This window comes from Aricia agestis, chromosome Z (genome assembly GCF_905147365.1).
Source record: "Aricia agestis chromosome Z, ilAriAges1.1, whole genome shotgun sequence".
Taxonomy (NCBI): Eukaryota; Metazoa; Arthropoda; class Insecta; order Lepidoptera; family Lycaenidae; genus Aricia; species Aricia agestis.
This window is the reverse complement of record NC_056428.1, coordinates 608,014-680,102: the sequence shown is the minus strand read 5'-3', so window position 1 is coordinate 680,102 and position 72,089 is coordinate 608,014. Positions and strand designations below refer to the sequence as shown.

Below are 72,089 nucleotides of genomic sequence, written 5' to 3'. Positions count from 1 at the left end.
TTTAATATAAAACTAATACTTATTATTATTATTGAGGTAAGTACAAAAGTATTTTTGGTAATACATAATAATATATGTTCCTATGATAATATTATGTTTTATGAACAATAAGTTCCATATGTTTGTTATGCAATTCTTATTAAGTAAGTCTTTTTTGGAAAAGTACTATAATGTAGGTTTTTGTTTTTGAGTAAAATTTAGTGATTTACACTATTCCCATCATATAATACCATATTGTAGTCAAGAGAAGAAGTTATACTTAAATGAAAAAGTGCTCATATGAGAATTTAGCTAATTGGGATTCTATGATATTATCAATTATTTAACTTTTCTAGAAGTTTAGGTGTGTAATGTTTATCCGGAGCATGTTATACATACATCTAAAGTTTAAAAGGTTGTGTTCTAAAAATTCTTGTTAAAAGTAAGTACTTAATATTGAATTTACCTCTTTGGTGCAGTGTTTATCATGCATATATACCAATAATACTTCAGATTTACAAGGAAATAGTTTGTGAAATAACACAAAAACCTACAATGCAACTATAAGATTGTACCTGTAGGTTTTTGGTGAAAATTCATACTTGTTTTACAGTAAGTAATTATACACAACACTTGTGTTCCTTATACCTTGTATGTGTTTCTTGTGTACTAAATCAATGCAGTCTTAGCTCATCGCACAAATGCAAACCTTATTGTTGACTAGACATATAGGTATACTACACCTCACTTATGTTATTATTCTGAAACCTCACTAACACTAAATGGATTACTAAGGTCTCTACGTTTCTTATGTATCACTTCGTGATTAACTTGAGAATACCTACTTAATCGTTTTCCAAAAATTTGGACACTTCGAATGTTTAGTTTTTTGGTTTTAATAACGAATTATTTTCACTAAAATATATGCTATAGACTAAAATATAACTTATTAAGTAACTAACCAACTAAATAGCAATATAATTTAAGACTAAAAAGTATGTAATATTAATAAATAAAATTACTAAAATGTAAACTATTCAGTAAAAGCTACTCGTTGGTTGGTGTTTATTGAATTGCTGTATTTGACGTAAAAGCAAGCGAGCTTATGTCAGAAGTGTTGTCATGATTCGAAATTATTACTCAGTTAACAATGGAGAAGTGAGTTTTGTGTCACGTGACCACTGACTGGCTGGAAAATAGAGGTCATGGTACCAAAATGCGAGCCAGTCAGTATTCTGGCTGGCTTTAAGAGCTCATGATAGAGGGGCAGGGAGCTTATTGTATATTGACACTGCCATACAGTAAGCATTTCTACTGCAAATGCTTAGTCTTTGGTGGGGTACAACCAATTTAAATTTATGTCTAGAGCTCTTGGTGGCTACTTCAGTTTTCTTTACAAAAAAGCGATCTACGTTTCTGTTCACAAATAAACACATTTCATAGATGTACAGACAAGGTAGCGGTAATATATTGTACTGTTTAAATAAAGGTTTACAGGGGTCGATGTAGCTGACATTGGAGATACATCTAATAAATTTCTTTTGGAGTCTAAACACTCTTATTTGGTCAACAGAGTTTCCCCATATAATTAAACCGTATCGCAGTACGGAGGCGATGTAGCCGTGGTAACAAAGAAGTGCTGCAGATGTACTTACAGTTCTTTTAATATTTTTAACAACATACATATATTTTTCGAGTTTAGTGCATATGTTATTAATGTGTTCTTTCCAATTACATAGACTATCCACAGTAATGCCTAGAAAAGCGACTGAATATATATTAGTAGCTATAGTAATTAAAAGAAGATCATATTATTATCTAAAAGGTGACAATCTTGATTTCGTCAGAAAGGGTACCTCTTACGCGATAGAAAGAGAGCGCACATGTAGGCAAATATAAGAGTTGTTATTTTTTTAAACGGGTTTCACGAGTTGGACTTCTGTTGGTACTACTAATATATATTCTGTGCTATGGTCCCAGAAAAGACTGTCTCTAGAATATAGAATATCTAAGAAAGATCTAATAAGCCAATAACCTTTCTATCTAGAGCTACTGAACCGATTTAAATTTTTTGATATATTATATAAGAATATCACATTAACAATATCCGAGAACTAAACCTTCTGAAATCGAACTCGTTACCTTTACCACGTCAACCGTACAGTGCTCACTAGTCACACAAAGTACAAACATGATATATTTTATATTCACCCTCCAAATGTGAGTTAGGGGAGACACGGCACCCGGGGTATGTACCGAGAGAGGACTTCTACATTAGTGTACACCCAACTTTATGACTATTATATAAATATTAAATAGGTGAACGTGCAAACTAGGGAATGTTATTATTCGACAAATTCGAATAATTCGTATATTTTACAAAAGTTTTCGAATAATTCGAATATTACTCGAATAATTCAAAATTTTTGAAAAATGCTGAGAGCTCTGAACAAAAGTATTAAATAACTTCGTACAACCATGTACAACCTATTTTGTTAATACTACGAAGTAAACAATTCTAATTTTTACTTTTATCAACATAAATCTTTGTTTTTTAAAGTGTTTAACGATAAAAATAACATAGTTCATTTTTATCGTTAAACACTTTAAAAATGTTTATTTTAAAGTTACAGCTGGGCAATAAAAGAAAGGCTGTAAAGTGTTAACCGTTTTCGATCGTAGCACCTTTTACTTTTCTCATGTGATTATGCTTAAAAGAAGTCAATGGATACAGATCGTGAGCGACCATTACTGACGATACTGAAATCCATGACTGAAAGGAGGTTATAATATCTTCATTTTTATGACTTTAGGCAAAATCGCTATTTTGCCTAAAAACATGCAAATGAATTTATTAGACGTTTCTAAAATATGGTCAACGGCGACAATGAATGGTCGTATACTCATTAGTTAGACTATAAACAGATTTATCTATACTATATCTATACTAATATTATAATTGGGAAGAGTTTGTTTGTTTGAACGCGCTAATCTCAGGAACTACTGGTCCGATTTGAAAAATTATTTTACTGTTGGATAGACCATTTATCGAGGAAGGCTATAGGAAAATGGGGAAATTTTATCACGCTAAATGTAATAGGAGCGAAGAAATAGAGGAAAATGTGGAAAAAAACGTGGGGAAATTATTTGAAAGGGCTTATTTGAACGCGCTAATCTCAGGAACTACTGGTCCGATTTGAAAAATTCTTTCAGTTTTAGATAGCCCATTGAACGAGGAAGGTTATAAGCTATATTTTATCACGCTAAAATTAATAGGAGCAAAGAAATAGAGGAAAATGTGGAAAAAACGGGAGAAATTATATGAAAGGGCTTATTTGAACGCGCTAATCTCAGGAACTACTGGTCTGATTTGAAAAAATCTTTCAGTTTTAGATAGCCTATTTATCGAGAAAGGCTATAGATTATATTTTATCACGCTAAGACTAATAGGAGCGAAGAAATAGAGGGAATACGTGGGAGAGCCATGCTTTGGCACGAATGGGCCGGCTCGACCGGATAAATACCACGTTCTCACATAAAACCGGCGTGAAACAGCGCTTGCGCTGTGTTTCGCCGAGTGAGTGAGTTTACCGGAGGCCCAATCCCCTTACCCCTACCCTGTTCCCTTCCCTACCCTCAACTATTCCCTTCCCTTCCCTTCCCTACCCTCCCATATTACCCTATTCCCTCTTAAAAGGCCGGCAACGCACTTGCAGCTCTTCTGCGAGTACGAGAGATGCTGCGAGTGTCCATGGGCGACGGAAGTTGCTTTCCATCAGGTGACCCGTTTGCTCGTTTGCCCCCTTATTTCATTAAAAAAAAAAAGGGAAATGTGGAAAAAATTGGGGACATGAAAGGGCTTATTTGAACGCGCTAATCTCAGGAACTACTGGTCCGATTTGAAAAATTCTTTCAGGGTTAGATAGCATATTTATTGAGAAAGGCTATAAGCTATGTTTTATTACGCTAAGCCTAATAGGAGCGAAGAAATAGAGCAAAATGTGTAAAAAACGGGAAAAATTATATGAAATTGCTTATTATCTTTAGGAACTACTGGAGCAATTTTTATGTTATTTGGCAAACATGAAGAATAGACAACGTCAAGGGACATAGGCTATTTTTTGCGAAAAAATTGTTCCAGTAGTTCCGGTTTCGTGAAATTCCTAAATTACGCAAGCGAAGCCGCGCGGAACATCTACATATAATAAAATCGTAGGAAAGTAAATTCTGTACATTGAATATTTTTGTACAATAAATAATACTTGGGATGTGATCTACTATGCTAACGCGGACGAAGTCGCGGGCAACAGCTAGTAATATTATAAAGCGGAAGAGTTTGTTAGTTAGTTGTTTGAACGCGCTAATCTCAGGAAGTACTGGTCCGATTTGAAATTTTTTTTCAGGTTTAGATTGCCCATTTATCAAGGAAGGCTATAGGCTTTATTTTATCACGCTAATACAAATAGGAGCGAAGAAATAGAGGAATGTGTGGAAAAAACGGGGGGAAATTATTTGAAAGGGCTTATTTGAACGCGCTAATCTCAGGAACTACTGGTCCGATTTAAAAAAAATCACGCTAAGACTAATGGGAGCGAAGAAGTAGAGGAAAATGTGGAAAAAACGGGGGGAAATTATTTGAAAGGGCTTATTTGAACGCGCTAATCTCAGGAACTATGGTCTGATTTGAAAAATTCTTTCAGTGTTAGATAGGACATTTATCGAGAAAGGCTATAAGCTATATTTTATCACGCTAAATAAAACGTGGGAGAGCCATGCTTTGGCACGAATGGGCCGGATCGACCGGAAAAATACCACGTTCTCACAGAAAACCGGCGTGAAACAGCGCTTGCGCTGTGTTTCGCCAATGAGTGAGTTTACCGGAGGCCCGATCCCCTACCCTATTCCCTTCCCTACCCTCCCCTATTCCCTTCCCTTCCCTACCCTCCCCTATTACCCTATTCCCTCTTAAAGGCCGGCAACGCACCTGCAGCTCTTCTGATGCTGCGAGTGTCCATGGGCGACGGAAGTTGCTTTCCATCAGGTGACCCGTTTGCTCGTTTGCCCCCCTTATTTTATATATATAAAAAAAAAAAAAAAAACGCTAAGACTAATGGGAGTGAAGAAATATAGGAAAGTGTGGAAAAAACGGGAGAAATTATTTGAAAGGGCTTATCTCACAAACTACTGCAGAAATTTTTCTATTATTTGCCACAGATAAGAAATAGACCACGTGAAGGATCATAGGTTTTTTATGGACTAATTTGTCTGTGAAATATCTAATTTACGCGGGCGAAGCTGCGTGTAACGTTATATTTCGCGTGGTCACGACATCACGCGTAAACGGCTGGACCCATTTTGCTGAAATTTGGTATAATATACTTTTATGATTTGCGCGTATTCAATCTATTTTGATGGAATTAGGTATGGAGATACTTTGAGTCTCGAGAAAGGACAAGAAATACTAATTTTGTCCCGGAAAAATGTGCGATTCCCACACGATATACTTTTCTGATTTGCGCGTAAACGACTCAATTGATGTACAGTAATAACTATAAACTAAAGTCCACGCGGACGAAGTCGCGGGCAACAGCTAGTATATTATAATATTATCATTAAAGATATAGACTATTCATAAATAATATTATTTTTCTGAAATAAACTTAATTATGTTCTTATTCCATGTTAATTTTATGTTTGATAGCACTTTAAACAAAAATAAAAAATATTTTTACTATTCGAATTATTCGAAAAATAATTTGGCGAATATTCGAATAATAAAATCGTCGAATATTCGAATAAAACGAGTATTCGAATATTCGAATAACAAAGTGCAAACGAATAAACGGATCACCTGATGGAAAACAAATATGCCCCTACGACTCAGGGCTCGCACACACTAAACTGCGAATTCGTATCGCATCGCAAATATCTGCGACTAAACTCATAATAAATATAATATTGGAATGCGAATTCGCAGTTATGTGTAGAAGCCCTTACCTTTTTTAGGCAGTGTTTATGTAGATAGGCAGGTGTTCATAATAATGATTTCGGTAACGGTAGCCGGTTTCATTAAAACCGGGCAGTCCACACAAATTTTATAGTTCCAGATATAATTAAAAGTTCCATGCCCAAAACTATTTATTCTAGGTTACTACTTTTTTATAAATACTTAGTAAAACTAAACTAGATTACATAAGCTACATTAGCTGTAAAGTTATGTCAGGACTCAGGAGGCAAAACTTAGAAACAATGCGTATTCTCTAAACAGGCAAATCTCTACGAATAGTTTGCACTAAGTACTAAGTATAAGCTTTCACAAAATATTGTAGCAATAAATTCGTTTAAACTCTACAATATTTTAAGGAATTGATAATCATGTAATAAAATATATTCTTAGTATCGAAATCCTGAAAACCAGTAGCACGTTAAATACACTGTAAAGGCGCGTTTAAGTCCCAAACCTTCGCACAAGGCTAATCACTAGTAGGTATATTGCAAAGAATCAAAATATTAGCACAGGCCCTGGGGCACAGGCCGCTTCGGCACATGCCGCCGTCACCATGACAACGGGGTCGACGACCCGCGCTGCAACACCTTACCTACTGTCTACAACAACAAACTGATGGAGAGCGTATTTAGAAATTAGGCAGTAACTATTAGAATAAAAGCATGCTAAAAATGTATTTATTTCACTTACTTGACAGCCAAGAAAATTCTAAACTTACACTGATATCCTAAACTTATTGTTAAGCTGCTTCTAAACTACTCGTATTGTACCTCACCAGTTATGAACTACGAACTAGACGTATACAGATAGCAGGCCACCGTCTACACTACTGACACACTATGTCCAGGGTTTCAATGTCACATTTTCAAAACTGATATTACAAAACAAAACACCGCGCGCCGGTACATGTGAGCGAATGCGGCCCTCGCTCTGTACCTTCAAAGCGACCCGACAAATGAGGCCCTGAAAATTAAATTAGCCAAGAATTTAAACCTTAAACCTCCGCAATACGGCTTCCCCGAAACGATCCGCACGCACACCCAACGTGGCCGGCTCCAGTCAAATTCCATTTTCAAATTCTGGCGCGGAATACAGGCTTTTCCACTAGCGAAGTAAATGCCAATTTCCTTTCCACCAACTTGCCCACTCGAAGTTCGACCTTACTCACTTAAATTTGAGTTTAAACTCGAGCGGTGGTAGTAGTCAGACAATGCGCCACGCGATGACGTTTCCATCGAAGGAGAGTGGAATAGGGCCACCTGCGAGCGGGAGCGAGAGGGGAGATCCCGAGGGAAGGTAACACCAGGGGTGCATTCGCGTCTGAACCGCGGGAGCACAAAGAATCGATCTCGAAGACGCCGCAACTTCACACCTAACTTACAATGAAAGAAACTAAATTCGAAGACATTCCTCAGACAATCGCCGAGGCGACTTATTGACTTAGTTGGGAAAGTTAAGTCGAGTTGGCTAACTCGATTGTTTTAAGACCGTTATCTTTTACTTAACACACTTTATTCTCCAAAACAAACCGTAAATAGACTTGAAAACTCTGAGATTTGTGAAAAAGAGTTCAATTGAACTTTCTTGATAAATTACAGGGTTGCTAGTTGCTACGGTATACGCAGGATTTTTGTTATCAAAGCCGGAGGTTACGTCAATCGCCCAGTTTCAGAGGTTGATTCACAAAAGTTCATCTATTGTATACCTACTTTGGTTATAACTTTGACACCCAATGAAAAGGGCCAGTGAACAGATAAACATCTATATAAAAACTTACCAAATGGGATATTAGTCTATCCAAGATATTATATGAACCATACAGCATACGTGGGAGAGCCATGCTTCGGCACGAATGGGCCGGCTCGACCGGAGAAATAAAACGTTCTCACAGAAAACCGGCGTGAAACAGCGCTTGCGCTGTGTTTCACCGAGTGAGTGAGGTTACCGGAGGCCCAACCCCCTACCCTTTTCCCTTCCCTACCCTCCCCTATTCCCTTCCCTTCCCATCCCTACCCTCCCCTATTACCCTATTCCCTCTTAAAAGGCCGGCAACGCACCTGCAGCTCTTCTGATGCTGCGAGTGTCCATGGGCGACGGAAGTTGCTTTCCATCAGGTGACCCGTTTGCTCGTTTGCCCCCTTATTTCATTAAAAAAAATGATGAACCCTCAAAACTCTACCACACAGCTAAAAACGTAATTTAAACCATCTCGGAGCGCGGGATTAGCGAGAAGGCGGCATCAAGTACAGTACAAGTAATATTACAAGTACTTAATAATTTTTTCGTGACATTCATATTCTGTAAATATTGAGAAAAAACATTTTTTTTATATTATAAATACTTACTGCAACTGCCTGTTAAAGAGAATGTTACGCTTAAGCCCCTGAATCGATTTTGGAGAAAGGTTTGGTGAAAGTTTCCTTGGAGTCCCAGGGAATTACACAGCAATGATTCTGTGTAAGTTAAAATAAATAACACCAGGGGGGTGAGACAAAATTTTTTCGTTTTCGCTTCGTTATAGAATCGCCGATGAAAATGTATGGAATTGACATAAGCTTTCGTTAATATGACGCTGACGTTCGACTCGTCTTATGTCAATTCCATACATTTTGATCGGCGATTCTATAACGAAGCGAAAATGAAAAAGTTTCGGCTAAATGGCCTTATTACAGTTCATTAATGTTTGTCACTTATTTCTTCAACGATCGTGTAGAGAAAACGTCTATTTGTAATTACTCGATAGTGATCTGTGAAAATGAATATTTAGATTACTAATTACCAGTCGTACCGTCCTACCGTCCTTATTAGGTCCTTCCAAATCACAAATACTAATTTTATTATTCCTCAGACGCTCACTTCTAAGAAACAGTAACGTCTCAGAAGTATTTTCCTACCAATAAAAATACATAAGTAGTACATGTACAGCTGGGTTTCTTTTTAAAAATATTGGGAATAGTTTACACGCTGTTCATTTAAAATGGGTGGACTTCACCCACCCCAAACAACTTTAATATTTAAATGCCACCTAAGGCCACCTAAGTGGGCCACTAGACGATCAATTTTATTGTGCAATACCATTGAACAATATTATTGAACAACTTATTTGACAAAAAAATTTAAAGGTGGGCGCGTTCAATATGAACCCAAGACGGTCAGTAATATTGCACAATACGTGATATTGCACAATAAAATTTATAATTTAGGGGCTAACGCGAACGCTACATAGTAACATAGCCATTCGCGGCCTTTGAGCACTGCAAACATGCCGTTTGATTGATGTCAAAATGTACAGATTCAGTGTCCAGTTTTACGTACCTACGTTTTTACGTGAATGTTACAATGAAAAATATTATACCTACATCTTAAAGTTAAACAATTAGTTATTATTGGATCACGATGACCCCCGTGCCTGGGGCCGTACCATGAAACCGTTTTGAGACTCAAACAAAATGATAAAATATTAATGATATCCTCTCGTTATTCATGATATCCATGTCGTCACTAATGGCTCTTGCGGAAGACCGGCGCTGAATATGCCCCTGGGTGTACCAGCACATGCCGAGCATGAGCCAATTTGCGGCTGCAATTTGGAATTGTCTTGTTTTAAAGTATGTGTGCATGTATATTTAATGTAGTTGCGAATAAACTTTATTATTATTACTAAACAATCGTACAAGAATGCCGGAAAATAAAATCCTACTCTAATAAACGTGAAATGACGTTGTTAGAGCAGTCGTCGCGGCATTCTCGTTCGATTGGATGAGTCTCAAAACGGTTTCGTAGTAGGCTACCTGACTCGCACGATTCCGCGGAATTTTTCCATACATAAATATATCTTTTCGTGTCCCTATATCGCCATATCTTGGCGTGATTGGCCCCGAGTACACACTGCATGTCGTCGCGACGCGCTGGCCGCTACAGTCGCTGATGCCAAACGGAATCGCTGATGAGGCTGTTAGGCGCGACTTTCACAAAACTGCGCCTCCATACCTGAGCAAGCCGTTTGATAAAATACCTACTTTACAGCTGCGTTTGGATCGAGTTCTGCTCTAGTTTACGAGGCACATCGTTACCGATAGGAGTACTTGCTAATTGTAACTGTCTCTTGAAAGTTCATCTTTCGCTGGATAAAAATATTATTATTATTTATTATATTATTAGGGCCTGTTTTACCACTTCCTGATAAGTGTTGCATAGGCTATCCAGAACTTATCTAACATAATAATTGATATATTCTATAAATTTATACTCTATCTCTCAAGTTAAATTGTGGATAGCCTATCTGGCACTTATCAGAAAGTGATGAAACAGGTCCTAATTTTTGTTACGAGACTAAATTCCCCCATATGAGATTTTACAATATTATGTTGTTGATGGGGCATCACCCAGAATACGGAACAAGATATTACACAATACCTAGGTGACTTAAGTTACAAGATTTTTGTGCAAAATTCAACCTATTTTATACACACAGGGCAGTAACACTAATCTATTAACCTACTACAAATGTATTATTTATTAAAAGTAATAAATTGAAAGCTATAATGCATAAGTTACATTGGGCTCCCGGAAATCGGACCAGACCGGACCGATACGACCTGCAAACCTTCAAGAAAAGAGCGTATACCCTCTTAAAAGGCTGGCAACGCACCTGCAGCTCTTCTGATGTTGCGAGTGTCCATGAGCGACGGTAGTTGCTTACCATCAGGTGACCCGTTTGCTCGTTTGCCCCCTTATTTAATAAATAAAAAAAGAAAAACATAATATTAATTTATAAATTAAAAGCATGCAAGCAATGCATAAGTTACATTGGGCTCCTGGAAATCGTATTATGAAATGGTTTTCGTAGTTGAATAACGGTGTAGATCGTAACGATACAAATTCGGTTGAAATATGTTGTGATATAAGGCCCGTTAAAAAAAGAACATACATACTAAACATACTTCTAAAATCGCCTCCTCTCTTTTAGAGTATTCGTGCAACGATAGGGATCTAATAATCAACTATTATTACTAGCGTCTAAAATAAACCTGTATACCCCATAATCGAGTTACGTGTATTCGATTTAATTCGGTAGTAATTCGCTCCATTACCGTAGCACCGACAGCGTCGGTATTTCGTGATAACGGCCGGCCAGGTGTAATAGCGAACCCTCTCAAGGTGTAATTAAGCCGCCCTTCCCGCCCGCCCTTCGCCCCGCCCGCCCTATAGCTTTGAGAAACCGTTTCGAGATAATTTATCTTGTGATTAATGACTCGTTTCAAAACGATAGAATAAATAATATTTATTCTCAAGTTTTTGAAACAAGTTTTAATATTATATAAATGGAATTTAAAGATAAATCAAAACAGAAGAAACGAAATATTATTATGATGATGGACAAAGAAGTTGCGGGCAACATGTTCATGCTAATATTTTAAATGCTAAAGTGTGTCTGTCTATCCTCTTCACGTCCAAACCGCTACATATCGTATGGAGTACGGACGAACGTCACTGGTCAAGCGCGCGACTTTAAAACGCAACTACTACCCATACATCTTCGAACGCGCGGCGCTCCAACGACGCTGCCGAAACGCTTAACGATAAAACCAGCCTATCTTTATGTATTTCAGATTGTCTTTTAATATTGTTTTGTGTGATTTTCAAAATAAACATATCCTTACCTTATCATAAACCAATTTTGCTACAATTTGGCATGGAGATACTTTGAGTCCCGGGTAAGGAAATAAGATACTTTTTATGCCAGACAATGTACCGTACTGTACTCGCGCGATAAAGGAATTTTGGCGCAACGGAGTTGCTGGCGACATCATAGAACTAGAAGGAAATAATAATAAATACAGCGATATTCCTCATTTACTTAATACTTTAACATGCTGCTCGCATATGTAACATGACTTCAACGAATCAAATACGCAACCCCCAACCACTTGACCGTTTTCAGACAGCGCGGAACATAATTTAGCATAATTAGTCTTAGTAATCAGTATGTAAGCGGCGGGCCTACGTCTTACTGAGGCTCGCGGCGGCTCAGGGGGGCGAGGGAGGGGGGCAGGGGGGAAGCGAGGGGGGCACAAAGCAGCCGCTAATTGGCGGCGTCGCGGATCCGCGTTTTCATATGTCAAGCGCCGGCTCCTGCACTAGGCCTACTCCAAGATCCTTGCCGGTGAGCACTTTCGGCAGCCACAGGAAATGAAGTGGGATTTAGAAAACTGCTGAAAGTTTAATACAAATGCGGTGGTTTAATTGGTAGTCAGTAGTAGTTTAGAGTAATATACTTATAACTGACTAAGTGTAGTTATATTGATGACCCGATATACAAATATATGTAGAGTAAAGACTAAAGACTAAATAGGTAGAAGAAAAGTCCTCAAGCTTGGTATTTAACATTATCAGCGACCAAAAAAGCAGCAATTTAGTTCATTACAGATGCCAACGGGTCTAACTTTTTAAGACATTATAGCCGCATCGCTGCACGGAAGGTAATTGAAGCGTTTAGAGCGCGCGTTGACGTACTCCAGCGATGGTAATTCTAGTGGCGGCCTCTTGCGTTTTAACTTTTAATGTATCAATTGGCTCAGGCTCTTTGACAATAGACGCGTTTCTCTGACTGCATCATTCAGTAATTGGCGCGTGCTCCTCGACTACAACTCATCAATTGGCAAGCCTCTTCGACTACAACTTAGCAATTGGCACAGGCTCCCCGACTATAACTCAGCAATTGGCGCAGAGTGCAGACTCCACTACTACACCTCAGCAATTGGCCCCTGCTCCTTAAATAAAACTCAGCAATTGGCACAGCTTCCTCGACTTCAACTCAAGTAATTGGCAAGCCTCTTCGACTGCAACTAAGCAATTGGCACAGGTTTTCTCAACTATATCAACAATTGGTGCACCTCTCCTACTACCTACAATAACTCAGCAATAATTTTCACATGCTGCTAGACTACAAGTCAGCAATAGTCACGGGCTCGCCGACTATACTCGCGGTAATTCTGAAAAAGCGAAGACCCGCAGCGATAGTTTTAAGTGGCCAGTCGAACCGTAATCATACCGCGGCGCACATCAAAGCCGAGCTAATGGGTTCTCAGGGCGGCGCTGCCGGGGCGGGCGGGGGCGCCGGGGGGCCTCGAGTAGCTGGGGGTTTGTTTGTCGTAAGTCACTTGTCTGTGCCGATGGCGCGGAATGTATGTTTGATTCCGCCGTGCATTGTACCTCACCTCAACTTGTCCTTTGTACAACTCGAAACATAATTACTTTTTAAGCTGCACTTACCTACCCCAACAGAGGGCGTAGTGTACAGTCGCGATATCAAAAGTCAAAACAGAGGAAGGGCTCTTTAGGGTACGTCTATAGTTATAATATTTACGAATTAATGAGAACTAAGAATCATCATCCCATTACATTTACGAATAGACAGAACTAACATTTGTCGATCAGTAATCTAAAAATACTTTATAACACAATATTAAATACAGAGTTTACTGTTAAAATATAAACGCTTAAACCGCTGAAAGGGTTACTTTTGCCGTCTATATTATTTTTTTGAGAAATACTCCAACTGCAACTTTGTGATTTTGTGATTTTGTGTATAAAATAATTTGAAAAAAGTTAACTCTACACTTTCATAGTAAACTCTATATGAGGGGCACAAACACACCTTAAAGTTTATTATTATACCCCTGTACAATCTGTTCTAATTTCTAAATAATATTATAAAATAGAAATATTACAAGCAAATGCTTAAGCGCTATCAGGTCGCAATATCCCTGGAAAATCTCGGAGTTTTCTTTCAATAAATCTGCATCCGGCGCCGGGGCCCGGGCGGGTATCGCTTTGTTTCCGAGTTATAATAAATTCATGTATCGCCCCAAAGCCGATCCCGAGCTCGGGGATATCCTGCCGATGGTAAGTAAAGAATAACAATAATAATTGATTTTTCGTAATTTATGGCACATCTTTAGATAAGATAATATATTTTAGACCTCTTATTTTATTTTTGTTATTTTTTCTCAGTTTTTGCTAATAAAAGTGAGTTTTATGGGGTACTATATTTTACAGTTTTTGAGGAGAAGCTGATTGGCAATTAATATATTATTATAAAATATAAATACAACGTCATGTACAAAACGTTAACAAAGTCTGCCAAACTACTTACAGTACAGGAAGGCACTAAAGTGTAAAAACAACAAAAATAAACTATTTCAGTACGCTTATTAGTTTCGAGTTTCGACATTTGTATGCGGCTGGTAAAACGTATATTTGTTAGTAATACTAGCGAAGCGTGGCCAGTGGACAGAGATAATTAAATAATGTCCTGGTTACTCAAGCATAAGGATAACGACGTAAAGCTGTCTACACACCAAAGCCGCCGGCCCGGCGGCACGAACCCGGCAGGTTAAGAGGGGACACCAGGGGCGAGAGAAATTGAAAATAGGTATTTGAAAATGTATTGCTGTCTCACCAATCTCAAGTCTCCCACCGCAGAGCGCGATAGAGACAATACGACAAAAGTTCTAATAAAAGAACAGAAAATCTTCGATTCGTTGTCCGCTAATTCCTTCTCCAAAACTTAACCGATTTAAGTACTTTTTTCATTAGGAATTAAAACAAGGCTGGAGCTGTGTTCCTATGTTTTATTTTTTTTTGTATATTTTAGCCAGTTTTGTTTTCTGGGTGTTTAAACACAGAGGAAAATCTTGCCATTTTTTTGGGTTTTTGGACGTTCTTATCTTTTTTAATAATAAAATTATGAAAAAAAAAGAAAACATAGGGACATGCTAATAGTGGCCATAGATATTCAGGAAAAAAAATATAACTCTACCGGCATTATCCAGGGAGGAAACAGGGGACAGCGTTTGTATGGAAAAACGGCGGTGTGGAATCCTCTTAATGCTGGCGGGCAAATCCGGCAGCTTCTGAGTGTTGCAATTCGGATGCCAGCCCGGCGGCACGAACCCGGTGGGTAAAACCCGGCGGCTTCTAAATGTGCACTTCCCAACGGACGCAGGCCGCCGCCGCTGGTTTGTTGCCCCGGCCTCATCCGGCGGGTTATGCTTTGGTGTGTAGACAACTTAAGATATAGCGCATAGGGATTGGTCTTTTTAAAAAAATACGTGTGCCACTCGCGGACTAATGCGATAAAGCTATTGCAGTTAGCAGCTAGTCTAAACACATACGTCTAGTCGCACGCACACAAACACCGTGCTGTCAAATTAAAACGACGTTAGAAGAGTGTTGGGTTTATTTTCGTAGCGGAATTTCTCGATTTGGTCGCCGCGCTCAAAGCCCTTTGAGCTATGCAACAGCTTAAAAATAAACAAAGAGCTAGGACTCTTCTATCCCAGTTGGAGGTTTCGCACCATTTTTCTGCAAATTAAACACTTACTTCGTACACCTCGATTGTTCGCTTTGATGATTGTGCATGTGGAGCACGAAAACGTAAATATGTTTGTGCCAGTCGGCAAGCCGCCCTCGCCGCCCGCCCCCGCCGCCCTGAACCGCCTTGAGACTGTTTGCCCACACAGATTAAACTCTCCGGCGCGTACTTATTCCGTAATGCCCACACTCAAGACGATTGTAATTTCACTTCGCCGCTTCCACAAACACTTTTTCCCCGCCGACCTCGCGCGGAACGAGTTTCTACTTATGTTGTATTCAAAGCGTCAAGTTTTTCGCGAAACAGAGTGTTAAGTTGTTACCGTCTGCAACGTAATCTAACTTGGCGATTCCGCGGATGAATTTTCATCAAGTTTTTAATTCGTTGCCATCGAATTAAACTTCTGTAAGTAATTTAGTAGACGGCGATAAAATAGATGGTAAGTAGATTTACACAGGTAGATAAATTGTATATTATATAACCTTTTGGCTTTTACTAATAAATATTTTTTGAAATGAATTAATTTTGGAGTTTTATATTACAATTTTACAACGCTCTATCACTGTTCGTTTTCCACTGTTTACTTGAAAGCTTTACTTTGCATTATTATTTGGTAGAATAGGCAGCCAGATTAAACAACGATTAAACTACATGTTGATATTAATCTGCTGATGCTTTATCCGACACGAATCAATTTGTCCCCCACAAATTCTACTGGAATGGTAATTTATACTGAAGATCTTTGAAGTAGAAAAATTCAATAATGATCTCAAATAAGTTGCCAAATTGACACAAATGACACTGAGACAGACTCCCAGCAAAGTAGACAGAATCCCAGTCCTAACGTAATAAGCTAAAGAGGGTTCAAAGTTTAAGGGTCAAAACTCTAATCCAAGAACTTTTAAACACGCAAGTTTGACATCTAAGTCGGACACGTTATAAACCTGACTGAATGTATTAGGTACAGCAATACTGTTGTAATACTGTAAGATATGTATGTAAGACGCACCAAGACTTATCCATAATACGGCCGCAGGAGGCGCGACCCAGATCCTTTCAGCTCATTTGCCGTATCTGTGTTTGCCGTCGCAATACCAGCGTCTCGCTTTCATGCAGAGATACAGCTATCTTCATCCACTTACTCCGAAACTACACAACATACTTCTATGGACTCACAAATCAAAGGCCTTTGAACGTAAATAAGTACGGGGGTAAGCTTAAGGAAAGTTTATAGCAATGAATACATAATATTATATTACTAAAATAAATGCGATTATGTCCTACATCAGGGATGACGAACCTTTACGTATCCACGTTCGTTTCGTGAAGAAATCATAAACGTGCTATTTTTTTGTGATTCGGTGCGTATTCACTATATGGTGGTCGCTGCTCACTATATCCAGAGGTGGATCTAATAACCTTCATTATTGATAAAATAATTCTTTAGATACTAGTTTTATGACCAGTAGCGTGCTCGTGTCCTTTTGGCACGCGGGCCATTGGTTCGCCGTATCCCTATCCTATATTTATATGATTATTCTCCGCGTTTAGATAAAATTGGTTCTGAATACAACGACATAATTTGACAACATCCAAGAATGAAGTAAGGGTGTTCAAATGAGGAGGCATCTCACATGTGTGTGTGATCAGCCGCCGCGTGCGATATATTGACAGACTTATGACGTCATATCGTATTGTTACAGCCTGAACCAATACTGATGATATCGTGTGATGAGCGTGACGCTGTGTATTTTGGTAATAATGATAATTATAACATAACTATGTACCTCACATTTTCTTAAGACCTTTAATTACTTGGAATTTGGAATTGTCACGTTTATTAAGGGGCCGTCGACTTTGCACAATGGTATGTTTATGAGAAATTTTGAAAATTATGAAGAAACAACAAAGAAACCTTGAAAAATTGTGCAAGAGTGTTCCGTCAGAATATTATGTTCCTGTGTTTCAAAAATGAATACACATGATATCATAACCAAAATCACTGAATATTACTAAGAGAGGGAAAGAACCTGTCCAGATTTTGGTGAGAAGAACTGACGAACGACGCAACTTGATCGCAGGTGTTCAGTGATGGATGGATGGACACAGGGACAAACCGTATCATTCGCTGTCTTCAAGCACGTCCGTTAAACGTTTTAAGGTAAATGAAGGCAGGTGGAGTACTCCAAGGAGCGGCGACAGTGCCGGGCGGCAAAATGTTAGCAATTAGTGGCAAATTGTGCAGAAGCGCCGCCGCCCGCCCCCGCCCGCCGCCGGAAATTGTGCGCTGTGTCAATATTGGGGCGGGCGGACAGCGATGTGCTATACCAGGGATATCGCGTTATCGATATTGCAAACAGCATATTAAGTAATCGTAATATCCGCTTTGTAACATACATAATATAATATGCTATATTATAGCTAATACTAGCGACCCGCCCCGGCTTCGCGTCGGGTATAAAACATATAGCCACTGACAAAATGATTAAAATCGATTCAGCAGTTTTGACTTGTATTCATTATTACTACCCGTGGCCTGCATTGATCGGTACCGCCGCAAAAGCTACTTCTCGCAATTTTCAAGTCTGTAATATCTCCGAAAATATTTATTTATATCGTATGCTGTAAAGGGCCATATAGATCTATATTCAATCAACAATGTATTTGAGTTATTTAGTTGGATAATGATTAATGCTGTATTTATTAAAAATGCTTCGAAAATTAGCCATTATTTGTCGTAAAAAGAAAATGACAAAAAAATATTATTTTGGTATATCCATAAGAGATGGACATATACCATCGCGGAGTTTTTCTGTAGACCTTTTCAATGTGTACAATCTTTGGTAAATTATTTTGATAAATCTCGTAGGGTTCAGCCTGCTTTTGCAATGTAAGCGGAAAATTAGGTAATTATTTACTATAAATGTTATATAATATAAATGTATATAAATGTTATTATACTTATGAACCTTTCTCTTTAATCACTCTATCTATTAAAGAAAACCGCATCAAAATCCGTTGCGTAGTTTTACAGATTAAAGGGAACAAAGGGACATGAGGGGAAAAAAGCGACTTTGTTTAATAATATGACGTATATAGTAGTCATTAGCTACTTGTGTAAATAAGGTATTTTTAGAAACCCTCGGATTTTGACCAAACATTCGCTAGTGAGAGGGTGAAGAATGGTGATGAATTATTGTAGCCTAGAACGCTTTTGATAACGTCGGAAAAAAAGGCTAGATCTAAAGCTACAAACAGACATACATAAACAAAAGAAACTCCTGTACATGTACGCTGACTTGACAATAATCAGTAAGTAAGTATTTAAAATTAAGAAAAAACATTCACATCTACTATTGTTATGAGTTTTGTGCTTCTTCTCTTCTTATTCTTTGTGTAGCGTTTTCCTGCGTATCAGACAAAGACTAATGAATATAAAGTATATAAAAGTATTTGCGGATCTTTTAGAAAGTCAAAGACAATTTTTTTATGGAATTAAATAACTTTATTCTGTAATGTATTGACCATTCTGATCAATGACGTTTTGCCATCTTTCAGGCAGCATCATATTATTAATCCCACGCTCATAGAACTTCTGATTTTTATTAGCAAAAAACTGAATCAGGTACGATTTGATATTGACATCATTGTCAAGAAATAGGTAGGTACTTGAGGAAAATGTTCCTTTGGATTTTTCGTTCTATAACGGAAACTACGCAACCGAGTAAAAAACTTTTTTACTGATTGACTGATTGATTGCTGACTGTACGCATTGTAACATCTTCTTAAAGTTTATGTTTAAACCGCGAAGTCCATGTAATGGTATATCGATGCGATCAAAATTCTATCACATTAGCTAGGCCCTATCACGTGGGTATAGGGTTGAATTTGCGTCAATAGTTGCGCAATAAAAGTAATTGAGCGTTGTCAAATTGTTCGATCGGATTGAGCGCGGTGTTGACACGGCTGTGTTTGTGTCACTGTGTAATGTTGCAATTGCTTTCAGTTTGAATACATCATTACATTCGACATCCCCATCCGAGTTGCATTTATCATAGTCTACAGACTACAACGCGAACGGTTCTATTGGATCAAATTGAAGATGTACCTAATTGAAAGAAGTGGGTGACTAACATTTTTTAAATGTTCGTTTTGTTTTTTTTTTTGGATATATGGAGGCTTTAAGACCGGAAAAATTATTTGCAATCAAAAAATATAGATATTATGTTGCTAAAGTATACATAGAGTTCATATTTTTTATATTTCCGGTGATAAGCAAAAAAAACGCTTTATGCAAAACAAAAAGGATCTTTTCTAAAAAATTTAGTTACTTACTTCCACTTACGTTTTCAATAATTATCTTACGTTGTTTGTGGATTATCTAGTGGTAATTTCCAGTAGTAATAATGCAGTATCTAACTACATGATGTTTCCCGCGTAATGTTGCGTCGTGGAGGAATCGCGTATTTTTCTTTGATCGCTATTAACTATTATAATTATATCCCACAACCTTAGCACTTGCCACAAGTACGGAAAAACTATCACGCCTATTGATTTGTGCTGATTTTTAACCCCCGACAAAAAAGAGGGGTGTTATAAGTTTGACGTGTCTGTCTGTCTGTCTGTCTGTCTGTCTGTTTGTCTGTGTGTCATCGTAGCATCCAAACGGGTGAACCGATTTTGATCTAGTTTTTTTTGTTTAAAAGCTGACATGATCGAGAGTGTTCTTAGCTATAATTCATCATCATCAGCCTGCTCAGTGCTGGACAATCAGGGTTTATCTGGTTCATGAAAGGCCGTAAGCAACTTGTTGTCGTTTGATAGGTCTTATATTTCATTCTAGTTCGTGACATTTGTGAGTATACAATATACATATACACATATTACTGGAAAGTTGACCTGGTGCTGCAGCATCACCTGGTAATCAATAGGATATCCAACTCCTCGCCAACTTAGAGCAGAGGTTTCGTTTGTTTGGGCTTATTTTAATTGCGACAACCAGTAAGATGTAGATAAACAGTAAATATTTACATGCTGCTGCTGCAGCATCACCTGGATTCTATATCTAGGAACCGAGCTTCGTATGAACCCAATGTGGAGGTTTCATATTTGGGCTCATATTAACGGCCTCATTGAAAAGAACATTGATAGATGGTAATCATGAGAATATGATTATTCTGCACTATAACTAACACAAGTTTAAAAAGTATGAAATAAAATTAAATTAAGAAATTTAAAAAAACCCCCGCCAAACAACTTTAAAAAGAAATGAAATAATATTTACTTCCTTTAAGTTCAAATAATGTCTAACTTGTCTAAGTAATATTTTAGTCCATAATTGTTGTCAAGGTGTGTCGGGGACCGCTAATGTAGATGTTTGATTTTAACATTATAGTTTAAGAATCAGTTCACAGCGAACCGAATCGAGATAATCGGCGTCTTGGCGGTTGTAGGTTGTAGTTTACTTGGCGGTCCCCCGACACACCGTGACAACAATTATGGACTAAAATATTACTTTAGACAAGTTAGAAATTATTTGAACTTAAAGACAGTAAATATTATTTCATTTCTTTTTAAAGTTGTTTGGCGGGGGTTTTTTTAAATTTCTTAATTTAATTTTATTATTTTATTTATTTAGGTAAGTATATGTAGGTCACGTGTTATCATCAGTCAGTCAAGGTTTGGATCACAGATATAGATCAAGATCTTGATTTGTCTGTGGTTTGGATACTATTAAAATATAAAAATCGGCCAAGTGCGAGTTGGACACGCGCACGAAGGGTTCCGTACCACGATAGAGAAAAATAGGCTGAAAATTGTGTTTTTTGTATAGGAGCGGTCTTTATTATTTAATTTATTAAAATTTTACTATTAATTACTAAATTAAAAATACAACTGAGTATTTCGTGAATATTTCAAGTGCCTATGTGTTGCCGTTATTAATATCGAGCAAAAAATAGTAAAAAAATCACGTTTATTGTATGGGAGCCCCCATTAAATTCTTAATTAATTTTGTTTTTAGTATTTGTTGTTATAGCGGCAACAGATATAGTATTGTATACGCAGGGCCCCCGCTACCATATGTGCAATGTGTGCAATGCACACGGGCGCCATCCTCTAGGGGCGCCAAATTGCCATCTTTAGGGGCGCCAAAACCAAGGTCCCATAAAAATTTGCCTAAAGCGGCGCCAAAATCCTTTTTTTGCATACAGGCGCCAGTAGCCCTTATATATGTGTATACGCAATCTGTGAAAATTTCAGAAGTCTAGCTAGGAGACACACAGACAGACGCACAGACGGACAGACATCGAGCTCTTAGTAATATGGTCCTATTTTTACCCTTTGGGTACGGAACCCAAAAATAACTGCCCTAAAAGTACCACGCACAAAAACGACGCGAGCCCTCACAAAGCTCGGCTTTTAGCTAGTAAAAACTATCGGGTATAATATTAGTACCCGGGAGTCGGGACTCAACCTATAACTGTAACAAAATTAATCATACTTACCTACAACTTTAGGGTTTGTAATTGTACTGTAATGTGCTCCGTATAAAAAGTTCACTTATCATTATTGTAAAATAGGGTTCCTAGCGCCATCTATTGGTGATGCGGTGAACTATACGCGTCATCTTTATTTTTTAGAAAGTATTAACCTAATATTATTTTACCATAAAAATGGAATACAAAAATGAGTCTTAATAAAATCATTAAAGAAGCTACAAAAAGAAAAGCAAAAAATGTGCGATGGCCGGGAATCGAACCCGGATCAACTGCTTGGAAGGCAACTATGCTGACCATTACACCACCATCGCCGATGGCCGACGAACTGAAATTATACATCGTAACGTTTGTGTTTTTATTAATGTACCATGACCAAATAGTCCAAGTGCGAATCTAATTAGGACTTTCATACAATTAATTCCACACAATTCGCAAAACAGTGAAAAACAGTGAGACACGTTAGTTGTATAAAAGGCTAATTTAATGGCCCAGCTCTAAATTGTTTGTACTTAACTTAAAAGTTAGACAGATAAAATAAAAACATATTTTTAAACTTTTTTGTCTAGCTATAAAATATAACGAGGCAATGTATAACTTGATAAAGAAATAGATAAACTAACAAACACCAGTTTTAGTAACAAACTGTTTTTATCTAAGTCGTCAGACAAAGTATACTGTAGACTCTGACTAGGCTAAAACTACATACATAATATAATCATACCTCCGGTATTATCTCGAACCTTGAAACCGGAAAGCATCCGTCAAAGCGCACACGAGTGACGAGCTACAAAGTAAAAGTTAAAAACCTTAGCATAAAGCCATATTCGGTAGGAAGTATGAAAGGTAGCTCGCGATGAGGCCTAAAGCAGCTAATTAAAGTAGGCACTCCGCGCATCTTAACCTGAGACAATGGGCCCTCCCCGGCCCTCCCCCCCGCATCCCCCCGCGCCCTCCCGAGGCTGCGGGCCGGGTCGTAATCAGGGCTAATAGAGGCGCCTTTGATGTGCCGCTCAAAAGGGCCCGAGTCCTGAGAACATCTCCACTCTCCGCGACGCGAGGATTAGGAGTTTAGGGTTCCTGGGGATAAACTTGAACATGATGTTTGTGTGCCTAGACTGCCTAGGTACTACCAGAGAAGTTGATTCATATGCAGAAGGAGGACCAACGTTATTTGGTCGCGTTATACCGAACCCAGTGATCAGATTACGACTGATTGACATAACCCGAACAAATGACGTAGGCCCGTCAACTGCCCATTACAATTTCTTCGATGGTACATGTGGTTGGTGCAGTAGGTAATACCTACCTAGCTATTGGTCGGAACTCGGAGGTCACGTACTTGACCAACGAGCAGAGGCCGATGGTATATAAACGTCTATTCTCTCGTCTTGTTTCTTTAATGACTAACATATTAAAGACCACATTGGTGCAAAAGTAGTAGTCATGAATTTTTATTTTTTAATCAAACGTAGTCCGTAAATAAAATGAAGTTCATAATTGAGACTGATTCTTGGTTAGATAAAAGATAAATAGTGTAATCTTGTACTATTATCTATTCTGTGGTAATATTAAGGTAAAAGTTTAGAACCTAAAGTCCCCGAAGATCCATAATATTATATTATAATTTGTAGCGTTTAATATATTATATTGAATTTTACATATTATTTTGTTCAAAGTTAAATGATAAAATGCACACGTGGAAAACCTTTGCCATCATAAAAGTGGATTAAAAAAAACAAACGTCAAAGCGTTGAAGCGGACTTCTAAACATCACAAAGCTCGTCAAGTGGCGCGCCGCGGATACGGCGCCCCGGCCTCCGCCCCCGCCCCCAGCGCTTCGCCCCCTGGCCTCCGCCCCGAAAGCACTAATTGATTCCTTTGTAAGGTAATTGCGGCCTGCGCTGATCTAACCGTTTTTGTTATCATCTCATTTTATACACGTAGTCATAAGCACTTAAGAGATGGGGATGAAGTTTTGTGAGGACTCGATTTTCTATTGCCTCGGCCCTCCCGAAAACGTTGGTTTTAAAGCGAATTAATTAAGGCGTCGTAAATTGATGCTCTTCAGGAAGATTCGCCCTTCGGCCCTGCATTTGAAACGATAATGCGCCATCGCCAGAATTAGACATCTCGAAAGACCCCCATTTCTATTATAAAATGGACCATGGAATATTTCCAAATTTTATAATGGTTTATCGTTTTAGACTGACTGTTACCAACTGTTAACCGACTTCCAAAAAGGAGGAGGTTATACGTTTGGCTGTGTTTATTGGTTTTATGTGATGTCTTATGATCATATATGCTACCAAAAAGTAAGATTTTGCACCATGGTATACCATGGTTCCGGTGGTGCTGAACAGAACTCCCGATTCCTTATAGATACATGTTTGGGAGTTTCGGCGTTGTTTAAAGAACCAAAAGCATAAGCTACTATGCTGACTACATTAATCATCATCATCATCACTACACCATGCATCACGTTATGACCCTATTATTGGTACTTTCAGATGGAGACTGATGATTTTGATTATTATTCTGTAGTTTGTGTATCGATTTTAATAATATTGTGTTATTTTAAAGCATGTTATGGCTACCAAGGTGGAAATTTTACTACGGGGTTCATGAGGTATGTAGGGAACTCCCCGAAATTTATTAATTGTGACAATAATAAAAAAATACTCAAGAAGACGGCGTTTCTACTCATAGCAAACGGACTAATGAAAATAATCCCACCACAAAGATAGAAAAACAAAGCATCCCTACATCACTTAACACGGAAAAAAAATATCAAAAAAATAATAAATACAAGCAAAAAATTACAATATATGGAGATCAACAATGGACAGGACTAAGTAACATGATTAAAACGAATAGATTTGGAAAATGGAATGATAGTTATAAAGTAACGGGTGTTATAAAACCTCATGCTCTAGCATCACAGACTCTCAGGATAAGTCAAGACGTAGTAAGCAGCTTAACTAATGTAAACTAAGTAATACAAATGTAATTCTGCTTCCTGTTATACAGAATAACTATCTTAGTGTAAAAAAACTTAATAATAAAATGGAACTAGCTATACGTAATTGGTCCAATGTTAAGATACTTAAACTAAATACTACTAGTATTCATAACTCTCCCCAGCTAAATCTGCGAGAAATCAGTACAAAAATAAATCTTGAAATAGATGCGATGGACTATGAAAAAACATATTATATTATATGCGGAAAAAAATGTAGGTAAGCCATATAAATTACTAAACCCTAGCAACGTCATACGTAATGTTCGAGGTACAATACCATATTATTTTAAAAAACTAGATAAAAGAAAAGAGGTTACTGAAAAGGATAAAAACAAAATAACTTATTATTTAAAAAAAAACTGATAAAACTGGAAAAAAAAATTGTGGTAATAATAGAATTAATACAAAAGATAATAATAATAAAAATAAAATCACACATTACTTTGAATCCATCAATGACAAAAATACTGCAGGTAAAAATAATTCATCAATAAACAAGAAAACTTTTTTATAACTGATGGTAAGCAATATAATATTACATTATTTCATCAGAATATTGCTGGAGTTTCAAATAAGATGGATATATTACAAGTAGTACTAGATAATACACTTAAGCCAAACCTTGGTGATATTCATATAATATGTCTAACCGAAACATTCATGAAAAAGGGTTTGAAGGCAATCTAAGAATACATGATTATAAACTTGCTACTTGCTTTTCACGCCGTGCGCAAAAAAGAGGTGGATCGTGTATTCTCCTAAAAAAGATTTAAATTACAAAGAACTAGACATAACAAAAAAAAATCTAAAGAATTTTGCGGTATTGAATTGCTTGATTACAACGTGATAATAGTTTGTATTTATAGAACACCAGACTCTAACACCAAAGTTTTCTTTAACTCCCTCGACCTACTATTAACACATTTAAATAACAAAACTAACAAGAAAATAATTGCATGCGGCGATTGGAATATAAACGTACTAAAGGAATCAAATGATGTTAAAGATTTAAAAAATACCCTACTTAACCATAACATGAAGATAAATATTAATTTACCTACTCGAGGTTCTTCCGCTATAGATCAAATAGCAAGTAACATGAGCACTTACAAAACAGATATACATCATTTGGCACTCTCTGACCATGAGACGGGCCAGTCAATAACGTTCACAGCCGATAATAATAGGAGGATTCGAGCTAATAGAAATTACTTTTACTTCATAAAAAAACGGGACTCTAGTAAGGATAATACACGTAAATTTTTGGAATGCCTTCAAAGACTTACCTTTTCAGAAGTGTATCATAGCACAAACTGTGAAGAGGCATTTAAATCCTTCTACGATTTATATACACTATTCTACTACTTATGTTTTCCAGAAATAAATGTAAAAATTAGTAAAAGTTCTACACACAAAAGTTGGATAACTAAAGGCATCAAAAAATCGTGTACAACAAAAAGAACACTATATTTTAAGTATACCCACGATGCCTTACATAAAAACTATTCAAGAAACAAATATCTTCACTATTCTAAAATCTTAAAACAATGTACACACAGCACAAAAGAAACAAAACAGTCATTATAATATTAGCACATCAAAAAATAAATGCAAGGCAACATGGACAATTATTAACAAAAATACTAAAAATAAAAATAATAAACATAACATTGAATCAATAATCAACAATGACAAACTTTATACAAACCCCCTAGAAATAGCACAATTATTCAATAATTATTACATTGACATTAAAAACCAAATAAAATACAATAATACTAATAATAATTCACATAAAAATGACATTAACGTAACTAAGACTCACTATACTAATACATCCAACATTGACATTCCGAACACTATATACCTATCACCACTAGTACCTAACGACATCTACAAAATTAGAATGTCTCTAAAAAATCCGAAATCAACCGGATATGATGATATTAACACAAAAGCTTAAAACTCTCGGCAAAATACATAAGTGCACATGTAATAAACATGTCGTTTGAACAAGGACACTTTCCAAGTCAAATGAGGAAGTAAATTGTAAAGCCCATTTTTAAAAAAGGAGACATAAAAGACATGTCAAACTATCGACCCATTACGATGATACCAGTTATCTCTAAAATCTTCGAGCGGGCTATGCAAATTAAACTAGTCTCGTATCTAAACCGCAATAACATCTTAAACAAACAACAATTTGGCTTTACGAAAGGTAGTTCCACAGCTTTGGCATGCTTTTCCCTTGTAAAGGAAATAACAGAAGCTCTCGACAAAAATGAACACATAGCAGCCTTCCTTTTAGATATGAGCAAAGCCTTTGATCTGGTCAATCACGATCTGCTACTAAAAAAATTACAAAAATACGGGATAAGAGGTAACGCGCTAAACTGGTTTAGGTCATATCTGAAAAATAGGTATCAATGTACTAAGATAACAAATATTATTAATCATAAGGCTGTTAAACATCGTTCTAAATATAAAATGAATAAAGGTGGCGTCCCCCAAGGGAGTATCTTAGGCCCAATACTATTTCTTTTATATATAAATGAATTGCCAGATGCCACTGATCACAGTTGTTACATGTTTGCTGACGACACAACCTTATTAATTAAGTCTACCAAAGATAAAATCAATTTTGAAATAAAACTTGACAAAATTACTAAATGGCTTAATCAAAATTATTTACATATTAATATTGACAAAACTAATATAATTAAATTTAACAATTCATTTAATACTGATGACATACATAATCTAAATAATAATAATTCTAATAATACAATCAAATGCGTGCCCTCAGCATCATTTTTGGGTATCACACTTGATCAGAAGCTAAAATGGAAAGACCATAATATCAAGAAAGTATGTGATAAACTTAATAGGTACGTCTTTGCTTTAAGAAGAGTAAGGAACACTGTGTCACAAGATGCCGCTCTTACAGCATATCACGGATATGTAGCGTCTGTTCTAAAGTACGGTCTTGTTTTATGGGGGAACTCCCCGAATATAAATAATGCATTTCTGACACAAAAAAAATGTATTCGGGCGATGGCAAAAGCGGAATACCTGGCTCCCTGTAGGCCGCTATTTAAAAAATTTAAAATACTGCCACTAGCATGTCAATATATACATGATACATGCATGTTCGTCAAAAACTACAGCCATCTATTTGAAACTAACAATAATATAAAAGTAAATAGGTATGTAGGTAGGGATTACAATAAATATAATATACCTCGTCACAAGAAACAATTATACAATAGTCAGAACAGTTACTGCATGTCAATAAAAATTTTCAATTGTTTCCCTAAAGACATAAAAAATATATCTATACTAATATTATAAATGCGAAAGTATATCTGTCTGTCTGTCTGTCTGTCTCGCTTTCACGCCAAAACTACCGAACCGATTGTAATGAAATTTTGTATACAGATAGTCTAAAGCCTGAGAAAGGACATAGGCTACTTTTTTACTGGAAAAAAGGGTTGTAAGGGGGTGAAAATACGAAAATTTGTTCAAATTAAGTTAGTTCCAAAAATTCATACTAGATGGCGCCGTGCGTCTCTTACATCGCGCTAACGCTTGCCCAATATCTTTCTATAAGAGGTGGTATCATTATGCCGATTGGACGATAGGAAGGATCGTGTGTGGCCAGCATAGTTTTAAGTTGTTGGTCTGATGACTTTTCATGTAGATCAAAACACCAAAACTGTAAAGGAAACCTTAAGAATAACTAAAGAGGATGAAATTATTATTTTTAATCAAAAAATTAAAACCGACTTCCAAGATAATGACAATATTAATATTCTTAATGAACTAAAAAGTATTAAATACTTAATTCTTATTCTGTACTCAGTATTTCTGTTCTTAATCTTCATAATATTGATGTCGGTACCAGTCCTAAAGTTGCAACTTGCAGTTATATTCTGTCATAGAACTGGCGATTAGGTTAACTGGTACCGAGTTCAAAATAATGCAGATTAAAAAGAGAAATACTGAGTATAGAATAAGAATTATTTAATACTATTATACTTGTAATATAAAATATAGGTACTGTAATAGTTATTACTCATACAAAATAATATTTTTTCGTTTGTACGGAAATAATCCATCGCATTGAGTGATATCTTATCAGAACAGATTGATGGGCGACTATTGACACCGAGTACGCTCGGTACAGATATCTATCTACGTTTGTGTGTTTACATGTAACGACACAGATTAAAATGTATACAATATGTTTACTTAGCCGAATGGAACACGTCTCTATCAACTTTCAGATAAAAAGAATTCTATATTTAGGACGCGGGTCAAGGATTTTGACACGATTTCCTGTCCAAAAAGTGTTTCTTCTTTGTGCAGACTTTCAACTTTGCGCAGAAATCATTTTATCGCACTGAAAGCCTATATTTTTTCGCAATAAAAATATCCTTATTTTTCTCGGGATTTAAATATTAGTTTTCCAAAAAACTGAACAGACATTAAAAGAACTTGAACGGAAAGTCTATAGCCATTAGCCACATATCTAATAATAATAAAAAACTGTCTGTCCTTTTGTACTGTTTATGCAAAGTCAATAGTCTACCCAATATTATCATAATGAATCTAGTTAACAGCAATAACACAACATTATCAATACGTTATCGCGGGTGTAACGCGCGGGCGGCGGGCGGCGGGCGGCGGGCGGCGGACGCACACTAATACACTATCCAGAAGCGACTGAAACGGCTGAACCAACATTCACGAGTTATGGTATACAATGCAGCAATTAGTTCACTTTAATGGGCGCGGTGTCCAAACTGTTGACGTGGGGATATCGCTGTATTGTATCACACGAGCTACTCGTGACTCGTGAGTCGTGTGGATGAGCGACAAACGGCCTCTCAAACGCTGCTTAATGTAAGAGCTGGTCAATGTAAGTATGTAAGTATAACTGGACTTTCCGCGTGGCTCTGATCGCGTGAACAAGGAACTTCCCGGGAACTGTAAATTCTTCCGCAACAAATTACCCTATGTCCTTAGTCCTTACCAGTAGTCGACTCTATCTGTGCCATTTTACAGCATATTACACTAAAATCGGTCAAGTAGCGCGTTCACACTTAAACTATTTAGTCTGTATCGGTTGATGGCTGTCCAAGTGTAAGTGTCCGTAGTCACGTGAGTCTATGGACACTTACACTTGGACTTTGGCCTTTTAAGAGGGAATAGGGTAATAGAGGAGGGTAGGGAAGGGAAGGGAATAGGGGAGGGTAGGGAAAGGAATAGGGTAGGGGATTGGGCCTCCGGTAAACTCACTCACTCGGCGAAACATAGCGCAAGCGCTGTTTCACGCCGGCTTTCTGTGAGTACGTGGTATTTCTCCGGTCGAGCCAGCCCATTCGTACCGAAGCATGGCTCTCCCACGTATAAACGTATACGGTTCTTCTCTTTCTAATTTCTCTCTTTTTAATTTTCCGTGAGTATATTATTAGTGTTTAATTTAGTGAACAATTACAAATAAGTATCAAAAGAAATTCCGATCACAAACTAAAAAACTAATTTATTAAAATAAATCTTAATTTGGACATAATAAACGATAACAAAAGAGCTCTAATATAACAAGAGCTGTTAATTCCATCGCGCATCAGGATAACCATTTCAAAACCGCAATTTCCTATTGCATTTGGAATAGTTTAGCAGCATCAGCAGACAGCAACATGACAGCATTCGGCGTGATTGTCAACGGCGCGGTTGACGGGCGCAGTTCGGACTTCGGACTCAGCAGAGCGCAATTTCCGCGTCTCACCCGCACGCCGCAGCTGCTGACTCTCTGCTTTCTATACACTCTGGCTACACAACTGACTACTGTGTTCACAGTTATTACCCCTGACACGACCTCTGTGCCGACGACAAAGCGGCTCCGAGGTGAATAACTATGAACGGTGTCTCATTGTGGCTGCTACAGAGGCGCTTTGCAATAATGCCATTTAAACGTTATCGGACCATTTTTCTCCTAAATTTGCACAATATTTGAGAATTGAAATTATGTAATATCATCGAAAAGATCTATATTTTATGGATCTGTAATCATAAAATTTTATTTTTGTATTTTTTAATACTGAAACTGCAAAAATCAAAATATGTAGCATATTTTAGCAAAAGAAACGCCCCCGGGTGGGCTCGAACCACCAACCTTTCGGTTAACAGCCGAACGCGCTAGCCGATTGCGCCACGGAGGCGGATACCCATAGTACGAAATAGTTAAATAATTAAGGCGCACCTGTTATGGAATGAGATAGAAATACTAATAACGGAATACCTTTACCTGCGCTTAGCAGAAACCTGTTTGGAGCACTCAAGCTCTCAAAACAACAAAGAGCACAGGCACAAAAAGTTTTATCACGAATTCTCGACCAACGCAGATTCTAACTCTGTGCAAGTTTGAGGTTATATTTGTGTAAATAAGTTAATAATTTAATATACTGAGTCAAACATCGTTTGATAAGTTAATAAAGTGAACTTTAGCCCTAAATATTAGTATAATGAGATAAAGTCAAGTTTTAATTTGTGTTTTGAAACAATTGACAGGACATTGTTTTTGTTTTGATGTTATTTTTTGTTTTGTAAACTGAACGATTAATGAGTGAACTTTAAATTTAACTAAGTGAACTATTAACAACTGTTTAGTAATAGTGATAAGTGATGGCCAATAGAGTGACTGGTACTTGCTGCACAGCATCCGTGGAGCGGGCCGGCTTGCCGGGTCTGTTGAGAGATCTGCAGAGATTGTCTGAAGACCAAGACTCTGCAGACGTGGTGTTTATACTTGGATCGGCAGAAGAAAAAGTTTACGCGCACAAAATTATTCTTCTAGCAAGGTATAAAAAATTAAAATGCACAAAAAGTAATTTCCCGTACCGGGAATCGAACCCGAGCCTCCTGGGTGAAAGCCAGGTATCCTAGCCACTAGACCATACGGGAGTTGTGGAAGTGGTTCAAAATGTGAAAGAGTTAACGAGAGTATTGATTTATGTTGTTCGTTTCCTATAATAAAGTTCCCAAACTTATTACTTAACTTGTCTACTGCCCATATTCGGAACAAATTATTTTTAGGGCACCTATTGTTTCACCTATTTTCTTATCTTTATCTAAATGCAGGACTTTTTGCCGGATTTTTAAAAAATAAATAAGTACAAAATGCTAAATTAGTCGTTTTCAAACCCATATTTTTACCATTATCAATTTGCATTCCCGAATTTTACCTGATCCCGGAATTCCGGGATTTTTGTTTAATGAAATATTATTATTCTAATTTCTATATGCATCCAGATGAATTAATGAAATTACAAATCACCCTTCAAGCCTCTACACTGCGCCCCCATTTTTATGGATCCTACACCCTCCCTTCCCTCCCTTTAGGCCTTCAGCGCCCACAAGGGGGCGTTATCACTATATGGGAAAGGCTGGTCTAGGTTTGGGCTCACTTTGTCGGCGCGTGCCGGGACGGATCGGGGCTCAGCGCAGCGCACAATGCGCTATAGCACACTATTGCAGGACCGTCTCAATGGGCTCACTCCTAAGACAACAGCTTTTTGGGTTCCGTAGTTTCTACGAGGAACGGTTTTATTAGATCGCTCTGCCCGTCCATGATAAAACTGTCTGCCGCACTCAATCACTAATCAGTAATCACTATTATAATAATGATTACAAAATAAGGTGTAATTACTTCTTATTTTATTCAAATAGTTTCCAAAGTTACAACAAGTTCCTCAATAGATGTCGCTTCGGACGTTGCTAAGCCAAACAGCTATTCTGAAACTTTTCTACTGCGAAAGGATATCAAAGTTGTAAGACGCGTCCGATAGTCGGCCGATAGTCGGCGAGCCGCGTCAATAGATATGATAATACTTTCCGATAGAATTATTCCGCAATAATCCGCCCCTGAGGGTTAGCACTTAGCAGTAGCTGCGTACAGCGTAGTAACAAATATCGAAAGATACAATATTTTGAGATTTGATGACAAGTGACAAGAAGCCTACAAGAACCGAAGATGCTAGCTAATTATATTGTACAACGAAGATTGTCTGGTTTTCTGGTAGAAACTACTGTAAGCAGCACGGGCGTATATATATAGCTTTAATAGGGGTCCCTAATGTAAAAGAGCGGCCAAGTGCGAGTTGGAATCGCCCATGAAGGGTTCCGCAGCAGTAAATAGGCAACATGTTTAGGAAATCAAAAATATTTTTTTATACATATACTTTAATCGGCGAGGTAAATATATCATTGTCGAAATTGGACAAGTAAGATGGATAGTAATGGGGGGTCCGGACCCCCAGGACACCCCCCTTATATACGCCCATGGTAAGCAGTAAGAGATCCTGTATTGTGTTTAAAGTTGTACAAATAAAGAATTTTCCATTCTATTATACCTACACATCTTCTAAAAATTGGGTATGTATTAATTTTCATTTTCAAGGATCTTCTGCCACTTGAATGATATTGCCATAGGGTCATAGAAGCAAAGCAACTTCTACCATGAGTCTAGTATGATACTAGACAATCCGGCGGCCTTTTCGTTCACCCGAAAATCAGCCTTATAGAGAAATACGAACACGTAGCTGTAAACTTTTCCTGCTTACCCGCTGGGCCATGCTGGGCGGTCCGAGGCGGGATTTGCATCAGAATAGCCAATTTATTACCGGCATATGGTCGGGGGGAAGTTAGCCAAGTTATGCTCGAACTTGGTACATATTTGTTGGGGTCTTGATAAAAAACTTACATCAAACTTGTGATATACGATTCTAGTTTCTTCGATACTTTTACATATTTTTCCATAACTCGTGTCATGTGTGGTATAACTGGTATTTTAAGTCGTGTTTTGGCCTGCGATGCTTTCTCAATGTGGTATATTGTAAAATATGCTTAAATATACATAATATTATTCTAGATATAGTTAGCACTTAGCACCTGGCGCGGCACCTTAGTTAGGCGCGGTTGCAGCCTGAAATTATTTTTGTGGGGGAGAGTCACATAAATATTGGAGGGTACAAATAGAGAGGGGGCTAAAAGGGAAATAGGCGCAAACAGTGTGCCGAAAAATATATTCAAATATACGTTAACACACATAAGTAAGTAATGTTTTTTTATTAAGTATGTAGGTCTAGATTTTTAGTGAGCGTCATGGTGGCGTGGGGCGTCACAATACACATTATATTATGTATGTGACTTTAATAATATGACTTGTGATTTATAATTGTGACCCCTTCCCAAAATGCTCTAGCTTTAGGAATTTAAATTAGGTACAGGCTACAGCTGAAGATAGTAGATACAACTAATAAATTATTATAACTAAGTTTGTAATCATCAGCTGTAGTCAAACTTTAATAAAAGATTTTGAATGTATGAAAATGTATGAAAACATAGGCAAACCCTTTTCACGTACTTCTAACTTACATCGTGTTAAAACCCATCAGCGAGAGAGTTATGGAAGTTTAAATCAATTTCTTAATGTACAGAAGTTATCCCGGTCTCGCCACGCGTCAAGTGCGAACCGCGGTAGGGTCCCAACACGATCAGCTTACGCAGGATATTGGTCAGTTATGGAAATATTACATACATACGCGTCCAATTGATAACCTCCTTTTTTTGAAGACGGTTAAAAAAACGCATTTAAATCTTATATTAATATGCTTCTTGTTATTCTACTGTCAAACCAATTTGAATGAAAAATAGAGCTCGACAAGGCTATAAATGAACGTGGCGAAAAAAGGTAAAACGCAATTTTTCACAGTTCTCCTTTACCAGCAGCGCCACCCAACGCACGCTCATTTTATGGAGACAGTCCAAGTGAGTGACAAGTGAATAATATAAGTACTTCTATTGTAAAATATTATAATTAAATATTATCGTTTCATACGCTTCAAACGCTTTAATGCCGGACAAAGCTACCGAAACCGGTGTAAGAAGGATTATATTATTTGTGTATTAAGTATTTTAATTAAATTGAAATATATATTTTATTGAATAAATAGATTATATACTATTATGTACTGCAAACATAAAACAACCACTTTTCAAAGTGAGAATCAGATTATCCGCGAAAATCTCCTCCTTGTGGTCTCCTGCATTCACGCGCGGGAATGTCAAAGGGAAATGATTAATTTAAAAAGTTTCCCCGAAGCGGATCTTGTGATAAGCACGTTATTAATTTGATACTTTGTTTACTCCACTCCCCCACCCCGCCAACCCCCGTGGGGGGAGGCTCATAATCAATTAAGTATGATGATCTCTCATCTGCAGAAGTATCATGACGTTAAAATTGTTACTGTTAAACCAACAATACATGGCGCTGTGAATTTTTTTGAAATTATTCTGGCAGTCTTTTTACAATGGAAAATATTCGTATTAAAAATACATACAATAATAATACAAGGGTAGAAGAAGAAACATAATATAATATTATTATATTCCGAGTTTTATCATTCCTCATCTCCCTTTAGGTCTTAGGAGTTAGGACATGGATATTGGATATACCTAAGGAAAACGCGTTATGCTAATGTAAAAGAAATCTCTTTCACTCTTAGGGTCGATTCAGACCACAACGCGACGCGTAGATACATTTCTAAATTTGTATGGATTTGACAGATTTCAACGTCTTGCGAATCTGTCAAATCCATACTAATTTAGAAATGCATCGCAATGCATGCATCGCGTTGCGGTTAAGACTTAAGACATGCATCGGCTCAGGCTATCGATTTTAGTACATTTACGTAATTATACCACAACTACCTATACTTAACAGTTATCACACTAATTAGTACTTGACAAAAACCACAAAAGGCACATACAAAGCGCTTAAAAGATAATCCTGTCTATAGCTCGTTTTCATTTAGATCATCAGCCATCTACTGCGGATCACGGCTGCTGGCTCTGCAGAATCGAAGATGAGCTCATAATACGCGCTAATGCTCGCGAGTAATTAACGCACCTGCGGGCCGCCGGGGGGTGCCGACTGCCGACTGCCGATTGATGTTACATCGCGAATTATCGCTAATTTTAATTAAGTAGTGTATGCCTTGGGCTTAGTGCGATTCATAGATTGTTCTTTAGCGACTTTTCATACAAACATCCAACGAAAAATTGTTGCCTTTGAAAAGCAACTTTGACTTACTTAATACATTCCTGTGTAATTATGTTATACTAGCTGTTGCCCGCGACTTCGTCCGCGTGGACTTTAGTTTATAGCTGTTGTTCCCGTACATCGATTGAGTCGTTTACGCGCAAATCAGAAAAGTATATTGTGTGGGAACCACACATTTTTCCGGGACAAAAAACATTCCTTGTCCCAGATTCAAATAAGTGTCTCCAATCTCCATGCCAAATTTCATCAAAATAGATTAAATAGTTTAGGCGCGAATCATAAAAGTTTATTGTGCGGGAACCGTATATTTTCCGGGATAAAAAGTATCCCTTGTCCTTTCCCGAGACTGAATGTATTGCCATATTGCCATACCAAATTTCATCAAAATAGATTGTACAGTTTAGGTGATAATCATAAAAGTTAATTGTGCGGGAACCGTACATTTTCCGGAACAAAATTAGTATTCCTTGTCCTTTCCTGAGACTCAAAGTATCTCCATACCAAATTCCATCAAAATAGATTGAATAGTTTACGCGCAAATCATAAAAGTATATTGTGCAGTAACCGTACATTTTTCCGGGACAAAATGTATCCTATGTTCTTTTTTGGGACTCAAAGTATCTTTATACCAAATTTCAGCAAAATGAGTCCAGCCGTTTACGCGTGAGGTCGTGACCACGCGAAATATAACATTCCGCGCAGCTTCGCCCGCGTAAATTAGATATTTCACAGACAAATTAGACCACAAAAAATAGCCTATGATCCTTCACGTGGTCTACTTCTTATCTGTGCCAAATAACAGAAAAATTGCTCCAGTAGTTCGTGAGATAAGCCCTTTCTAATAATTTCCCCCGTTTTTTTCACATTTTTTTCTATTTCTTCGCTGTTAATGTTATTAGTCTTAGCGTGATAAAATATAGCCTATAGCCTTTGTTGATAAATGGGCTATCTAAACACTACAGGAATTTTTCAAATCGGACCAGTAGTTCCTGAGATTAGCTTGTTCAAATAAGCCCTTTCAAATAATTTCCCCCGTTTTTTCCACACTTTCCTCTATTTCTTCGCTTTTATTAGTCTTAGCGTGATAAAATATAACCTTATAGCCTTCCTCAATAAATGCACTATCTAACACTGAAAGAATTGTTCAAATCGGACCAGTAGTTCCTGAGATTAGCGCTTTCAAATATGCCCTTCCAAATAATTTCCCCCCGTTTTTTCCACATTTTCCTCTATTTCTTCACTCTTATTAGTATCAGCATGATAAAATATAGCCTATAGCCTTCCTCGATAAATGGGCTAGCTAACACTGAAAGAATTTTTCAAATCGGACCAGTAGTTCCTGAGATTAGCGCGTTCAAACAAACAAACAAACTTACAAACTCTTCCGCTTTATAATATTAGTATAGATAGGTACGCTTATAGTACCTATTAAACATTATAATAGAATAGTCTTATTTTGGAATGAACTACACGACGCGACGTTCAAGTTCAGATGCCAAATTCTCGTATCATGAATCACGATTCCCAAATCTCAGGCTGCCCGCTCTAGATCGGAGACGTTTTCAGTCCATAGAAAAAATAGCAAATCATAGAAATGGCTGTTTAAATTATGTTTCGTCAGAATAAGAAAAACCACCACAATCATGGCAAAATCTATTTGAATTTCGAATAACTAAGCATACTTACATTAGTTAATTAAAGTCGTTATGCACTTACTTCGACCGTATACCGTAGTTAACGATTATGAAGAAACCACAAGTCCCCAACACTTTGGTAGGGTTGTCACTTGTCATTTTTTTACGGGTTATTATGGCCCACCGGCCACCACACATTCCCACCACTACTACTCCGCCTGTGTCGCCAGGATCAACAGTGGTAACCAACCACGAAAACCCTTTGATATGATTTCAGGGGTGCCCGAGGGACAAGCTAAATCTGTCTTGGGACCCGCAACGAAATTAATCAGAAGAAAGGTAGGAGCTGTAGGAGATAATATCCGACAGTCAAGTTGTAATGACATTAATTCACATGTAATATGACATCAAAGTTTTTTTTTTAATAAGCCTTTATAGTGGGACAGCCCACTGCTGGGTAAAGGCCTCCCACAGGGTCCAGAGTCTTCCATTTTTCTCGCTCCTGCGGGCTGCGCCATCGTCGGCTAGCACGGCACCATCGCATCATCGCGCCATCTTTGCCGGCCACGGCACACGGGCTACAGGCTACAGCCAAGGAAAAGATGGCGCGATGGATCAAATTAGACAGCCTCAATACGCCTATTGATCCACATTGGACCATGATTGCCACCATGATTGTGAAGTTGTCTACATTTTACAACTTGCCCCTTTGGCCTTTACCGTACTCTGTACCTATTGGTCCAGCATTGACCAATGTAGAGATTAGAGAGGCTACGTTTAGTTATAAATGTATTGCAAATGCAAAAAAAAGACAGCTAGTCTATGTAACTATTAATATTGTTATAAATTCGAAAATGTGTCTGTCTTCCTGTCTGTCACCTCTTCACGCCCAAACTGCTCAACCGATTTTACTGAAATTTGGCATGGAGATAAATTGAGGACATAGGACGGTTTTTAATCTTTTTATATCTCGGAAAAAATTAGGTTTCTTGAGCGATAAACGAATTTTGGCGCAACGGTGTTGCGGGCGTTGTCTAGAGCTTTATTATATTATATAATCGTAGAAAATGTAATTTCTGCAAATAGCGATGAAAATGCCAAGAAAAACAATGTTATCAAAAAAACCACAAGACTCAGCCCTAATCGAACGTAAGAAACAGTATGGCGGAATAATTTAGCTTTTGCATAAAAGTTTCTTGATAACTTACTGAAAACGCGAAAGCGGCTGTAAGAAATTATGTTGTTTTTGATGAGTGCACAGAGGAATAATTATATAGGACGCGCATAAATTGGAGGCAACGGCAAACGAGCAAACAGGTCACCTGATGGAAAGCAACTTCCGTCGCCCATGGACACTCGCAGCATCAGAAGAGCTGCAGGTGCGTTGCCGGCCTTTTAAGAGGGAATAGGGTAATATTCCCCTATTACCCTATTCCCTCTTAAAAAGCCGGCAACGCCGGATAGGGAAGGGAAAAGGGTAGGGGATTGGGCCTCCGGTAAACTCACTCACTCGGCGAAACACAGCGCAGGCGCTTTTTCACACCGGTTTTCTGTGAGCCCGTGGTATTTCTCCGGTCGAGCCGGCCCATTCGTGCCGAAGCATGGCTCTCCCACGTCGCTAACTTTTAGAACAGTCAACGAAACTGGAGTTGGCTACAATAGGTAGATATTGTATGCATAATTATAGTGAATTATTATAATTCATAGCTATAACAGCTACCAATAGTTCCTTACCCCAAGGAAACTGACAATTTTCCTTCTATTCCCCGAGAAATTATAGCGCACATTGTGCTCTAGGTACCTAATTTTAAGTTATTATACCCTTCTAACAAATTTCCATAAAACTTGATGCAGATGAGTAAATTGTTAATAATTACTGTAATGACTTTATTGACGCGTCTACAGTCTACTGAAGATATGTCTGTCTTTAGTATTTACTCTGGGAGGGATAAACGACCCCCAGTATAATTAGTAACAATATCAAAATTCACATTGTTGTTTAAAATCTTATATATAAAATTCTCGTGTCACAATGTTAGGCCGCGTACTCCTCCGAAACGGCTTTACTGATTTTAACCAAATTTTATATGCATATTCAGCGGGTCTGAGAATCGGCTACTGGGTACTTATTATATTGATAAGTGCATTTGTTGAATAAATAATAGTAAATTATTACAACTCGAGACTGACGGCGACCATTGTTTGTGCGACGGGATAGCGATGGACGTTGCTATGGTGACATACTTATTTAGTCACTTCTATAAAATAATATGGGCGAAATAGGTACTTTATTTAATTTTTTTATTTTTTATTTTATTAAGACAGTTCTACAACCTTAAAACTTAATTATTATAAATACAAAGTATAGTTAACTAAAAGGTAAATAATACATATTATGGCAAAGCAACGTCTGCCGGGACAGCTAGTATTTTCTAAAAAATCTGTATAAATGAACTCAAGTGCGAATTTCATCATGTTACGTTAATTATTGTCAATTTAGATTTATGTTAATTAGATTTACCTATGTTAAGTAAATTGTGAAGATGGATCAAAATTTTAAAGTTTTGTACTTAAGTCTTTCATGGTTAAAGGAAAATTGGTTTTTCCAATGGCCTGGAAGCTGCAATCTTACGTTGTAAATTGTAATAGGATTTAAGGTTGGGTTGCACCAACTAACTTTAACTATAACTAAATGCATTTTTTAACTATGCAAAATGTCAAATCTTTGGTTAAAGTTAAATATGGCGTCCAAGGACGCCATATTTAACCTCCGCCCATACGTAAATATATATCTGAAAATTTACTATGTTTTACAGTGTTATATTTTTCCTGTCGATTTTTATGGATCATTCAATTTTTTATAACCTCAATCTCGTTACCTGTAGCTTCAATAAAAAAAATAAACGCAAAAGACATCTGCGAATTTCTCCGGTTAAAGTTAAAGCTAAAGGACGCCATATTTAACCATAACTTTAACTTTAATCACGCCTCTGGTGCAAACCAACCTAAGAGGATCAAGATAGATATTAGATCTTGTGGCTGACTGGCTGACTGCTGAGGGCCTTCCGTTTAATCTCAATTTTCTAATTTCTTGTAACTTGCTTCCATGCCAAAGGATCTCTTTGATTAGTACCATACTCTCTCACACCATTGGTAATTGGAACGGAATAAAAATATTTTCGTCTGATTCGGCAACAAATTGCAATGCCTTCGACACCTCAAGTAGTGGCCACTGGGTGTCGGGCGTCGGCTATTGTGGTCGCGCAGACCGCTGACCGCCTGGCCCTGACACGTCATTAGCCGCATCGGCCAATACTGCTCGTTATCCTGATATCGCTAGGTGTGCAGTTTTGTTGGTGTTTTCTATCTTGTACAATGTATATTTCCGTCTAGCATATTGGGAACGTGACAGTATTCTGGCAAAATAATCATACAACTTACAAGTAATACCTACAGCTATACCAAGAGGCTTTCAGTGTCAATATGAAAGCTGAAAGCAGCCTCACACATCCCGCGTAATTTGCAGCTCTGAATGGGAGAATTAGGAGCAGATTGTATGTGGCGACTGGCGCCTGGTAGTCTAAGCGATAAGTTGAGAATGGAGAAATATAGAGATAAGGGTCATAAAAATACGTGCGATAGCTCATTAGATTCGGGAAGACGTCTAGAAAAATGTATCGGAAGCACACAAAAAATTGCAAAAGTTATAAGCAAATTAGGTTGCAAAAAAAAATGTAATATTATGTTTTTTGTTAAAAACTCCGAAACTATTAACATTTAAGAAATTTTAAAAAAAGATTCTTAAAGAAGAGGAAATTTCCATAAAAAAAATCCCAACTCCCGGAATTCTATACATTTTTCTAGACGTCTTCCCGAATCTAATGAGCTATCGCACGTATTTTTATGACCCTTATCTCTATATTTCGCCATTCTCAACTTATCGCTTAGACTATGGCGCCTGGCGACTGGCGCGGGGCGCCTGTGCCGGCTAACGAGATACCAATCATAGGAATTAGGATATTATGTTATAATTAATGAGTTAATGAGTAGTGACAACTCAGACAAGCGATTCATACTCTATGTGCTTTTCAAACTTTTGCCTCAAGGCTCACTTTCGAAATCACTTATTCTAACCTCTAACTCTATTTTATTTATTTAGGAAAACAAACAGTACAAAATTACATATAAAACTTCTAGGAATATAACAATAGACCATTTACATGTTTCACTCTAGAGCAGTGTTTCCCAACCTGTGGTCCGCGGACCCCTGGAGGTCCTCGAGTATTTGTTTGGGGGTCCGCAGTATCATCTCTGGACCATACGTAAATACGTTTATTTTAGTAAGGGGGTCCGTGAAAACTGCTTGACTTCCTGGGGGTCCGTGGCCAAAAAGGTTGGGAAACACTGCTCTAGAGGCTCTTTCTAGTTTTACTCATAATATTATTATGTCTTATGTCAGTAACTACTAACTACTAACCTTCGGCGTCTATCTGCTTGGTTTTGAGCATCGATTACTATTACACTTTAGCTGTCCCGGCAAACGTTGTTTTGCCATATAAAGTATTTCGCCCGTATTATTTTATTAAAGTGACTAAATAAGTATGTCACCATGGCAACGTCCATCGCTATCGCGTCGCACAAACAATGGTCGTCGTCAGTCCCGAGTTGTAATAATTTACTATTATTTATTAACAAAACTAGCGGCCCGCCCCGGCGTCGCACGGGTATAAAATATATAGCCACTGAAAAAAAGATTAAAATCGATAGCCTATGAATCCTATGATCCTTCACGTGGTTTACTTCTTATCGGTGCCAAATAACATAAAAATTGCTCCAGTAGTTCGCGGGATAAGCCCTTTCAAATAATTTACCCCGTTTTTTCCACATTCTCCTATTAATCTTAGCATAATAAAATATAGCCTATAGCCTTCCTCAATAAATGGGCTATCTAACACTGAAAGAATTTTTCAAATCGGACCAGTAGTTCCTGAGATTAGCGCGTTCAAGTTAGCCCTTTTAAATAATGTTCCCCGTTTTTTCCACATTTTCCTCTATTTCTTCGCTCCTATTAGTCTTAATGTGATAAAATATAGCTTATAGCCTTCCTAGATAAATGGGCTATCGACACTGAAAGAATCATCAAAATCCGTTGCGTAGTTTTAAAGATTAAAGGGAACTAAGGGACATGAGGGAAAAAAGCGACTTTGTTTTATAATATATGTATATTATTATAAATATAAAAAGTAGCCAATATCCGATTCTCAGACCTACTGAATATGCTTATAAAATTTGGTAAAAGTTAGTACTTAAGAGGATACAACAGGGGCTAGAGAAATGAAAAGAAAGTACGTGTAGAGAAATGAAAAAAAATCGGAGCATCTGATTAATCACCGTCTTGGCGTCCCCGCGCCGCGCCGCCGCGCCGTCAGCCCGTGTTGCCATTAATCGTGTGGTGTTGCCATGTTTAAGCAAATTTCCTTTGTGTTTACCCTAAAGACATGGCGAAATTTTTGTAAACAACAAGTTTTCTTTGGGCTTTGTTGAGGTCTAGAATTTATCAGAATTTTGATTTTAAATGATGATTACCTGCAACAGTGGCAACGTCGGATTTGTCGTTAAATTAGGAAAAAGTGGCTAACTGATTATTTCTTATCATTTGTTAATTATTAGTTATTACGGTTTAATACATTTTATTGGCACAATTCCATATTGAAGCGAATATATCATCCCAACAAGTAATCGCGTATGGCAACACTGCCGGGTGGCGGGTGTTGCCATCATTAATCATGTCGTCAGTCCGCCACCGCCACGATTGTGTTTAACCATCCCTGAGTGATTACCTGCTGGCTGCTCTGCGAGGCGGCAGCGAGATACCTACGTGACTGAATTTACTAAGGATTTTTAAACGGATATTTTGAGATAAATTCATTTATATTATGAACAGAAGAGTAAATAAATATTGCTTTACTTTTTATGCTCCCACTCCAAGATCGCCTCTATTTAAGAATCTGCAGTGGTAATCCAACCACTGGTTCTTTAGTAAGGTGCTGTACGCCTGTACCATTTGTAGATGGTAGTACCTATTAATAATTATCATTGAACCTCCATAAAATATACAGTGTGTAACAAAAATAAGTGATAATACTTTAGGGTGTGTACGTGTTCCTTGTAGAGAGTTCACTGTGAAAGTAGCAGCTCTGAAAGACGAATTTTTTTTTTCACTTTTGTATGGGCAAGGGCCCGAGCGTCACGAGTTTCCCCATACAAAAGTGAAAAAAATGTTTGGTCTTTCAGCGCTGCTACTTTCACAGTGAACTCTCTACAAGGAACACGTACACATCCTAAAGTATTATCACTTATTTTTGTTACACCCTGTATAAAGTTACGTACCACCAAATTAGTCGGAAATCTTCAGGGGTTCAACTTATGTTTAGACTCTAAACGAACCTCTAAACTTTGAGGTTCCGAATTTGGAAAAACTTTAGACTTTCCGATTAATAAGATAAATTGAATTTCAATTAAAAACCTCGCTGCGATGCAAAAACATTAATTGATAAATGATAATAGACAATAAATCTCTTCGACCGCACCTGACAGACAGCAGAGCACAATCAATAACGGCACATCATCACTCAAGTGTCCGCAATCCCAATTCCTAACTCGTTACAAGTTGCGCCAACTAATGATAGGAACTTTATCGACATACTTACAGGACAAAATCCTTTGAGGGTGATTGAAAATAAGTACTTTCATTTTCTTTTCGCGCATCATAATATTATGTACTAATAATAATTATATTATCATTCAAGACAACATTTTTTGATTTAAACTGACTGTGACGATACAAGGTATGGCGATACGATACGATATAGGATTTAGAAATATTACGTACTTATTACTTAAGGTGACGCCGCGTTAAAGTAAAAAAAACGTGTTGGATATGTTTTAGATTGCTTGTTTTCTATGAGACGCCGGCCCGGTCTCTCATAGAAAACAAGAAATAGAACAGCAAGAAATGTAAAGGGCGTAAGCGACAAAATGGTTTTGGTCGCGTGATTTAAAAACCATAAATATATTTCATAATTTACTTGTCACCCGTTTGCACACAACAAAGTGCCTTATCTTGCACGTGTTTCTATAGTAAGCCGTTACACTATAAAGATATTTCATCGAAACTTAATCACCGCTAACTGCATAATAACTCTTCGGAATTCGCCAAGTTTTCAGACGAACAAGTTAGTTGTAAGTGACCGCACAATGCACTTGGTCCCAGCTCCCGGCTCCTAGGGCCCACCTGCAACTTCGATTTGATTCGCGAACCATAAAATATTATATTTCACGCGGTACTTTTATTTACTTACTTTTAAAACAACTGTATAAGTTATTGTGGTTCATATTTTTGTTTGTCTTGTCACAACGTTTCCGCGGCAGCGGCTAGAGAACTATTATAAGTAGTAGGTAGTTAACTTATTACTAGTCGCTTCGCTGCCTAATCTATACTATCTATACTTAAGGGGCCGGGTGCCCTCGAAATTCTCATACATACGTACTACCAAAATCATTTTCTCAAAACGAAAATATTTAACATGTTTGAGTTATTGTTCCTGCGTAAAAATTTACTACGAATTTATTTTATCTATAGTCCGAGCGAAGAAATAGAGGAAAATGTGGAAAAAATGGATGAAATTATTTAAAATTGCCTATTATCTTAAGAAACTACTGGAGCAATTTTTATGTTATTTGGCACACATGAAGAATAGACCACGTGAAAGGACATAGGTTCCTTTTTTGCGGAAAAATGTACGGTTTCTGTGACATTCCTAAATGATGATGGGCAAAAATGTATGGGATCTGGTATAGGGCTCAACAAGAATTGATTGTATATTTTTTGGCAGGTATAACCATATACATTATTGACCAATAGGGCGCTTATCAAGATTCGTTAAGTATAACTTTTTGAGTAAAGCCACGTTAAAAGTGACATAAGCACTTAAGTACCTACATTTCATGCGATAACATCACGTTATATTATAACATGATCATTTTTAGGGTTCCATCTGTCTGTCCTGTCTGTCTGTCTGTCTGTCTGTCTGTCTGTCTGTCTGTCTGTGGATGATTTTTTTTCGCGTGTCGTTGGATAGGTTTTTTTAATATTATGAGTATTCATAGATCATTTTCCGATTTAGGGATCCATTTGTGAAATATTAAGTTTTAAAGTGGAAAAAATCGTTAGAGTGCAGTCATGTTCCCCACTTCTACCAGCTAAACGGTTGTTTCTGGAAATATGAAAAAATTCAAGGGAATAGGAAATATGTATGAATGAATGTAAAAGGAAAACTATCACGGCCAAGAAGAATTCATAAGTGTAATAGTCGATCAACTACAAAAATGTATTCGGCGAAGTATAAAGGAACTTTTCCTTCAAATTCCTTTGAACGTAACTAAGATAATGTTGTTAGTAGTGTAAAACACGTTAAGAGCCCATATGACCCTAACTTGACTACAGACTTTAACCTAGATCTCAAAATCTGTAAGGTCTATAAAACTGATTTTTTTACACAAGTAACTTCAGTTCATAAAGATTAAATGCTCAAGACGAAAACACGATTACTCAAAAAATGCTCGATAGTTTCTTTTTTACAAAAAACCTTGTTTTAGACACATTTTTGCTTCGATCTTCGAAGTTTGCTGTCTTTTCTTTAATATTTTTTAATATCTAAAAAGGTATTGATAAAACCTAAATTTGCTCAAAACACTTTTTGCATAATCATTATAGTTCGTCTTTTATTCAAGTAAAACTAACTCGGCGATGATTCCGCGCCGTCCTTTTTCACCTGGCATATGAAAGACGGGCGTGAGTGTGAGGAGAGAAGGCCGATGTTTGATTTTTAGAGTCAGGAGAGCTCTTAAGTATAAAATATGTACATTCATTGACCATACAAAAATTATCAAAAACTAGCGGTAATAATAATTTACTGATCTATCCAACTATTTCTGATATCTATTCTTGTCTATAAAATATGTGTCTGTCTGATTGTCTTTCTGACTGTCTGCTACCTCTTCAATCAAACCGATGAACAACATTTTTTATATTTTCCCGCAGATGCAAGAGCTTTCAGAACACAAAGCGCGGGGAGCTGTGTCGCATCCCCGGCTGCACGGTGTCGCCATCTGTCGGCGCGCACCCCACACCAATACGCATGCCACACGTCCAGCCCGAGACATTCCGACTGTTCATGCAGTACGTCTATACGGGCAAGGTAATTCTATACTTAAACCAGTAGGTACTAAATCAATTAATTTAAATATTATTTTAATATTTTTATTGAAGGTGATTTGCAAATATTTGCATGCAAGCGCCATCTAGTGCTGGCTTGTCACAGCCATTTGTTTCAAGTCATACCTAGATGGCGCTGCTTCGAGGTGCAAATGGTTATTAACTTTCTTAAAATTCTTCTTTTCTTTTTATTATAATAGTATAATCTAAAAAAATATATTGTAGAACGCAAATGTTATTTTTGCTACATATTTTTTTGTATTTTCATAGCTTTTACTCCAAGATTCGGGAGTTTTCGAGATGATGACGTTAGCCGCCGATCTAGGCGTTGAAGACTTGCGCGCGGCGTGTGAGGACCATGTCACGTCTACGTTGAGCGTGGAAAGCGCTTGTACTTTATTAGCGGCTGCGATAGAAATACAGGATAGACCAGGTTAGTTACCTACTGAAACAGTATTAACATTAGATCCATTTAGTCATCGGCGATGGTGGTGTAATGGTCAGCATAGTTGCCTTCCAAGCAGTTGATCCGGGTTCGATTCCCGGCCATCGCACACTTTTTGTCCTTTTTACTTTGTTTTCGCATATTTTGTTTACTTGAAAAACGTACTTTGTAAGTTTTACAACTTATTAGAAATTGCAAGTACTGTTTTTTTTACAAAATATTTCGAAAATGCAAATTTTAAATGTTACTGGTCGAAGTGATGATAAATATGAAAACATGAGATACGATAATTATTATTTAATAAAATTTACGGATACATAATAATATTACGTGGGAGAGCCATGCTTCGGCACCAATTGGCCGGCTCGACCGGATAAATACCACGTTCTCACAGAAAACCGGCGTGAAACAGCGCTTGCGCTGTGTTTCGCCGAGTGAGTGAGTTTACCGGAGGCCCAATCCCCTAACCCCTACCCTATTACCTTCCCTACCCTCAACTATTTCCTTCGCTTCGCTGTCAGTGCCACACTTGGCAAATTTGTAGATATTTGCGTATTTGAACACATGTCTGGCGCCGGCTTAACAATTTGCACTGAAAGTGCCAAAAAAATTATATTTTTTATTGCTAATAAATTGTATATTATTACTAATAATATACAATGTGTCCCAACACCGGTGTCCGATCCTTTAATGTTTTGCTGGCACTTCACATGGCTATTTGTATTTGCGTATTTGATGTATTCGCCAAACAATCACCATATTGTGTAGACGGCAAGACAGTATTGACCTTATTTGCCTATTTGACAAAAATATATAATATGACCTATCGGTTTTTGACGCACATCAAAAGGATCAAGCATCAGCAGTAAACAAAATCAAGTAAAAGTTTGGTAGGTATTTGACGTCCGTGTGTGGAAGGCCGTATTTGCCTTTATTTGCTTGTTTGTTTATACGTCAAAAATTTTGCCAAATGCAACAAATAGCCAATAGCAAATATGAATAGCCATGTGAAGTGCCAACTGCCAGCAGATACTCTACTTAGTTTGAGTTTTTCATATTATATCATTGGCCAGCATATTATAATGTATAGCATAATATATATATTTTTTTTCTAACTTTTGAAAAAAAAAATTCAAGGTCTCATACTAATATGACCAATATTTCATAAGAAAATCGTTATAACTTCTAAACTATCTAACTGAGAGCATAGAAGTAAAGGAATTTATTAAAGATGAGACTCTATCATTTAAAATAAAAAATAACCAGTTTAATGCGCTACATTTTCCACAAAAAGCCACTAATTAAAAAATGTAACACAATCTTTTTTCCTTAAACTTATTGTAAAACTTTGCCACCACTCTTCTATAAAAAAATAAATTCTCTATGACCATCACGTAGTGATTATATTCTCTTTGGACCATCGACCAAAGACAACAAAATATTGAAAGTGACAGCAAGTTAATGCTGCCAATGAATAATTTCTGCATCCAATAGGGGAAAAACTACGCTTAACGTCAATAATAATAATTGGAGAGCTTAAAGAGGATCTTTGTTTAGTAAAATTCGGTATTAGGACTAGTACAACAGTATAATATTTTACTGAAACTAAAACACGTCATACAATATACCAGCAATCACTACAAATAAGTGTGTAATAACTCGACCTGTAAAATTGTCTTTGGAGTATTAGGGAAATTTTGTTTTTAATTTTTGGCAACACCACCAGATTTCCCTCCGCAAACGCTGACGCTTTTGGGCGCCGGCTTTATTTTTCAATTTTAGTGATTATTTTATTACCAGTGGAAGTATAAATCCTAAAAATGGCTTACAAAGGACCACCGAAAGTACAAAAGGTTATGGTACAACCCATTAACCTCATATTCAGGTATCTACAGAACCGAAGCCGTGTGCAAGTTTGGCTTTACGAAAACGTTAATTTGAGGATCGAGGGTCACATTGTTGGTTTCGACGAATACATGAACATTGTCCTGGACGAAGCCGAAGAAGTTCATATAAAAACGAAGAACCGAAAACAAATTGGCCGCATTATGATGAAAGGAGACAATATAACATTGATTCAGAACGTCAATCCGACGGCAACTTCAAACTAGGTTATAATTGTAAAAAATTTAAGAACATTCCTAGTTTTAAGTTTGAACCTCTCTGTGAACTGTGAAGTGCTCCACAGCAATATAATTTTCGTATTTGTCATTAAACTAAGGCTCATAAAATTGTGTTTTATTTTAGCCCGAGTAGTTACTTATTTTACAGGCATGTAAACCTAGTTGATCGATAATATGTAAGTATAATTTATGTTCTTTATAATCTCATCATCTCTCTGAAATTCATGCCATTTTCTCCAACCGCCTCCTAAAACAAAGTGTCTCCTAGCAGCCATTGAGTGTGCGAGTATTTTAAAGATTTCATAAAATATGTTTCTGTCTCGCTTACTTAGGTCATAAGAACTTTGTTACTTTGGTTTTTTGTGGTGATACAGTGTTAGTAAAAAACTTAGGTGTTTTGTGTAAAAGTAGTAAAGATATCTATTTTTAATTAATTCCTAATAGGACAGTGTAAAATAGCTTATTAAAATTAACATATGCTCTCATTTACGCTGGCACATACAAGAAATGTAGAATCATGATTTATAATAAACATAACGTAATAGAATAAAACCTTACCTTTTTACTTGAGCGGCTTATGTTTTGGTAAGATCTGAAAAAAAAAGAGTAAAACATTCAGTACTAACAATAATAATTCATGCTGCTAACACAGACCAACTACGTAGTTTAACCAATAATCTCTATGTTCCAGGAGGTAAAAGCGCGTCATCATTTTTGGAAAGGTGTATATCATTCATCGGAGATAATGCTGCTGAATGTGTGAAGACCAATGCTTTTCTAAACCTACCCAAGGATGCACTCATCAAACTTATATCATCAGATTTTGTAAGTATCAAAGAAAGTGGGAAAAAAATGTATACGTGGGAGAGCTATGCTTCGGCACGAATGGGCCGGCTCGACCGGAGAAATACCACGTTCTCACAGAAAACCGGCGTGAAACAGCGCTTGCGCTGTGTTTCGCCGAGTGAGTGAGTTTACCGGAAGCCCAATTCCCTTCCGTATCCTCCCCTATTCCCTTCCCTTCCCATCCCTACCCTCCCCTATTAACCTATTCCCTCTTAAAAGGCCGGCAACGCACCTGCAGCTCTTCTGATGCTGCGAGTGTCCATGGGCGACGGAAGTTGCTTTCCATCAGGTGACCCGTTTGCTCGTTTGCCCACCTTCTTTCATAAAAAAAAAGTAAGAATCATTAATCATCTGTTGCACCATAAATCTTGTATATTAATAAACTGAATTAAGAATATTTTGAAAATTTGATCTTAGATCTTGGAATCTTTCTTTTATATCCGAGTTATGTTAGCGTCTTTTCAGAGTTACTTTAGCTTGGTACTATTAATATATATTCTGTGCTTTAGCTTACCTTTGGCATAAAGTTCCTGTCAAAGTTATACCTAATTGACTCAAAATTTTAGTTTTGTAATCTTTTGCACTAGTCAAACTTATGCTAAGTGCTGACATACGGTTTTGCTCGATACTTTTACTCCAAATCGAGCAATAACCACTGTGTGAACCGCTAAACTGACAGCTCGAAGGCTCGCTTCGAGCCGGCTCCGATGGAATTAAATATGTCAAATATGTCATTTCCTTCGATTCGGAGTAAAACTATCGAGCAAAACTGTATGTGAGTACTTAGCATTACAGCAAAGCACAGTCTACCAGATACTACACCTTGTTCACATTTATTACTTAAATTTACCACATATTTACTTATTGTTTGGAAGTTCTTTTTTCGTTTCGAAAAATTCAATAATTAGGGCGGTGCCACCGGTGCCCAGGCACAGGGCGTAGACTGGGTGGCGCAAGAATGGCCATACCAGGCAACTCTTATTTTTTTTAATTGCTCCCGATAAAGTACTTCCCGCTGCGCCCCATAGATGTTTCCCACTGTAGTAAAAAAATTCACAGCCGAACATACAACCTTCTCCTTTTTGGAAGTCGGTTAAAAAACAAAGGTGCAGATAATATATAAGCTCGCACAGGTCGCAAGAAAGGCTATTTACGGCACTATGGGGGGTATTAGATTATCATATATATATTGGATCCGAGATAATGTAATATAGACATATGATTAATTTCTTCCTTGATCATAGATTTTTGAACTTTGCTGAGAGATTGGAATTGGATCCAATACGGTCATAGAAATAGGTGTTGCCAGTTATTTAATATAAAAAAGGAGTTTTTAATTTCTTGTTCGTTAATATGTTTCAAATAATGGAATGTTATTATTTTTCTAATTATATACTTGGATAATCTTGCTGAAATAACAAATAACAAGCCATATTAAAAATGACGATGTCTTTTGACAAATCGAATTCTCTGAGATCTAGTAACCCTGACGTCAATACCTGTCAGCGTTAGCGCTCTCCATTGGCTATTGAAACCGCATAATTATGACGTAAAATAGGATCAATGAAATATGATAATGTAATATGCAGATATGATCAAATGATCATATATATTGGATCCTATACATTGTGTAACAAAAACTAGTGATAATACTTTAGGGTGTGTACATGTTCCTTGTAGAGAGTTCACTGTTAAAGTAGCAGCTCTGAAAGACGAACATTTTTATTCACTTGTGGGCAAGGGCCCGAGCGTCACGAGTTGTTCCATACAAAAGTGAAAAAAAAATTTGGTCTTTCAGCGCTGCTACTTTCACAGTGAACTCTCTATAAGGAACACGTACACACCCTAAAGTATTATCACTTGTTTTTGTTACACCTGTATATGATCATAGAAATGATCATATATAAATGATAATGTAATACCCTCCTATGACATATAAGTCCTATAGTCTGTCATAAACTGACATTTTAATTGAATTTTTGTCGGTCGTGATTGGCCGCGGTAAAGATCGGAACGTCACCTTTAGTTTATGTCCACAGTTTGTCTATACTATATATATTTCTACTGGTGGCCGTGCTAGGGCTACAGACTGGAGGGAAGTGAGTTCACCGAGTCATCTAGCCTATACATACATACATATAAATAAAATTGGAGTGTCTGTTTGTAATATTGAGAGACCCGTTTTTTACTACATGCATATGAATCTATATACGATACACGAAAACAACATTTTTTACAATTTTTGTCTGTATGTCTGTCTGTCTGTCTCTTTGTTCCGGCTAATCTCTGAAACGGCTGGAGCTATTTTGCCGGGACTTTTTTTGGTAGATAGCTGATGTAGTAAGGTGTAACTTAGGCTACTTTTTAACCGACTACCAAAAAGGAGGAGGTTATATTTTACTTTTTTCATATTTGTTAGCGGACTATCCATCTTTGTTATTATACTACTATAATATGTTGACGCGGACGAAGTCGCGGGCAACAGCTAGTTAGTAATAAAATTCAAAAAGTGGTAAACACGACCTTCATCTATACTTTGATGTTTAACCTCAACTATTTCATTATTTTAGCTGTGCCTGGAGGAGGAGGAGGTGTGGCGGTGCGCGCTGGCGTGGGCGAAGCAGCGTGCTGGCGTGACCCAGCCCACCGCGCACTGGACGGGCGAGGAGCGCGCGCGCGTCTGTCACCATCTCGCGCCGCTCATGACGCACGTGCGCCTGCTGCTCATTGGTCAGATTGATTTCTAAGCCTTTCATTATCAATTACAATGATGATGGTGTACACCGTTCTTTTCTCCGAGTTTGTCTCTGTTCGGTTTTTTTGTAAAAATTCACTCTGAATAAAAATATAAACTAACTAAACGTTCTTAGATAGCGCCGTATTTGCTGAAGAGGTGGAGCCGACGGGAGCGGTGCCGATGGAGCTGTCTCTGGAGCGGTACCGGCGCGCGGCGCTGCACGCTCCACCCCCCGCGCCCCGCCCCCGCCGCCCCCCCGCTCGCCTGCCCTCCGCGCTGCTGCATGACGATGCCGCGCTGCGCTCGCTGCTCAGTACCTGGTACTTATATCGATCTACGCATCTATATCTCCTGCCTGTTATTGGGTCTACACCTTAATTATTAATAAGTTTTGTATTGACAATGTCTTTAACTTTATTCTATACTAACACCAAGTCTGGCTCTTGACAATATAGCGTGTACACTTGCAGGAGCGGTGCGGGCGGCGGCGGCGGCGGGGGCGGGGGCGGGGCGGGGCGGGGGTCGTGGCGGCTGGTGTTCCGGGCGTCGGCGCACGGCTTCTCCGCGCACGCCTTCCACGCGCACTGTGACGGCGTCGCGCCGGTGCTGCTGCTGTTACAGCTGCAGAGAGGCGAGGTACACCTAGACTAGATAATGGAGAGAATATCAAACATTTATACATGAACTCTGCCCAGTAGACTGTAGACACAGATAATGCTGCTAAAGAAAGATATTATACTCAATATTTACGCAGCCTGTAACTTCTACTACAGCCTGTAACTATTCGTTTGCAATATGCTAGACAAAGACGAGCACAACTTGTAAAGTTATTCGCTGTGTAAAATTGTATTTATTTTTAAACTATTTTTGATACTTGAGATCTTTCAGTACTGTTTATTACAATGACTAGCTTTGTAATAAACAGTAGTGAAAAATAATATTGATATATTACAGATAATAGGCGGCGTGTGCTCGTCCGGGTGGGCGGCGGCGGGGGCTGGGGGTGCGGCGGGGGGCTACATACCGGCGGAGCGCGGGCTGCTGTTCGCGCTCGACCCGCCCGCGAGATACCCGCTAGTCAAGCGACCCTTCGCGCTGTGTTATCATCCCGAGTGAGTACCAGTACCGACATGTTGTATAAAAGTGTGGTAATTGGGGGTCGGTCACGGAATTGCGGACTCACCAATAATAGAGACATGAATCATGATCAACATTAAGCTTGCAGTTTTGGATTTTACCTCTTATGGGCATTAAAATTTTATTGTGTTACATATAAAATACCTATTTTTTAGTCGCATGGAAGCAGGGACAATAAAGGCGTGTGCAAACTGGAAACGAATTCTAAATAATATAATAATTAGTATTTATATTATGTACTAATAATTATATTTATATCCTCAGTTGCGGGCCAATATTCGGTGCGGGCGCGGACCTGCTGGTGTCGCACCACTGCCACACCAACAGCGACAGCTACAGCAACCTGCACTCGTACGGCGACGCCCCCGCCCCCGCCTCCCTCGCCCCCGACTACAACTTTACCGTGCGAGACTACGAGGTCTTCACTTACAACTGACCCGCCTAGACTATCAGAAAAACGTTACTTATTGTATACTAAGCCCGGGCGCGCACTAGCGGCCAAGCCGCGGCGGCCGTCGAGATAGATACCTTCGTATGAAACCGCCATAGACGTCACACCATACCTTCGTATGAAACCGCCATAGACGTCACACCATACTTTCGGATGGCCGCCGCGGCCTGGCCGCTAGTGCGCGCCCGGGCTTACTCGAAAACTTTTAGTAACTCGAAAACGTTAGTATTCCTATTCACAAGTTACACAACAATAAAATATTATAATATAACATTTGCCTACTATACTTACATATCTTATGTAGTACGCATTTCTCCTATATTAAACAACCTGCATTTTTACTTGCTTTTTATTTGAATAATTATATACTTACTTACTCGAGAACTGTTCGTGGTTAGTAGGTATTCCTATGAATTCACAAGTTACACATCAATAAATAATATAAAGGCTGTCTACTATACTTACAGTACGCATTTGTCCTATAATAAACCACCTGCATTTTTACTTCTTTTTATTTGAATCCCTGAGGTAACTAAATTTTGGAGGGTCACCGCCCGTTTGGAGATTATATTAGAACAATATTTATGCGGGTGTAAAAGAGATAATGATCAATCTGATCACTGTCATACCACTATTATACGTATCCCCGTGCTGTTCCGCTCACGCCTTTTGCTCCACTAAAGAGACCTATAGGCTATTTAACAAAGTTCGAACAGCGTCTTTCGACCCTGTCGACCTATCAAGTTCAAATCAAATCAAAATTGTTTTATTTCTGAATAAATTTAAAATAAATGTTTTCAGAATGTCCTACATGATGCCTACCAGGCTACCACCGGTTCGGGAACTAACCCGGCGAGAAGAACCGGCGCGGCGGCGTAAGAAACTCGCACGGGGCCCACTTTTTTACCAAAAAAAGTGAGAAAAAAATTAATCTTTTAAAATAAAGTTTACAATTTTGTAACTAAATATTATATACAATATCCACATACATAATTGAAAGTCCTATAATAATGAAGAAGTAGCCTTGCAAGAAGCCATCCTACTCCCAAGGTGTGCCATCGTTTATGAAATTTTAACGTTGTTAGTGGCGGCCGAAAAGGAAGATCTTCCGACCGAGAGAGATAGCATGCTCGGTCAGGCCGAAGCCCACTGACGTCATTTCAGACGTTGTATATATCTTACCGTTCTCCGAAACTTCGATAGCGCGATGCAGGAATGTTAGGCGAATTGTGGGTACCGCCACATCACTCCCCCCCGAAGACCTGTGGTATTCTTCGATGCGCTTGTGTTGTCAGGTGTGGGCCGAAGCTACGCGTGCAATGACCAGGAGAGGAACCCCGTGCTCTGCTTGCTGACCGGTCGTTGTAGCCTATGGCTGCCCCGTTCAAGCCAGACGCGGGTTCGACCGGCGCGGACCTCCAACGCGGCTTATGGTCGAGGCGACCCGGTTATGCTTGATGTCTGCTGACGTGGTGCGGAGGGGCGGGGAGTGTTGATAATGATTAATGTCCAGAAGGATGCGTGTTCTTGTCGGTGGTCACCAATTTAACGTTGTTAGTGGCGGCCGAAAAGGAAGATCTTCCGACCGAGAGAGATAGCATGCTCGGTCAGGCCGAAGCCCACTGACGTCATTTCAGACGTTGTATATATCTTGCCGTTCTCCGAAACTTCGATAGCGCGATGCAGGAATGTTAGGCGAATTGTGGGTACCGCCACAAAATCATTGACCTTATATAATAGGCTTTGGCACACAAACGTTCTTTAACTACTTTTTTAAATTTATTAATGGAAAGATTTTGAACATTTTCTGGGATTTTGTTGTAAAGGCGTATACATTGACCTTTAAAAGATTTACTGACTTTACTAAGTCTGATCACCGGCATATCTAGCTTGTGCTTATTTCTAGTATTCCTAGAGTGAATGTCACTTTTAAGTTTAAATTTACTTATATTTTTTCTAACATATATTACATTAACCAAAATGTATTGAGAAGCAACAGTTAGAATACCAATTTCTTTAAATTTATCTCTCAGAGATTCTAAAGCAGACATTTTATAAATAGAACGTATGGCTCGCTTCTGCAGCACAAATATTGTATTAATGTCGGCAGTGTTTCCCCATAAAAGGATTCCATACGACATCCTACTATGAAAATAACTAAAATATACTAATCGTGCCGTGTCTTCGTCAGAAATTTCCCTAATTTTTCTGACTGCATATGCTGCAGAACTGAGCCTACCTGCAAGATTAACAATGTGAGGACCCCACTGTAATTTACTATCAAGTGTAATACCTAAGAATACAGTGTTGTCTACTAAATTCATCTTCTCATCATTTAATACTACATTGGTTTGGACTTGCCTAACATTGGGCAAAGTAAACTTTATACATTTAGTTTTACTAGAATTTAAAAGTAAGTTATTAACATTAAACCAATGTACTATTTTTGAGAGAGCACTGTTTACCTCGTCGTAGTTCGACTGTTGTCGCTTCACTTTAAAAATAAGTGAATTAGTGTCATCAGCGAAAAGCACTATCTCATTATTATTACCCTTAACTAGATAAGGTAAGTCATTTATATAGGTGAGAAAAAGAAATGGGCCTAATATAGATCCCTGTGGGACACCTAATTCTATTTTGGTTCCTTTGGACCTTTTACTATTTACCTCAACCCTTTGAGTCCTATTTTTAAGGTAAGAAGTCAAAAGGCTGAGAGCAGAGTCTTTTATTCCGTAGTGGCGCAATTTCCTGATCAATGTAGCATGCTCAACACAATCGAAGGCTTTGGAGAGATCGCAAAACACACCTAAGGCATCCTGCGACTCCTCCCATGCCTCAAAAATACTGCAAAGAAGTCCTATACCAGCATCCGTTGTGGATCGACCCTTAGTAAACCCGTATTGATTATCATGTAGTAAATTATTTGAATTAAAATGTACTAGTAATTGTTTTAAAATAATTTTTTCAAATATTTTACTAAAGGTCGGTAGAATTGATATAGGCCTGAAATTCGTGGGATCCGATTTAGTTCCGGCTTTGAATAAAGGAACAATCTTGCTATGCTTCATTAAGTCACCACACACCACACCATTTTTTATACAGTCATTGAAAATCATTGCTAAATGAGAAGCTACGATGTCAATTATTGATCTAATAATTTTTGTGGACATGCCCCAGAGACAATAATTGTCGCGTTGTTGGGCATTGACGTTAAACGTTAGTGTGGCCCGAACATAAAGGGTCTACCACTTTACTAATAATATCTATGGACGCTTCACACCACGTCAGTCTGACCCCATGCTAAGTACCTAAAGGACTTGTGTTACAGGTACCAGACAACGGAAATATATTTAATACTTTTTATACCATAAATATATTTAAGATTTTTATTCTAACATACACATATTTAATACACATCCAGACCCGGGAACATTGAAAACTTTTTGTTTCGTCGGCGGGATTCGAACCCGCGACCCCCGGCTTGAGCTATCAACGCGCTCACCACTGAGCCACTAAGGTCGTCTAAGAGGTCTTTACTAAAACAACTGACTTGACTCGTTGACTATACTGACTACTTTTTTAGACTTTTACTAGACTTTCGACTTGACGATCATCTGGAAAAAACCGAGTGCCATATTATGAAAAAAAAGAAGGAGAAGAAAAACTATTTATTGTTTTGAACCGGTATCGCGTCATTATCAATAATAATTCTAATAAAATAAGAATAAAATGAAGCAGAATGCAAAGAAATTTGCTAGTGCGGAGCAAAAGTCTCGTCTAATACAATTAGTGGAAGCCGATCCAGATCTAAACAACGGAAAAATTTCCAAATCTTTTCCAATAATTGAAGCAAATAAAAGGTGGCTTGCTATAAGCCACGAACTAAATTCCTTACCGGGGGTCAAAAAGACTTGGAAAGAGTGGCGTAAAGTAAGTATAAAAGGTTCAACAGCTAGTGCTTTTAGCGCTCATATTTTATGTATTTATAGCTCCTAACTCAATGTACATGTTTCTCATTCTGACCAATATTTATTGTGTATATAAAATAGGTATTTTATATACACGATACAATTTTGACCAATTTAATAATATCATTGATTCTGACAAAGTTTTATGTTCTTCAGACTTGGCAGGACAGAAAGTCAAATGTCAAGAAAAGAAGGAGAACTTTGTTAAGCTGGCAGGAAAACTTAGGAGACGGCAGTACGCCATCGGAATGTCCTACACGGGCGGACTGCTTGATCACTGTCGACCAGGGGGCTTTGGTGGTTCAAGGCCTAAAGATAGGAAATGCAAAAAAATTTGCTAGCCAGGAACAAAAGTATCGCCTACTGCGTCTGGTAGAGGCCGACCCACAGCTGAAAAGCGGGAAGTTTACAAAATCATTTACAAAATTTGAAGCAAGAAAAAGATGGATCGCTATAAGCCACAAACTAAATTCTATACCGGGGGCCAAAAAAACTTGGGAGGAATGGCGCAAAGTAAGTAGCTGTTCTTTTGATCATGACACTGGACATCCCATAAACGCTCAATAACCTGGCAAGATATCTAGCAGGTTTAATTAATACACAACATGTCTATAAGAGATTAACAATAATAATTGAAAATTCTGTATAGTGATACAGAATTTTCAATTATTATTGTGGTTTTATTCTCCATTCAGGAGAATAAAACCAATTAGGGACAAAGACAGGAATTTTAATGATTAGTCACTACTCCTAAACTTCTTTTCCGGTTTAATATTTCTGTTAGACATTGCATTTTTAAGACTTAGATACAAAAGTTAACTAACTAAAGGAACAATATTATGTTACAGTTAATGACATACTCTTAATTTTCAGACGTGGCAGGATAAAAAGGCAAATGCTAAGAAGCATACTAGACACCGGCAGACAAACTCACAGAGTAGACCACCACCAGAGCCCCCAGTGGTGGAGAGTTTCCATGACAACAACGACCAGCTGTCGTTCGGAGAAAATGATGATTCCCAAGAATCTAAGCCTACATTATTTGGTAAGATTTTGTTTAGGTCCATAATCCTAACACTCCTAGGGTCTGTAGTAATCCCTTCAATGCTTTGTTCGTCTACAGTTTGTTTGTCCTGCTTTGATAATTTTGGTAATTATTTTGAACAGAAATAGTCAAAAATATAGACCTATGTTCTCTAGCTAATTAAATTTATTAAACATTATAGTTTTCTCTAAAGGTAACTGAAGCCAAAGATTTAGTCTTAAACATTTAATTAGTTAACTAAACTATTGGCTACAAACTTAATTTCATTGGACATGGATAATTTTGTATGGATTTCAGATTTTTCACAGCCTGGGCCTAGTGCAGAAAATATACCAACATTAGGTAAATATTTTGATACTTACTGTATAATATTTTTTATGAGAATACTAGGAATTAGAATACAAATTCAGTATACATTTTTTACGTTTTACCACTTACATGTACCTTGTCAACCTTGTTACTGAACAATAATGTCTAAAAGTGGTAAAGGACCTCTTGCCTAGTGCCTACAACTCCACCCAAGTAACTTAAATCTCATTGAAACAATGTACTTTTAGGGATATAAAAAAGCCTATTAAATGTTAATTTACAACCTTGAACTTTTCATTAAAACTCATTTATGTAGTAGTTTTTGCTTGAGGAAGTAACAAACATGGGCATTGGGCATACTCTTACCCCCATACTAATAAACGTTGTATAAGCTTTGAATAGTTATACAGTGTTTTGTTCCTGTCACACAAGCGACATTTTTAATTGGATTGAAGAAGACAAAACACTGTATAACTATTCAAAGCTTATACAGCGTTTATTAGTAAGGGGGTAAAAGTTTTGTCGGTATAATCTTAGGCCCGGTACACATTGGTACACATGCAAGCACGCGTATGTGCGCGCTTGCATGTGTACGCTTCAATAGAATCCGGGGTTCTCAAAACGCGCGTTAGCAAAGCGCGCACTTAACCCGCGCTTCAAAACGCCCAATGTGTACCCGCTCTCGTACCCGCTCTCAGTCTGATAGTGTGATATTATTTACATATTTAAATAATTCAATCGCCTTTCAGATAGCAGTAACCACAAATCATCAGATGTAAGATGGAGCGCGGACGCAGATAGGCAGCTGCAACAAGAACAAAATTCCTTTGAGGCCATAACGGAAAGACTTATGAGAGAAAAGCTAGAGATTAAGAAGAAATTCTACGAAGATTACATTAGGCTAATGAGCTCACAGACACAGGCGCTCGTCGACATCGCGGCCGCGCTGAACGGTGCAGCGGCCATGACTGATGTGTTACAGTAGTGTTATTAATACATACAATTGCTTTCTTTTGCCTGACGCTATACATACTGCTACATAAATCTTTACAACTACCACAACTACCTTGGTAGGTAGGTAGATTCATCGAGGTTCATTTTAGATATATTGTAATTTTGTCTTGTGTTTAAAAGCCATGACACGTATGTAATATATGGACGGTATCTGTAAATATGCAGTATAGACTATAGATGTAGGAATAATTGTAAGAAAGTAGATAGGTGTAGCTTCTACACCTGTAAGTACAATATGTATAAATACACAATACCAACCAAACAGAAATTGAAAGCAATTTAAAAATTTTAACAGCCAAGTGACCAATTATTGTGATTGAATTTATATTTTTAAGTATAAATAAATTATGTTGCAATTTTTTCGCTATATTTTTCCAAATCATCTCATATTAAGGTTGTCTGGCAGAAACTGCTGCTAGCAGTAAGACCGCCTATTTGTACATATTTTTCCTTTATTGTGTTTTTTAAGTTTAAGTTTAGTTTTATTTGTACAAATAAAGTATTTTCTATACTATTCTATCCGAGCTCTTGTAAGATATTATTATAAATCTGTAATTTGGTTACGTTTGTTTTTTTAATTAAATATTAAAAGTAATATTTCCACATATATTTTATTATTCTATGATTCAACAAACGAATATAAAATAATTATAACAAAATTGTACTCGAAATGACTTTTAAACTATCTCTAAATTTTCCTACTCGTCAACAGATGGCGTTATGTCACTGATTTTCCACCGCTAAACAATTGTTATTTTTGAATTAAAATATAATTTATTAACATTGAACAATCGATTTCATTTATCCGACTATCACGTGAGGGGAAGATTCAGGATCGTCTGTAAGTTGTAATAGAGTTAAAAGTTCCCTAGGCAGAATATAGGCAGAGTCTGTATTTTCACACTTCATCGTTCATTCACTATTATAATTGTGATTATAATAATACCCGATAACGCTCCCAACTCCGTAGTGCCATAATCTGTTTATCCCGCGGCAACCGTTAATTTTCCCGGGATAAAAGTATCCTATCCTATGACCTATCCCGTTCCCGGGACTCAAAGTATCTCCATATTAAAAAGCAAAATCGGTTCAGCGGTCTAGGCGTAGGCCTGAAGAGGTAACAATCAGACAGACAGACACCTTTTCGCATTTATGATATTTTTATTTATTTATTTATGAAAGATTGTTGATTTTGTATTACAGAATATTGTTTTCCCGAAAATATGAAGCACTGGGGAATGATTCCTTTTTTGTACCTTTCGGGGTTGAAACCCTGGGTCCGTGGGGTCCTGGTGCCAAACAAATGTTCAGAGAGTTATCCCAAAGACTGGTTGAGAAAACTAACGATCCCAGAGCTGGCGCTTACCTCGGCCAACGTATTAGTCTTGCGATACAGCGAGGTAATGCTGCCAGCCTCTTGGGTACATTGCCAACAGCCTCTGACTTAGATTTTTTTATATTTTAGCATTATTTATAGCAATTATTACTTATTATTATAATTATCATGATATATTTAAAATTAAAAATCTTAATATAATATTATGGCACTTCGGCTATGTCTCCGTGGCCAGTGTAGAGTATTTTATGAAAGATAATAATATTAGATATTATATTACATGTACATTGTACAAGTCGGTAACAAGTATTATTAGGTACAGCAAGGTCAGCAAGTACCAAATACTTATTCATAGAAGTCAGAACCAAGTGTATAGGTCCATTAAGATAAGTCATCAGCAAGATAAGCTAGTAATACTATTATTAAAATTTGCACAAAAATAACTGCGAGCACGCGCGGAAATTGAAAAACCTCTTTTTTTCTCGGCACGCGCCGCGGCATCTGTCGTGCGGCGTGCGCGTGCGGCTTTCCCGCGCGCGCGGAGTTCTCTGCTGGACTGTGCAGTGTGCACACCTCTGCGCGGCAAAACCTTTGACAGTTGACACGTCATGGTCATTAAAACCTCACATTTGAATATTATTATATAGCTACATAGATATTATGGTTACTTATCATTAATTCTCGTCTATAGCGCCTTTTGTTTGTTTATATAATTTGTTGGGTTTATACCCGTGTAGTAGTCGCTATATTGTTTAACCATAGAATTATTAGGTACTGTTATGGGGCTTACCTTACCTAATTATTATTATTATCATTTACTTTCGTGCCTCTTTCTTAAGTGAAATCGTTGAAGTTCCACGTGGTTATGAATAATTTACGAAAATTATAAGAGAAGCGGCTAATAATTATTGTGCTTGATGCGCTGCGTAAATGTGCAATGAGCACCATAAAAAATGACTCCTGCTCAGTACCGAATTTACATTATATTTTATGAGTGTAGGCCACTTATTTCCGCCGCCTAATGTACGAAATCTGTCGGTCCCATAGGACGCTGCCGCCCCTAGGCCGCAGCCTATACGGCCTATTTATAAATCCGGGGCTGCTCCTGCTTGCTTTGGTTTCGGCCACCAGGCACCGACACCGAAGGGGATATGTGAGCTTTACTATTAGGTAAGTATATTGCACTAGATGACGCCCGCAACTCCGTTGCGCCAAAACTCGTTTATCGCCCGTTTATGTCAATGTTTTCTATGACCTTACCCAGATAGTACGTATGCTTAAGATTTAATCGTAAGCGTAATCGTTATACCAACGATTAAGATCATTCACAAATTCGTTCGAAAGAAAATCTACTGACTGTCAAACTAAACGTTTACGTAAGAAACCCACATTTTTAAAAATCTCACGTGAGATTTTTGGGGCGGAGTGTAAAAAGTAAAATCTCACGGAATCTCACCAGGGGGGGGGGGGGGGGGGCGTGTCACAAAATTAAAAAAAAAACACCTCACGTAATTTGTGGACGCGCCCTAAGGCACTATAATTTAAAACCATCTTGATAAAATACCAAATTTTATCAAAAGTGGTTCAGCGGTTGGGCGTGAAGAGGTAACAGACAGACAAACTTTTGCATTATATACGTACATAATATAATAAGTATTAGTTTAGATCATAAAAAATTAAATAAAGTAGACTAAAATTTTGGCAGTGGGTTTTTTGTGACATACTTACTTAAATCCAAAATGAAAAAATAGCTATAACTTACGTTGTTGCCTATAGTTTCCTCTTGTGAATGTGACGTGGCGTGGCTTAAAAGGGTTTTCCTCGCACGATCTGCATTTTTGAACCATTATGAAATAATATCATCAATTATCCTCGGATTTTACACCGTGATGCTGACTGTTGAGGATTGTTAAAGATTACGCAAGAAATAAATTAGTCATGTGAAAATTGTTGCGTTAGGTTAGGTCAGCCTGTCAGCATTTTTCCTGATTTTCCTGATCGTGGGCTTTACTGTTAAACATATAAATTATGTAGAGCACATTTTTAGATTTGAGTCAATAGCTCATTGTATCCTTCCCCAATAGATATTTAGATCATACTTAGCCCTTATATTTAGTAATTAAGTATTATTATACTGTGGAGCGTATTACTTTATTTTTTTAATAAATAAGAAATATGTAGGTATACTTATTCAACATTCGGATATTCAAATGACAAATTTAAAAAAGTACTTACTTTTGATTTCCTACACGTTACCTATTTGCTGCTGTGGTCCTGGAACCCTTCATGGGCGAGTCCAACTCGCACTTGGCCGTTTTTTACATATTATATTTTACGCCCGTGGTTGTCTGGAAGAAACCGCTTAAAGGCCACCATTTTGCAGATTTTCATTGTCTTGTTATTATTTCTTTTGTTTTTGTGGTTTTTTATTGTTTTTTGTTATCTCATATTATGTGCAAGTAAGAATTTATTATTATTGTTAAAATTTAAAAGAAGTGATCAAAAGATAGACCACATTAGCTTGTATAGGTAGGTACCTACTTGTAAAGTTTATTGTCGGTTAGTAATCACGCCAGCCTCTTGTAAATTACGAAAACAGATAGAGATAGAATTACATTAAAGCCAGGGTTAGTTTTAGCTCTTATGCTTTCTCTAGCCAAGTCTTATGCTTTCGTTGAGCAGACTAAGTAAGTAGATAGATTTAAGAATAATTATAGTGGCGCAAGTAGCTTTTTATTAATCTTTTTGCTTTTTTAATACCTTTTTTATGGTTGTCTGGAGGAAACCGCTCAATTTTTTTCTTGTTTTGTTTTTTTATGTATGCGAATAAAGAGTTTATTATTATTATTTATTATTACCATCCCGTATCAACACCACCACCTCAGTGACTTGGTGACAACTGATATCGAACCTAGAGATGACGCAGCTTTTTCCTCCGTTAGCAACAAGATGTAAAACTGACAAGGGAGAACCCGCCGTTAATTGGACAATGGGGTGGGGTTTACCACGAATAACACGATCATGGCCGGCCATTAGGTGACAATGGCTGGGGGTATGTCACGCCGTGTCACGAGGTGGCCCAGGATCAGCGGACCGCGAAATTATCGGAAAACACCGACCTAATCGATACTACGCGATTTGATTGACGATTGTCACGCTGGACTGGTAATAATTATTGTTTTTGCCGATAAAAAAATTTATAATATATTTTTTAATTTTGTTACTGAAGTCTAGGCGCCGTAGTCTATCTCGTTTTGGCTTTTGATATACTAACGGCAATTCCCAATATTTGATCTATCTCTGGTCTTGCCCTACTAGAGATAGGAATAGCTCACATTAGACATTAGAGACATATTATATTTTATGTCAATTGTGAGCTATTCCTACCTCTAGTAGGGCAAAACCAGCGATAGATCAAATATTGGGAACGGCCGTTAACAAGCGGGGAGAGCGAGGTCTTCACTCTTCTTGTGGTACAAATAGTTGAAGTTCTCAGTGTGCGATAATTGATAAAGTAATGTCATTTTTAGGGTTCCGTAACCAAATGGCAAAAAACGAAACCCTTATAGATTCGTCATGTCTGTCTGTCTGTATGTCCGTATGTATATGTTACAGCCAATTTTCTCCGAAATTACAAGAGCTATACTATTGAAACTTGGTAAGTAGATGTAGTCCGTGAAGTACATTAAGATTTTGATACAAAAATGGAAAAAATATTAAAAATTTTAGGGGTCCGCATACTAGGTACACCGTACAACTGAAACAAAAAAATATCTAACCTATTGCGTGTGGGGTGCCTATTAATAGGTCTTCAAAAATCGTTTCTAGAATCATTTGTTTCTAACCTGAATAGTTTGCGAGAGAGACTCTTCGAAAGTGGTAATATGTGTGCCCCCCCCCCCCCCCTCCTCTAACTTCTAAAGTAGGGGCATGATAAGAATAAAAAAAAATATATGATGTACATTATATACTATAAAAACTACCAACGAAAATTGGTTTGACCGAGATCTAGCAAGTAGTTTTTTTTTAAATACGTCATAAATGGTAAACCAGAATTTAACTTTCATTTATAATATCAACTGAAATATAAAATAAATCAGAAACCTTTTAATTTCCTAAAAATAAACATTATTACTGCTGCGGAACCCTTCATGGACGAGTCCAACTCGCACTTTGCCGATTTTTTTGTCATTATATTCGGGAATCGAGAAACTGTACCTGCGCTCCGTCACGCTGAAGTCGGAGAACGGCAGTGACGCCCGTGCCGTGTCAAGACATGTCTACGACATGACAGTGTCATGCTACGACTTCAGAATCAGAGTAAACTAGCTGACCCGGTAAACGTTGATTTGCCATAAAAATTATTTCTAGTATCAATATAAAAAGTAGATAAAAACTTATTCTCTGGCCTAACGAATGTACTTTATGTATTTTGTATAAAATTTCATTAAAATCGGTTGAGCGGCTTGAGCCGTTTTGTAGGACTTCCCGCATAAACAATGTGACACGAGATTTTTTTAAGTATATATGGATAGATTTGACGGGTAAAACCTTTGTTTTAGGTTTTTAGGTACTTTAAATTTTAATCTTAAAGTCACTAAAGTCATCATTATTAAAAGTCTTTGTTTTATTAAAAGATGCCACACGAATTTATTGCTCGCCTGATATAACTCATAAGTGATTGCCATCCGCTTGTAAACATTGCAAGCTTTGGTGTTGAGCATTTGCGTTTCTGGTCCTGCTTTTTTATGGGAGATACTTGGCACCACGGGTGTTCGCCCCAAACTCTAAGACAAATTTCTCAAAAACTTAGTCATGTTTTATCAGAGCAATCGATTTATTGGCAGTAATTTGGTCTTTCGCGCCTAACGTTGACTTGACATAATGTCGACCCGCAGGCGCCATCTGCCTATGATTCAATTTCTCTGAAGCTACAATATAACTTTGACGATGACCAGAAAGATCTTTATGAGTGTAATCATCTATGTACGCGCGAATGCAAATGGATGATCTCATGATACATAATTCAATGAAAGTTTCGGAGAACCGACTACTGGTCAGTTCTTAGACGATCACGGGATCTAATTAGAATAGAAAATCATTATTGGCACTTAAAATTATCACATATAAATTACAATGATTACAATACTTATATGGAAATAGGTGGTCTTATAACTGGCTTATTCCACTTTACCCCGTTGACAATCCCCGTCAACGGGGATTAGTGAATTTTTTGTTCACTAATCCCCGTTAACGAAAATTTTTCTTGTATAAATCAGAGCTGCTATTTTCACAGTTAACTCTCTACAAGGTACACACCCTAAAGTATTATCACTTGTTTTTGCTACACCATGTATAGATATGGTGATGAACCGGTTGCTCAGGCTTAGAGGAGCACTGAATGTTTTAAAAATAGTCAAGGTAATATAAAAGTTGATAGCAACGTTTGTGACTCTGATTTCTGTATTTTGTAAATTAAGTATTGTAATCGGGCTTAAATTTAATTTAATTTCATTATAAAAATAAGCAATAAGTGAGTTATCCAATAATAAATAAAAGGTACCTGATTCTTACATTAGTATTTTATTTTTAAAGTAATGGGGATTAATGAACTTTTTTAGTTCACAAATCCCCATTACAAGCAAAAATTGTCGTCAACGGGTATTAGTGAACAAAAAGTTCACTAATCCCCGATGACGGGGATTCTCAACGGTGAAAAGTGGATTGAGCCTTATAAGTGCGTGCGTGCGTGCTTGGTGCTTTCTTACGGACAATATTTTTATAAGAGATGCATCGCACTGAATGCATTAGCTACCGCCACAATAAGCCTATATCCATACTACGAGTAACTACATATATGTATTATAAATGAGAAAGTGTGTTTGTCTGTCTGTTACCTCCTCACGCCCAAACCGCTAAACAGAATTTGCTGTTTGGTATAGGTAGAGATACTTTGAGTCCCGGGAAAGGACAGAATATACTTTTTATCCTGGAAAAACGTACGGTTACCGGTCGATTTTAGCGCAACAGAGTTGTGAGCGTCGTCTAGTTGTGTGATATATACAGGGTGTAACAAAAATAAGTGATAATACTTTAGGGTGTGTATGTGTTCCTTATAGAGAGTTCACTGTGAAAGTAGCAGCACTGAAGGACCAAATTTTTTTTTCACTTTTGTATGGGCAAGGGCCCGAGCGTCACGAGTTTCCCCATACAAAAGTGAAAAAAAAAATTGGTCTTTCAGCGCTGCTACTTTCTCAGTGAACTCTCTTTATGGAACACATACCCACCCTAAAGTATTATCACTTATTTTTGTTACACCTTGTATAATAATATATAATATGCACTATGTTAGTTTAAAGGATTTGTAATATAATGGGCCTATGATACCCGAAACTGATTTGATTATACTTAGTTAAATAAGGACTGCATTATTGAGTGCACTACCGCCACATATCTATACCTAAGTATTATATTATCTATAGTTACCTCAGCTCGGCTTTTCAAACGAATCCATGATGTATTGACAAATAGTTCACAATAGAACGATACCTACGACTGTCTAAATATGGACTTTTGGGATTGAGGTCAACTGTCAAATGGTCCCGGTTTGGGCCTGGGACGGGGCGCTACGTGCCGGGGCCCGCGACACACCACGTGTCGACGTGACATACGTGACGTAGCACACGACTTCCCACGATCATTGTTCCCAATTGGGCACACCCCCCACAGCTCGCGTCATACTTTCGCACGGGAGCACTCACTAGTGTGATGACGCAGATGCGGTGAAATATAGCTTAGGCCTTAGCTAAAATACAGCTTCAGTTATTTATTTATTTTTTATTTATTTATTTATTTAATTCAGGCATCTTGGCCCATATTATAAATACCTCATAGACTAACATACATACAATTATACTAAAAACTAACACTAGCACTAAAACACTAAACACGTATTGTCTGCGATGTGGGGCGCGACGTGTTCGGAAGTCGTCCTCGGAACCTCCTGTAGACGACTCCAATCGGCCAGAACTCCTCCTTCTCGAAGGTCGGTAGATAGTGCGTCGGGACTCTCACCACAAAGGAGCTAAAATTCACTTTGTGGCGGGACTCCAAGCGCTCGACCCTCGGGTCTTGCTCCTGATGTAGTCCACGACCTGCTCGACCGTCGTGGACCAGTGCAGCCTGGACACGTATGTATTATACTATAGTTAATGTATAGACTTACGGTGTATTGGTACGTAAGCCTTAAAGCGTTGTAGTCTAATGTTGAAAATCTATTTAAATTATTGTTAACTACTATTATTATTATTATTATACTTATAATAAAATCATAGAGGTAAAATTTTTGTACATTGAAAATAAACTTGAAAAAACGAGTCAGGGGCATATTAGAAGAGTAGTAGAATACATTTTAACTGTTTTTCAAATTTTTGTTTCTCTGTCTGTTTGTCTGTATGTCTGTTTGTCTGTTTGTACAGGCTAATCTCTGAATCCGCCGGACCGATTTCAATGAAATTTGGCATGATCATACCTTACATCCCTGGTCAACATCTTAGATACTTTTTTTTAACCGACTTTTGTGGTCAGATTTTCAAAATTCTTTTTTTGTTGTATAGATTGCCCGAATTTGATACCACGTTTACAATAAAGTCGGCGAGTCGGACTCACGCACGAAGGGTTCCGTACCGTTATAGAGAAAATAGGCCAAAAGTTGTGATTTTGTATGGGAGCCGCCCTTAAATTTTAATTATATTCTAATTTTATTATTAATTATTAAAGTACACATATAATTATGGATTCTGTGAAAATTTCAACTGCCTGCCTGTTGTCATTATTGATATCGAGCAAAAAAGGCCAAAAAAATCATGTTTGTTGTATGGGATTACCCCTTAAATATTGATTTTATTTTGTTTTCAGTGTTTATTATTATAGCGGCAATATATATACACAATTTGTAAAAATTTCAGAACTCTAGCTATAACGGTTCTTGAGATACAGCCTGGAGACAGACAGACGGACAAAGAAGTCTTAGTAGTAAGGTCCCGTTTTTACCCTTTGGGTACGGAAACCTAAAAACGGTGACCATACCTGGTCATTACTCATTAGTCGTTACTATAATATCCGTAGCCTAAAGGATAAATCCTGCTCCTGGTAGTGACGCTTTTCTTACCCCATAATATTAAGTATAATGTAAAAGGTGCAATGCTCTTTTGCAGACGTTTTGAATGAATAATATTATAGTCCAAATCCGTATTGCTTACTCACAGTAACGGGCCTGGTTGAACTCACAACTTAATCGTTTTGCATCGGCGTACCACATGGAATTGTATTATATATTTATATATCATAATATTTTAAATATCAGTTTGGTCATATAATAATTACTTAACAATATTACTTTATCCCAACTAGGATAATATCCCTATTTTAACATATATTATTATCTCCTTTATCTTCGCATACAATGATATTGTGCGTCTGTTGAAGTTTAAGAATTCAGATCATTTTCTTTTTAATAATAAGTATACAGTTTTTAAAACATGTGACATAAACATACTTAATTTTATTTTAGCAGATAAGAGAAAATGTAACATCGAGTATAAAGCATAATATTAGAAACTAGTTTATATCAAGCATATAAGCTGTAAGTATTATTAGAACTGACAAACTCTACAATAACTCTATCATCATGTCATCTACAGCTGTACAATCACATACAAAAGAGAATACTATTTTATATTTTGAAGGTCCTTAGGTATCTTAAAAAAAAGTAATATTTTAAATCCTATTAGGCTTAACTCAGTGTATCTAGCGGTACATCCCTCGTCGGGCGCGTGCGGCGACGACGGGGCACGCGAGGCAGTTCCGGTGCGTCAGCGCTGCGCCCGCGCCGCCCGCGCCGCCCGCGCCGCGCCGTCGGCAGTCGGCCTCACACGACACGCGGGTCACAGGGCTGACAGGAATCGGGAGGCTTAATAGATACTGGAGTCTTTAGGCACGTCTTCAAAAAGCGGACGAAGCGGATAGATCGGTTTTATCCACGTTTTATCTAGACTTCTACGTAGTACTTAAGTATAATATGTCAGTGGTTTTATCCATACTTCTATAGCGACTCATGGAGCACACTTGACACTACAGCATTTTTTTTTGTTATTTGATGAATAGCCTAAGTAAGTATATAGTTATTGTTATAGCCTTAAATTTAAGTATTTGTGACTCTTTAGTAATTAGCCTCACTTTACACATTGTAATTTACCTAGTAGTATGTGGCGCCTGCTATGTTTGAACTTATTACTCATCCTGTATATCTATTTGTGAGGACCTGTAATTGGCTTCTTATTTTCTAGTATAAGTTATTTACTGTTTTTATTGATAGCTGTTGGTCTTCCTAACATAAATAAATAAATATATTATATCATATGAATTTGGTATCAAATTAAATTAGTATCCGTACGATCACGAGCTCAATGGTTTTCGAAATTATAAAAACATCGTTCTTCGCATTTTTAAATTTAAAAGATTTTCCATGAGCGATGCGCCACTTTTTTTTTGTTTTGTTATAATTTAATAGTTATTAATTATATCTAATTACTGAATCAGGTTTGCAGTAAATAATAGTATATTAATTATTCACTGCAAACTAAATTCTAAAACGAATGAATCACTGTATGATCAACAATAATTGTAAATATTGACTCGTCTAGTAGTTGCGTAGACTGTGTCGCGTAGCAGTCTAGTAGCAGAGAAAATTCCTCGTG

General features: G+C 37.6%; 3 protein-coding genes and 4 non-coding genes across 7 annotated transcripts; 4 read left to right on the top strand and 3 right to left on the bottom strand.

Moving 5' to 3' along the window:
• Positions 1-22,104: 22,104 nt before the first annotated feature.
• On the bottom strand, positions 22,105-22,176 carry Trnag-ucc. The gene has a single exon. It is a non-coding gene; the product is annotated as a tRNA-Gly (tRNA).
• Positions 22,177-31,034: 8,858 nt separating this feature from the next.
• Positions 31,035-31,108, bottom strand: Trnan-guu. Its single transcript has one exon. It is a non-coding gene; the product is annotated as a tRNA-Asn (tRNA).
• Positions 31,109-31,507: 399 nt separating this feature from the next.
• Positions 31,508-54,653, top strand: LOC121739090. Its single transcript, XM_042131411.1, is given in 9 exon segments — positions 31,508-31,747; positions 46,747-46,903; positions 47,191-47,353; positions 50,180-50,313; positions 52,905-53,064; positions 53,205-53,393; positions 53,577-53,707; positions 54,026-54,183; positions 54,473-54,653. Coding segments are annotated over 9 exon segments (1,449 nt in total). The 5' UTR covers positions 31,508-31,571.
• Positions 31,779-31,850, bottom strand: Trnae-uuc. Its single transcript has one exon. It is a non-coding gene; the product is annotated as a tRNA-Glu (tRNA).
• Positions 47,403-47,474, top strand: Trnag-ucc. The gene has a single exon. It is a non-coding gene; the product is annotated as a tRNA-Gly (tRNA).
• On the top strand, positions 49,087-49,596 carry LOC121739089 (probable small nuclear ribonucleoprotein E). Its single transcript, XM_042131410.1, has one exon. It carries the CDS (start codon positions 49,186-49,188, stop codon positions 49,474-49,476), a length of 291 nt encoding a protein of 96 aa, XP_041987344.1. The 5' UTR covers positions 49,087-49,185; the 3' UTR covers positions 49,477-49,596.
• Positions 54,654-58,347: 3,694 nt separating the features above from the next.
• LOC121739088 lies at positions 58,348-61,095 on the top strand. The gene is made up of 5 exons (XM_042131409.1): positions 58,348-58,589; positions 58,784-59,140; positions 59,501-59,672; positions 59,970-60,014; positions 60,731-61,095. The coding sequence occupies exons 1-5, from the start codon at positions 58,389-58,391 to the stop codon at positions 60,964-60,966; spliced, it is 1,011 nt and encodes a 336-aa protein (XP_041987343.1). The 5' UTR covers positions 58,348-58,388; the 3' UTR covers positions 60,967-61,095.
• The last annotated feature ends 10,994 nt before the right edge of the window (positions 61,096-72,089 follow it).

What these genes read in the sequence shown, in the direction of transcription:
- LOC121739089 (XM_042131410.1), top strand. Translation starts at nt 49,186, where the DNA reads ATGGCTTACAAAGGACCACCGAAAGTACAAAAGGTTATGGTACAACCC.
- LOC121739088 (XM_042131409.1), top strand. Translation starts at nt 58,389, where the DNA reads ATGAAGCAGAATGCAAAGAAATTTGCTAGTGCGGAGCAAAAGTCTCGT. An exon ending in CTTGGAAAGAGTGGCGTAAA is followed by an intron (nt 58,590 to 58,783) that starts GTAAGTATAAAA and finishes TATGTTCTTCAG; the next exon opens with ACTTGGCAGGACAGAAAGTC. An exon ending in AGAAAATATACCAACATTAG is followed by an intron (nt 60,015 to 60,730) that starts GTAAATATTTTG and finishes ATCGCCTTTCAG; the next exon opens with ATAGCAGTAACCACAAATCA.